Below are 72,089 nucleotides of genomic sequence, written 5' to 3'. Positions count from 1 at the left end.
AACAGGCTGAATCAGTAACCTCTGCCCTCAGTAAATTCTGTTTGGGCAGGGATTTCACTCGGTGAAAACCTGAAAGATGCTAAAATCTGCTCTCACACTGTGCCTTCCCTGTGGCCAGCATTGAGACGTGGTTTCCATCACTGATAGAGGCAGACTCCGCAGTCACTTCTTTGACTTGATTTGATAGATACAGGAGAAGGAAGAGCCTCTACTCCCCAAAATGCTTTCTCCATCAGAACTTGTCAGTGGGCAAAGCCTTTCATTTGCCAAACAGAGATAAGGCTGGAATATAAACCCTGTGTGAGATAACCCAACTCTGCAAATTCACGCAAGAGAATTGATAAACCGCTTTTCATAAAGAAGGAAGACTGGAACAATGTTTTCTATGCAAACGGAGGACCAGCAAATAGGGCTTCTGATGTTCATTCCACTACTATAATCCTTGAAAGTCAAGAGTAACTGGTTGTGCACCCCAGGAGCTCACAGCTTACTGTGAAAGAAACAATGAACCAAGTTATCATCATTATTATTCGGTTTTTTGTCAGGCATGCCATCATCTACAAAATCATGAGTGCAGCTTACAGGTGTGTGTATCTTGATTTATATCCCATGGGTGACTCCATCTAAACCGGGGACTCTGAGGTGGGAGCCCTTTTGCTCCCTTGCCTCTGGAATATTTGACAAGATCTGGAGACACTTTGGGTTGTTACGATTCAGGAAGGGCTACTGGCGTCTGGTGGTTAAAGGCCAAGGACGCAACTAAACATCCTATGATGTACAGGATAGCCTCCCTCAATAAAGAATTATATGGCCCCCAAATGTCAATATTTCTGTCATTGAGAAACTCTGATGTAGACAAGAACTTCCTCACCATTTGTCAGTTACCAAGTGTTTCATGAGACAGTGAAAAATTACTAAATAGTGTGAATAACTGCGACGAGTTTCTGAAATGACCCTCTAGTTGCACGGTAGCAAGACGGAGAATTCCAACATTTATTTCAACCAGAGGGTCTCGAAGCAAATTTTTCATCAATTTGTGTGTATTCAAAAGGCTCCATTTGCAATGGGATATCATTGCCCATGCTCAGAAGTCTGGGAAAGTAGGCTTTAATGTTTTTTTATTTTCTGGATTTGTGTTTTCCTCAGAGTCTTTAAGGAAATTTGTTTTGGGATCTGTACTTGATAATGAAGGAAAAGGAATTGTATTGTCATCTTTATCCATAGGGACACTTATTGGAGGGTATATAAAATTGTTCTCTATGACCAGATTGTTCAAATCCTTAAAAAAGGTCACTTCTGGACCCCTCAATTTATGCTGTTATAAAAAGACAAACAGGTCTGTCTGTCTCTTATCTTGTCGCTTCTAAAACATTCTTCACAGTTCAGCAAGAGGATCTTTCTCAAGCAATGATCAAATATGTCAGCCTCTGCTTAGAAGCCTTCAGAGCATTGCCATTGCATAGAGGGCAAATTTGAAATCCTTAACGTGGCAGATGTTTGTTTTAAGACTGTGTATTCAGATGTGAAGAAAGGAATTGTAGGTTTTTATCCTGAATCCCCTTAACTTATAAGCCTCTCATTTCATTTAGGTAGCGGAACAATAAAGCCTGCCAAGTAAAAATAACTATCACCTCAGCTTACAAGCTGTTTCTTTTGGCTAATTACTCAGTATGGGATTTGTTCTGCCCACTCATCTTTTTTCTCTCTTCCCTAAGTAACACGTGGTTCCCGGTGGAGGCGTATGGGGCCTATGGAAGGCACGTATTTGGTCTGTGGTACTCTTTTCTCTTCACTGATCCCTGGGGTATATCAGAACCCATCAGATCATGTCCAAGAACTGATCTTCTATATCAAACAGGGCCAAAACAGGAAAATGAAAAACACTGGTGTTGAAATAGAAATCTAGTGTGCAGAACTGGTTACCCAGGTGATGAAAGAGCTGAGAAACCACACGGGGGACTTTTAGCTCGACTCAAAGGTGAGCAACAGCGGGAAGCTGCCACCACCCCTAAGCCAGAGGGACAAGAGAGGAAACAGTGTCACCAGAGCTCAGGGACTGCATCAGAGTAGCCTCCCTGTTGGGAGATGAAGGCTTGACGTACACCCAACCTTTGGTGGAAATGTTGTTTGAGGCAAAATAAGACAGGAGAGGTTTCCTAGATTCCTCCTTCCCCTCGCCCCATGTCCTGCCGGTATCTCCCCTAGTTAAACTCAGTGGGAAGCCACGTGAGATGGGAATCACAGAAATGCAGTCTGTAAGGAGTAGCTTCCCCATATTGGCAGACAGAGTAGGGGGACAATGAGGAATGGATCTCATGGCAGACAAGCCCAGGCCCATCACCATACCCTCTGTGTTTGCTTTATGTGGCCCTGATATCAGAGGACTTGCTGTGGCCTCCTCGTTGTCAGGAAGATATGCTTTACATTGTCCACATCCCATTCCCCTGTTTCTAGTGGTTGGCTGACCTTCCCACACTTCTGTGCCTTTTTCAGAGGGGTTGGAAACTCTTGCCTGTTTTTTTGTTTTTGTTTTTGATTCATGCCGAATTCGTAAAACTCTCCGATGCTTCCTTAGTTTCATCCTTTCAAACACCTCCTTCAGTCATTGTTTTCCACAGTTCAGGTCCCATGCTTGGCTACCCAGTGAGGCTGGCTGTCTGGGAAAATGGGGACTTGGATGCTCCTCAAGCCTGATGAAGGCTATGGGGTCATGGTCTTCTTTTACATTCTAATCAAGTTGCCTCCTATCTTCTTCCTACTTAGTTTTATAAACCTCTCATCTCCTTTGAGGAAAGAAAACACTCTTCCCATCTTACATTGGACACTTAGTTTATAGGTCTTTAGATCAAGAGAAACAGTACTCAGGGTGATGTACCTAAGGATTTTCACCTTGGCTTTATCCATATTTGGATCTTATTTAAATGACAAAATCCTAGACTTCAAGTTTATGGCATGAGACATGGAAGTTTTGAAGGAGGGGTTGGGTGCCACAATAGATCCCATCCCACATGACCATCTTACATTATGATATGGACAATCTTCTCATTCCTTGTGGGGGTCATGTCTTGTCCCCTTGGATCTGACTGGACTTGGGCCTGTAATGGAGGTGGTACTACATGACATACAAGGCTTGATCATAAAAGGGGGTGTAACTTTTATCTGGTTCTCTTCAGGCACTTGTTCTTGGAAACTGCTCACCATGCCGTGGGGAAATTGAAACCACATGGACAGACCATGTTTAAGTGTTCTAGCCAAAAGCCTCAGCTGAGATCCTAGCTGACAGTCAACATCAACTGTCATACACATGAGTAAAGAAGGCTTCAGACAGTTCCAGGAACAGCCATTGACTTTTTCTGCACAAAGAACCTCAGGCAAGTATTACTCAGCTGAGCTGAGTCAGTGCTCAGGATCAGGAAAGGTAAAAAAAATAATTATTGCCATTTTAAGCCATCAGTTTAAGGTGATGGGTTACACAGCAATGATAACAGGAACAATTACTCTTTTTGTCTTTGAAATTAAGAACTTAGCTGCATGACTTTTAAGTTATTGATATAACTAGGAGTCTGTAAGTAAAAAAATTTACTAGGTGCTTTCATGGATCCTTTTTTTCTTACAAAAATTATATTTTTCACCGAGTTCATTCATTCAACAACTTATGTTACCAGGAACTGTGTAAGTTGCTGGAGATTCAGAGATGATAAATTCACAACCTCTGGCCACAAGGCTCTCACAGTCTCCTGTAAGAGACAGATCTATAAATAACTAAAATACAATCTGAAAGTCAAAAACAACCAAACCATGAAACATTGAATACCTGTAATGCAATAAGGACTCTACAGGTATTGGGAATATAATGGTGTTGGACACCTGGAAATTGTATTAGTGGGTTATAATAATGCATGTGTGAAATGCACTGGAAGTGTATTGAGGTTCTTAGCAACAAATAGTAGAAAATTACTCTGGCAAAGTTACTAGGTTGAACCATATGAAACTGGGTTTTTTTGCAAGTCATAACAAAGATTGACTATTGATAATTTCATATGATGTTCAGAAAAACAAGATTCAGGCAGATCAGACTTGAGGATTAGTGGTGACCAAGGAAGGTCTGGAAGGACTGGAGGCAGGAAAGAGAAACCAGCTTCCTGCTACAGGAACAGCCAGCAGAGATGCTGCTGAGGCCACCACCAGTGCTGCAGAGGCTGCTGAGCCCCCTCAGGCCCCCTCCATCTGTACTTCCCTCCCTCAAAATGGAAAGTTCCAGAAGAGAGCATCCAATTTGCTGAGCTTAAGACACTGGCCAGTTCCTTTGCTAGAATATGGGGATTTAGAAGAAAAATCTGGTTGCCTTAGCTTCTACTGGGGTAACAAAAGAGAGTTACCCTCCCAGCAAGACTACTTATACTAGGAAAACAAAATTACACAGGAGAAACGTTACATTTATTAAGAAGGAAGACAGAGGCTGGGCCACCAAAGATTGACTGATGTTTATGTGCTCGCTTCCTAGGGCTGCTGTACCAAAACACCACAAACAGGGTGGCCCAACAACATAAATTTATTTCCTCACAGCTCTGGAGGCTGGAAGTTCAAAATCAGAAAGTGTCAGCAGGACTGGTTCCTTCTGAGGGCTGTTAGGGAAGGATCTATTCTAGGCCTCTCTCCTTGGTTTACAGACAGCCATCTTTTTGCCATCTCTTCACATCATCTTTCCTCTACCCGTGTCTATGTCCAAATTTCCTCTCTTAACAAAGATACCAGTCATATTGGATTAAGGCCCACCCTAATGGCCTCATTTTAATATAATTAGTTCTATGAAGACCCTGTCTCCAAATAAGGTCACATTCTGAGGTACTGGGAATTAGGATTCCCACATACATTTTTGGGAGAAACATGATTCAACCTATAGCAATCTAACTCAGAAGCACAGAGGAGAATGACTACTTTATTCCTGAAAACGTTCAAAGAATAATAAACTGTATACAAAACAGCCTTTATCAATCTAAAATGGTTGGATATTTCTGCTAATAATTAAGATTTGGACCAATCAGACCAAATTCTGTTGCCAGGTCCTCTTTGAAGATGGTTTGAAAAATCTGGGGAGCCTGGGTGGCTCAGTCGGTTAAGCATCCAACTCTTGATTTCGGCTCAAGTCATGATCTCACGGTTCACGAGTTCAAGCCCTGCATTGGGCTCCATCCTGACAGTTCAGAGTCTGCTTGGGATTTTCTCTCTGCCTCTCTCTCTGCCCCTCCCCTGCTTGCTCTCTTTAAGATAAATAAATAAACTTAAAAAAAAAAAAGAAAAAGAAAAATCTACCATGTGGGGTAGAGCAAAACTCTAAACTCCCATGTGGACAAGCACTCCACCTGCCCTCAAAGGTCCCAAACCAGGGTACACAGCAGGGGAGAACTTTTAAAACTGAAGATTCCTAGGTGCATCCATGACCTATTGAATCAGATCATTTTGGAGAACGGGAAGGGGATTTTACAGTGTTTTAAAAAAATGTTCCAGATAAACCTGATGCAGCATCTAACACCAGCATTTGTCAATTACGGTCTAGCCAAGGAGATTCAGTTTATGAAACAGCGTTCATAAAAACAAGACCCTTTTGGGAAGCGATAGTTTCCAGACACTACAAGCATTGGACAGACCATCAGTCTGAAGATAGTATCAATAATGTCATGTCTCCAGGGATCTTGATGGTCTCGGTCCCATTCTCTGCTGGGAGATGCTTGCCTATCTGCCTGGACCTTCAAAAACAGTGTTGTTCTTCTCTAACAAAAGAAGCATAATTTTTTAAGTTTATTCACTTATTTTGAGAGAGAGAGAGAAAGAGAGAGAGATGGATGAAGAGCACACGTTTGAGTGAGGGGAAGGGTCAGAGAGAGGGGGAGAGAGGGAATCCCAAGTAGGCTCTGTGCTTTCAGTGCGGAGCCCTACATGGGGCTCAATCACGCAAACCATGATATGATGACCTGAGATGAAATCAAGAGTTGGCCACTTAACTGACTGAGCCACCCAGACGCCCCTAGAAAAAGAAGCATCTTTGTCTCCATTCCATTGCACGGTGAGGATAGGGACAGGTCTCTTGGGAAAATGTCACATATCAAACATGAAATGTTTAGAAACCACAGTTTGTCATTTCCCAAGAAAAGATGTATCCCAGGACAGAAAGGAGAATTGTTTCTTCACGTGATGGTGGCTGCAAGAGGTTGAAATGGAAGTTTGGCAAGTGGGGTGGTCTGTGATCCATCATCTCAACTAGACATTTCCTGTGGGTCTGAGTTTTTCTATGGGAATGTTTTGGAGAGTTTCTCTTGTAGAGAGTCCTTCCCTGGTGGCAGCTCTTGATTATCTCTCTCCAACGGATACAGAGTTCTGGCTTCGCTACTAGTCGCCACCCAACTCAATCTTTCGTGACAAAAAGAGCAAGTCAATTTTGCTAATTTCTCAAAAACTTAAGTCACTCACCTAGTTGATAAGTTTTACGGAGCCAAAATAACTGGGGTTTTTATTTTCAACAATGCTTTGGTGTTTGCCGTGTGCCTTTACTGAGGTGTATTTCTGAGGCAAGAGGAATAATTCTGGGCTTATGACACGAGGAATGAATGTTTTCCCAACTATGTGGTAGTATTTGGTTCAGGTACCTGTTTTTTTCACCCAGCACCTGTCTGCCAGGTGCAGAGGGAAGTACAGTGAATAAGCAAAGAACCGATGTGTCTATGCGCCCCGATATTTACCGCTTAATTGGTTCACAGGAACCAGATTGCCGCAGTTATTTCTAAAGAAAACAGGTGCTGCCAAAGAATGTGAGTGCTTGACCTTCAGAGTCCTCAGATAATATTGGTAAAAATGCCAACTCACAGTGTCACCTATGAGACGCTGCATAGATTCCGGTGTTCTCTCTTCATCTCTCTAATCATGTTATATCCTCAGCTCATGGCCTTTTTCTTAGTGGCAGATCTCCTCCTGAAGACAGCTTCCATGCTTTCTTCAAACTTGTTCTAACGAGGTTTGCTTGGCAGCTATTACCTGCCCATCAGGCAACACTTGTGTAAGGCACTCGTCAATTAGGAGGCTCACCCCAAAGCAAATCTGCGTCCATGGATGCCTCGTCTGTCTTCACAGCTCTCCAATTACCCACTTCTTTTGGAAAGCTTCCCTGGCTACAACGGTGCTGGGGTACCCCAGAGTGCGATTGGCCATTGTTTGATGTCCTGGGAGGAAAAGGAAATCTGCTTTTTTTAGGGGCCAGGAAAGGTAGCAGCGTCCTGACGCGTGTCGAGACTCCGGCTTCCTGGCGATTCACTCAGCTGGTCCTGTAAAGGTTGTCTGCCCCCTTACCATGGCAGAACACAATTGCTTTTAAGGAATGTTTGGATAAAACATTTTCCAGGCCACATTTATTCCTCTGCAGGACTATGTTATATGTGACAGCATTCCAATTTTGAGGCATGACTTGTGCCAATCCACACAGGCAATTAGAGCTGACACATTCCAGGGGCTATTGGTCAAGTCCTCAACAGACCAGAAAGAAAACCCACAAAGAAAAACTTTACCAATAAAGGGAACCAATTGGAATCCTGCACGGAGCCTTAGAGCAGAAATTTCTTCCTCAGCTTGTATGCTGGGCTCTTTTACTACATCACCATTTCTCTTGCCTAAATCCCAGCCCCACCCCAGGCTGGGTGTGTTGGGTGCTATGTAATGTGGCTGATACTTGGACATGGCCATCTGATGCTCAATCTGCAAAGCTCAGGGACCATTCCTGAAGAGTTGAGTAGTTTAGAACCTTAAGTCACCTCCAATACCATTACAGTGAGCCCAAAAGCAGGCCTCACATCACAGCAGTGCACTGCAGGTGGTATGAAAAGGCTTCCCCTCTTCCCACCTCCATGAGCGACAATCACTATCAGAAACACCAGTCAGTGCACAAATTACAAAATAAATCCACACACACACACACCCCTTGAAAATTTGTGATGGAATTTCCTAACTACAGATCTTGTTAACTCTTACTCACAAGTCTTATATACAAAGAAAATGCTATCTTGAGCTTTCTGTGATCTTTTGCAACACAAACCAGCTGTTCAAAAAGGAAGCCTGTTCCATGGATGGTTTTGGAACTTTCTATAGTTCTAGGGGCCTGTTTCTGATCACTGAGCTATTTTTATCTTGTCAGTATCTGTATAGCTTTAATTATAGAGATGCATTAATTGAACCATTTGAATTAATTGAAAGTCTACTTGTGAGATGTCACTTAAAAATGCAACATTGATATTTTCAAGTATTCAAAGTTTCGTCTCACTTCAAAGTGCTGGGAGAAAGAAAATGTTACAGAGTAGAGGTTTTGGGAGGCTTAATAAAAGGACAATACAGATAAAACACAGAAGAGCTATTTTTAGTTGTTGTCAGTATTTGGTATGTAAACAACTTATGAAGAGCTTTAAATTATTCCCAAGCCTGTTTAATAAGCTCAGTGCAATCTTGGTTCTAATTCATTTTTCCAAGCTTTGTAAAAAAATATTGTTTTTGATGCCATAATCAACATACTAGTTAGGCTCTATTTTTTAACTCATGGTCTCTTCTCAAGGGGAGTGAACTTCATGCATTATCTCAGGCTGAGCCCAAGATGGAATCCCTTATGCTAAGCCCCATATCAGCAAACCAAAGCTTACCCACATTCCTATGCTTGACTTTCCCAGAAAAGAAAGGCTTAGGTCAACCAATCAGTGCTTGCCTGCACAAGTTACCTGACAGGGCTCCCTTTGCTTCATATAAGAAAAGTAATCTTATAACAGTAACCAGTTTGTTTTGCCCAAAATAACTTCCTTGTTCCTGCTCACTTTGCTCTATAAAACCTTCTCAAATCGTACAACTCTTTGGAGCTCTGCTCTGTCCGCTGTCCAGTGAGGTGCTGTCGTATTCATGAATCACTGAATGAAGCCAATAAGGCTTTCAATTTTACTCAGCTGAATGTTGTTCTTTAATATTTCTATTAAGAAACTGTAAGTAGGAATTAAACATAGCAGTAAAAGAGGGGCACCTGGGTGGCTTAGTCGTTTAAGTATCCGACTTTGGCTCAGGTCATGGCCTCGCGGTCCATGGGTTCGAGCCCCATGTCGGGCTCTGTGCTGACAGCTCAGGGCCTGGAGTCTGCTTCGGATTCTGTGTCTCCCTCTCTCTCTGTCCCTCCCCTGCTTGCACTCTGTCTCTCAAAAATGAATAAATGTTAAAAAAACAAATTTTTTTAAATATAGCATTAAAATAAAATACTATGTTAAACCACATAGACTTATGATAAACCAAGTAAAAGCTGCTAAATCAAGGATGATCTGTTGTATGTGAGGTGATTTAAGTTTGTTTTTACAGGTATTATTTAATTTTAAAAGCAAGTAATTATGTACTTGGAGAGCATGAAGGGGAGATGAGAGATGATTTCCGGAAACATCTATATTTTGATAAATATTTAAAATATAATCCTGACTGTGTTCTTTTTGGTCCCACATATAAAAGAGCATACAAATATTCCTCTTACAGTCAGCTGCTAATAGAATACAAGTCTTTCCTGATATAACAGGAAGTTTTCTTTAATGAGATTATAAGAGAACATGATGCATCAGTGATCTATTTTTATTTTGTCTGCCAGTGAACTCAGAGCTAACTTTTATAATCAATCCCAGGAGTTAGTTTGCACAGGTTGCCAGGAATAATTTTCCCCTCCTTCCCCTCTGCTCTTGATTACTGAACCCCTATCTATTAATTTTTTTAATGTTTATTTATTTTTGACAGACAGAGACAGGGCATGAACAGGGTAGAGGCAGAGAGAGACACACACAGAATCTGAAGCAGGCTCCAGGCTCCGAGCTGTCAGCACAGAGCCTGACGTGGGGCTTGAACTCATGAACCGTGAGACCGTGACCTGAGCTGAAGTTGGATGCTTAAACGACGAAGCCACCCAGTGCCCCAGAACCCCTGTCTGTTATGTCTCTTTTTGCTTTTCACAGTTTCTGAAGATAAGTCTTTATGATGACCTTATGGTTGATTCTGTTATAGCCCCCATTTTTCAGATGAGGCATGTGGGATGATGAGAGGTCAAATAGGTTGGCCAAAGTCACCTAGGTCTCAAGTGGAGGCTCTAATATAAAAGCAGGTGACTGTCTCCAAGTCTATGCTCTTAAGCCCTGTGCAATTCGGCAGAGAAATGTACCCAAATGCTCCTCACTCTTATGTCCCAGGAGTGGGATAATAGTTCTTATCTCTCTGTGTTGGTTTTTCACCTTATAATCTTCATGTAGTAAACGTATATTAATATTACACTGACAAATCATTCCCATTCAAAAGGCAGAACCATTAAACAACACCAAAAACCTCGGGCTCATAAGCACGGCCTATTTTGCACAGCACAGTTGAGGATTTGATGCAATGCGCAAGGCCCTCACTTTGGAAGGTAATGTAACAGTTTTGCTAGGACTGTTGTCCAGTGAAGACCCATGATTTTTTTCTCTGGCTTTCTGAGAAGCCACGAGGTGGAGAGTCGGACGAGGTCTGAAAGGAAAGCGAGTGGAGCTTACTTAGGCAGTTGGCCAAAATGGCGGCTTGGCCAGCACTGCGGCAGTGATAACAGAGGGAAGTGGATCTAGGATGTTTGGGGATGGGGTCCGGTCTCTCTACATCCCTTGTGTTGAGCCATCGGTCTAGTTCCCTTTTGTCTGCCGCCCATGATGTGAAAAGGATCTTGTTCTAAAAACCTTTTATTCGTTAAAATCAGCCCCTGCCTTCCCTTACTGAAAGTGGCTTCTGAACTCTTTCCCCTTCTTCTCCTGAGAGCCCCCTGGGAGAGACAGGAGTGAATGCAGTTTGTGATACGGTGGCTGCAAAGGTGACCTTGTCTGCACACCGCCCAGGCCTTTCCTCGCCACTGAAATGGGATTTCCAAGCAGATCCAGTGAAAGCCAGCTGAGGAGCTCCACAGAATCAGAGCCGGGTGTTCAGCTTCATACATAGTTTTGAGATGACTCACTACCAAATGCTTCCTAAAAGAGACTCATTAAGTTACGGTAACATTTTAGAATGGTATTTATAGTGCCAATAGAAAATAGGAGGGGCCAGTTATTTGCACATTGCCTCTTTCTGTGCCCAACCACCCAGCCATTTCTCTCTTTGTCAGTTTTCAAACCTTCTTTGTCCCCTGACCAAAGGCAGAGCCTCCAAGAGACCGACTTCTGAAGCCCCGGGGGGCTTTGCAACTGACCCCTCAGAGCCTCTCAAGTACTCAAGTGTCCCCATTGTATCTGGCCTCCCAAACCCTTGCCCCAGCCCCTCAAGCCGGACCCTCCAATCTACTAACGTTCCTTCCAACAGTTCTGTTCTCTGTTTATTAACAATTCAGACGTACTGTCCTGAAATGAGTGGAAATGCCAGAGGTTATTTGTTCTGGTTTCCTTCCACTGTGTATGCTCCGTTTCCGTGGCTGTCTGTTGGTTACCTAGGATATGGGCAGGGGAGGCAATGGATTGGCTGGGAGCTTGGATGGATTCCCCGGGAGACTGTGGAGCAGGGCTTAGTGGTCAGTAGGATGCCCTAACTGAGTGCCTGATTAACCACTCAGTGACCCCTTGTGGGCTGAGCTCACGGTGTCTTCTCGAGGGCTCCAGGAGTTCCTCATACATACCCTTATTTTGACTTTCCCCCAGCTGGTTGTATAAATATACGTACCTGCCTACTACTAGGCTACGGAATCCTCTAAATCTATGATCCTGTGTTATTCTGTATTGTGTCCAGCTCAGTTCGAATCACACAAAACAGGCTTAATACATGTAGGTCAAGTACATGCTCAAAGGAACACATGTTCTGTTTCTTTGGAGCTTGAACTAACTGCAGCACTTTATCTTCCATTAATGATTTTGTTGAAAAATGAAACTGACATTTATTAATCACCTATTGTGTCAGGACCCTTTTCGATATCTTAGCTTCAAGCTTCACAGCGATTCTATGATACTGCAGGCATTACTGTCTACAATTTAGATGTGAAATTACCGAATTCAGGTAATTTTGCCTGAAATCTCTCTCTTAGTAAGTAGCGAAACCAGGATTTGGGCTTCTGGGTGTCTTATTGTTTGCTCGGCTTCATAATGCTCCAGGCTAGGTTGCTAGCTGTAGGTATGTTTGGGCCGTGTAAATTAAACTGGGAAAATGTGCTTTTTTGAAAGAGTCAGAGTTGATGTTGAAAATAAATGAGTGGCTACATAAAATCTTAAAAAGCTTTTTATTATGGAGAATTTCAAATATACATGAAAGTAGCATGAACAGCACAACAAACCCTCAGGTACACAGGGCTTGTCTACGTTTTCAGTCACTCTCTTCTTCCCCTCACTGGACTATTCTGGAACAAATCCCAGATACTGTATCAGTTGACCAAGATGATAAAAATCATCAGCGTAAAGATTTTTTTTCCTTCCCTAGAACATAAACAGACTCAGACAATTTGGGCGAAGCCAACTAGAAAAACCAATTCCCTCCAGGTGCCAGAACCGTACAGCTGCTGTTCTTTCCAAAAGAATCAGGCAAACGGTTCACGTTATCCTCAGATCCCATTAGTCCTGCAGGGGATGACGTGTGTCCTAGATGAGAGGAAGACAGAAGATCCTTTAAAGGGTACTCTGTATTTTAGACAGATCCACAATTTGGGAATAAGCATGGGATTCTGAGTGTTCGCTGTGAAACCTCCAAGGAGTGCTGTAGATCAGCACAAATGAGTGAAACTTTCAAGTGTTAGTACTTTTTTTTTCCATCGTGGATGTTATATGCCATATCACGTAGGGGAGCTTTCTCCATTCTTCTCAGCGGTTCCTCTGTCCATTTCTCGGAGACTGGCTGTTGGTAGGAACTGCTGGAAGGAGAGCATCCACAGCATTTCCCATTAGACCCTCATGCGTTCAAGACTGGTTCGTGGAAATAACTAACATTTAAAGGCTGACAGAAAAGCTCACAGCCATCCCAGCATTTTTAAGAAAGGGTTCGGGAGGAAGGCTTAGTAAGAATGGCCTTTTATGTGCAGGAAATGACAGTTCAATATTTCTACTCCTCATCATGGTTTGGGTTATGGTCAAAATTAGAGATTGTGGCAGTGGGGTTTTAAGAAGAGGTCTGAGGTGTGTGTGTGTGTGTGTGTGTGTGTGTGCACGCGTGCGTGTGTTTGCAAATGTACAGACAGTGCACCAGACCAAGGGGAGAACGGTCTGTGAAGGTGAGAGGAGGGCATGCCCATGAGGATGAGAACCATTTTGGTATCTGTGGTCTTATACACTTTGGAATCTCAGGTCTAAAAATAACCCCCGTTTGGAACCCGTGTTGTTTATCTGTATCCTGGGTTTTCCCATTCTTAAAAATACCCTGACATGCATATAAAGACTGTGTTCCAAAGGTTAATGCTCCTTCATCCTGAAGGGAGTGGTGAGTAAATTCCTTATATATCAATCTAAGAATAGGTCTTGGAGTTATTCTAGTGTATGTCATAATGTGAGTGGTTTCTTCTTCTTTTTTTAAAGGAAGCAAATAGTCATGGACGGGGAAGGAGAGGATTAAAAAGAAGAGATGAATTTCTTGGGACAAAGTAAAAATTACCCTGAACCTTTATCCAGAGCTTCAAAGAATCATTGCATAGAAATGATTTTATCTGGGAGAGGAGAGGCAAAAGACATTGTGTGAGAACACTTCCCCCACTGTGGCATTTCCCATGGAAGCCAATCCAGACACTGGAAATCAGAAGAAAGTGAGCACTTCAAAAAAAAAAAAAAAAAAAGAAAAGGCTCCTTTCCAGGCTGAGTTTTTTTGACTCCAGAGATTCTGATTGTTCCCTCTGCAAGCGAGGAGAACAGGCCTTACCATGTCCCGCTTGCCTTCTCAGCACAGAATCCTTTCCGTCTTTCTGTTTCTGACAGAAAGTCTGGCAACCAGACTTTCTGAATCAGCGTTGTTTCTGCCCCGCTGATCCCGAGGTGCTAGCATCCAGGCAAAGAGTGAAATCAAAAGAATGGAAGCTGACTTAACCCGGCTGTTAAGTCTGGTTTCAGAGAGATCCCGCTCTCCTCTCTCATTTGATTGCCCTTCTCTGTGCCTCTTTAGGCTCCCGGCCGCCACCTTCTGTGTCAACGGATCGCCTCGGACCAACACGGTACCTGGTTTTGGGTGAGTTACAGACACGCAGAAAGTGCAAAACGGTTTTGAACATCTGCACAAGTTGGAAAGGTCAAGTAGATTTTTGTTTTTTTAAAGGATGTATTCCGCACCACTCGCTGCGCCTTCTCACTTCCTGCTAGCATGATTACAAAATGAATCTGGGACACAGTGAAACCGAGGAAGACTTCCCGGCATAAGATCAGGGGCCCCTCTGCCGGCGGGCCTTTCCTGGGTTCCCTTCTAGGCCCACCAGCAAAGTCACAAATTGTGCAGAGGTAACAAGCTTTTTTTTTTTTCCTCCAAGCTGGCTTGTTACATTAGGCATTTCGGGAAAACTAGTGGCTGCTCTAGCTGAGACTTTTGCTCACATGTAGCCCCGATGGAAAGAAACTACCCTGGAAAGGGATTATATAATGGATTGTAATGACATTGCTTGTGGTGATTGTTATTTTGAAACGTGTCCTGGAATATTTCCGCACTCAGTTTAGATTTCATGTTCTCAAGCAAAATCACGTATAGTCAGGAGTGAGCCCTCTGCCCCTAAAAAAAGAAAAAAACCTTTTGTTCTGATGTCATACCTATAATCCTGTCTGTTCCTATAGGTTACTTAAATGTGTCCTGAAATAATTAGTTGCATGCAGCCAACCTTGCTTTTTATTTGAGGTTTTTTTTTTTTTATAAAAGATGAATCACATATCAAAAAAAAAAAAGAAGTACCAATTCAGAATAAAGGCAGGAACATTGTAAACATTTTTGAAACATCAGCTTAAGTATAAAAAATAAATTTCATAACTAGAGTTATGCACTATGCTATCTCCAGTCCCAGGCCCACATCGCTTAGATTCTTCCCGCTATCCCTGCCTCCCTGATGTTACTGTTCACATCCTTGTGTTGCCCGCTCTAACTCCAGGTCTGTAGCGTTAACCTGTCTGCGAGGCACTGGTCACCCATCTCTAGGGGTCAGGTGAATAATTCACTTAGGTGAGTGGTCACCTTAACCCCTGTTCTCAACAGAAGTGATGTTGCCCCCCAGGGGATATTTGACAATGTGTGGAGATTTTGTGGCCGTCATACCTGGTGGGTGGATGCCACCAGCCAGTTGGACTGAGGCCAGGGATGGTGCTATACATCCTACAACGCATAGCACAGGTCCCCACCCAACGTCAATAGCACCTAGACTGAGAAACCCTGCCTTAACTTGAGGTCAATGTACAGTTTCCCTCCTCATTTCCACTTCTTCCGTGGAACTTTCTCTGCAGGACCTTATGTTCTGCTTTCTCTGAATTCCACTACACATTTGGCACCAAGCCATGTACTGCACTGTTCTTTAGAATTCATGTGCGGAGGGCTCATCTTCCTAATTGGATTTGAGGTTTCCTGACAGAAGGGCTCATCTCCTCTGCCTTTTATGACTTTAACTGTACCCAACCTAGTCCTCTGCGCTTAGCATTTGCTCAATACATTCCAGATAAACGAACATACCTTTAGTGGATGATTGAATCCTGAAGTTTGAAATTGATACATTGGAATGATGGCAAGGATTCTCCAAGAAACTTAGAGATGGGGTAAAAAAAAAAAAAGACGTTCTTAGAGATTTAGAGACATTAAATAAGCCTATAATGGGAGTAGATAGCATACTTTCTGGTGCCCACAGGAATAGCCATTTGATAATTGGTTAATAATAACCTTAACACTCTTCTTATTTATTTATTTTTTTAAGTTTATTTATTTATTGAGAAGGAGAGAGAGAGAGGGAGGGAGGAGCAGAGAAAGGGAGAGACAGAATCTCAAGCAGGCTCCATGCTGTCAACACAAAGCCCGATGCGGGGCTCAAACTCATGAACCCTGAGATCATGACCTGAGCCAAAGCTGAACGCTTAACTGACCGAGCCACCACCCCAATCTTAACACTTTTAAATAAAGACATGCAGCACAAAAAGAAAGGAAAAACAGAATTAATGATTTATGTTAAGTCTTAGCTGAAGGATTGAAATGACTGAATTTGGGACACATATCTGTATAGTGTTTCCGAGATGATGGGAATTTCATTAAACCTTATCTTTGCTTAGATGACATGATCCTCAAGACATTCCCCCACCCATTTGTTTCAGTTCCACGCCAACCAAGCAACGTTCAGATTAATAACCAGCCTTCTAGCTACTCCGTCCATGGAAAGGGGTGTCTTAGATGGGAGGGGCAAGCATTTAGGACACTGGACATAGATATCCCTCATAATAAATTAGTAAATTGACCTTTGGTTTAAACATTAATCTCCTGTGAACTGAGAGTGTGAGTCTCTCCCCAGGATTCTGACGACGTCTGGGATTATTGATAAGGTCCAGTTGCTGACTGAAAAGGCAGGGGCCAGACTCTGTTCTATGACTCATTCACCAAAGCAATGCCATGTTGGAAACTGCCTGACCAATAGCTAGCTGGCTTTTCCCTTGTGACATCCCTATGTTGCCTCAAGCCTTTCTTTCCAGCTCCAACATATCTTAGCATTGTAAGCTTTTGAGTCCCATTCTCGATTCTGGAATTATAACCTCCCCCTCGCCCCCCCACCCCCAGCCAAAGCCCCTTGAAAATTCCATTTATACTTTATTTAGACATATTCTGATTGGAAAAAAAAAAAGAAAACAAAACAAAACAAAAAACCCCACATGCGGCTTCTTTTTAATAAAGGAAACTAAGTGGGAAGGTCAAATTGCTCTTAGAACTTTTTATAGGCCTGGCAACACTGGAACATTTCATCATTAAAGAACGTGTGGCAAGTCACTGGGACCATTTACTGAGGGTTTCTCAGGGACAGACCAAGAATAGCAAAAGGGATCTCTGCTAAAAGACTCCATGATTTGACTTGGTTTTCCTGAGAACAGCTAGGACTAATTAGAAATAACTTACAGCTTGTATTCGTTCTATTTGAGTATTTGTTAACAAGCTCTTGTATGCAAAACAAAGATTGATTTCAAGTTAATTCATCCCTTCGTCCTCTTTCCCTGCCTGCCTCCATCTTTTCATTGAAATGCAAACATTTCTTGTTTCATGCCATTAATTAACAGAGGAAGCTGGGATGAAAATATCTTGAATGCTCCACCTAATTATAATCCCAGTCATGAATGCTGGAGAAAATGTGGCGTCTTAATAAAAAGAAAACAGTCTAGAACAATATTATGCAGTTTATAAATTCCACCGAACCACTGTACAAATAAACAATGCTACTGAATCACACAACAAATCATCTCACAATTAGGCCACACAAGACCAGCTGCTCTACGAAGGAGCCCCTGAGCCAAAGAGGAAACCTTTGAAGATAAATATTGCCATATGTGAAAAGAAAAAAAAAAAAATTCCCAACCAACCTTAATTGCATGGAGCATCGTTTTCCATTTCCAATGCTATTTGCCATGGGGATAAAGGACTTCGTGTTGTGACCCATGACAGTTGCGAGTGTCTTCTTCAGTACGCGGTGTACAGAATTTCGGACCAGATTGACGGCGGTGTGGGCCTGGGTACCTGCGAAATGTGTCTCCTTCTGGCTTCACCTCTTCTCTTTCTTTACCTCGCTGGTATTTCTTATCACTCCACATACGAAATCAGTTCTCCATTAATCTATGTGCGTTGCCCATTTTCTACGTCAGCTGAAGACAGCTGTTAAGTACAGGCCGGCCTCCCAGAACTCCGAGTTGGTGGATCTCCCCAGGGCATAGACTCATTTTAGTATTTGTTAGAGTTTAACAAGAAGGCTTCCTAAATTCGATGATCCATTCCAAAGCCAAGCATTGATACTCTTTGGCTTAACTGCAATTCTTAGATTCTGCTTGCCTTCGACAGTCATTGCAGTTCTTGGATTATCCTTGTCACCCCCCCCCCGCCCTCCCTTTTTTTTTTTAAGCCTTGACAGCGATTGCATTTTCAACCTCTTTTCTCAACTTATGTCCGATAGTAGCCAGGGTGGGACAATCACCACCACAGGAGAAACTAGAAAAATTCCCAGGGTCCCAAAGGCTTAGGCAGGAATGCCCACATTTTCAGGCCTCGGCCACCATTGTGGAGCCCAGAGAGTAAAAGTCACCCAAAGACTAGAAAGAAAAGTTCTTGCTCAAATTTCTGGGGATTTTTCGCTCTACTTCTAATTGTAATCGTTGGCAATGCAATACTCAGCGGGCTCTTTGGAAGGAAATCATACCTTTATTATTATTTGTAAAATGTTGATAAACCAACATTTTTTTATTCACAGGTGCAACTTACATGGAGTCTTCCTTTGGTCCATGATGGGTGAAATAGTAATACTGACATCAAAACTATACTTTTACAATATCCTATTTGCACTCTGTTTCCTAAGATAAGATATTTCCCCCATCATGCTTCACAAATGAAGTGTTTCTCTTTCCTCTTACCTTCTCCCTCTTTGTGGAGGAAAGGAATCAAATGTGCCTGAATCAAATTAGAACCTCCCAAAGGGACAACCAAGCTTACAGTTAGTTATAGTGTATAACATTTGCAAAATGTGGATGCAAAATGCTTTAAGGTTGATGACGGAATAATGTTACATATTTGTGAGCAGTTATCATAGTTTGTATAATATTTTATTTTAGAAAACCTGAGAAGAAAATTAGAGTTTACAGGAAGCTGAACGGGGTGCCTGGGTGGCTCCGTGGGTTGAGCGTCTGACTCTTGATTTCAGTTCAGCTCATGATCCCAGGGTTGTGGGATTGAGCCCCGTGTCGGGTTCCACACTGAGCATGGAGCCTGCTTGAAATTCTGTCTCTCTCTCTCTCTCTCTCTCTCTCTCTCTGTCTCTCTGTCTGTCTCTCTCTCTCCCTCTCTCCCTCTCCCTCTGTCTCCTTCTGTCCCTCTCCCTCTCTTGCAACCTCTCACTCTCTAAAATAAAATTTAAAAATAAATATATGATGGGGCGCCTGGGTAGCTCAGTTGGTTAAGCGTCTGACTTCGGCTCAGGTCACGGTCTCATGGTTTGTGAGTTCAAACCCCGCAATAGGCTCTGTGCCGACAGCTCGGAGCCTGGAGCCTGCTTCGGATTCTGTGTCTCCCTCTCTCTCTCTGCCCCTCCCCCACTCGTGCTCTGTCCCTTTCTCTCTCTCTCCTTCAAAACTAGACATTAAAAAAATTTTTTTTAAATATATGAAATTAAAAAAAAATTATACGAGGCTGAATACTTTCTCCTTTGCAATGGAAATACATCCTTAACAGCAACAATAAAAAATTGGAAGTACCTATTTACTTAAAAAGATATTTAGAACTTAAATTATATATAATTTGGGAGATCTTTTCTCCTGTATAGTTAACTGGTTACAGGTCATCATCTCCAAGAATGTAAAGCGAGCGTCCTCCAGTATCATTTTCTCCAGGGTTGCTTGGGCTACAACTCTTTCATTAAGTCTGCTCTATATTTGAAATCAGTAGTGTTAACACAAATAGTGTCTGCAGTGATGTTGGAAAGAACGATGGTTCCCTGATGTCTCCTTCTGGGTCAAATACAACACTCCTGTTTGTTATGAACTCCAACAGCAATAGAACACAATAGTTAAGATCATGGCTTATGGAGGCACATGCATTTGGGTCAGTAAAGTTGTGTGTGCATAGAAGTGCTCAGTTATTAAGTGGAAGTGGTATAGATGAGATCAGGTTAAAGCAGTTCCTTAAGGCAAAAGTAAGTTGCATGTGCAAAAACAGAGATACTCATAGGGCATCCCGTTGCTACATTGCTTCTTCTGTCTCAGCATGGGCATATGGCCTCATGGAAGTTCCCTATTATCAATTGACTGAGGAGAGGTTCATTTATATCTTGTTTACGGATCGTTCTGGATGGCATACTGGAACTAACCCAAAGAAAATAGTTACAGATTTATAGGTCCACTCTGCGGTGGCCCTAAAGACAGGAGCAAGGAAAAGTCTATTAGTGTGCAAAACTTTAAGCAGTGTAATTAGTTGTTCGTTTTGCTTAGAAGGAGAGGGTAAGAGATGGAGATGTACAATGGTTCATGGGCTGCGGCTATTGGCTTTTCTAGATGGTCAGAGAATTGGAAGGCACTCAACTGGGAAATTAGTGACTGGAAAATTAGTGACAAATCCTTGCTAATAGGAGAGACCAGCACTGAGCCCCTAACATGGCACCACTCCCTGGTGGGTTTAACCAGAATGCCTGGTGGCAGGTTGATTGCATTGGGTCAATTCCTAGTGAGAGACAACACCAGCATTTTGTTCTCATTGGGATAGAATTTACTCTAGAAGTAGATTTCGCCTTACCTTCCCACTAACACTTCTGCTAACACTACTATTTGTGGATTTACAGAATACCGTGACCACCATAGAACATTGCTTTTGACAAAGGGCTTTATTCTACAGGAAATTAAATACTGCAGTGGGCTCATACTCATGTAATTCAGTGGTCTTACTGGGTCCCCATCACTCTGAAGCATTTGGCCTGATAGAATGGTAATGTCGCTTTTTGGAGAATTGTTACAGAGTCAACTGGATGTCAACAGCACGGATGACCATAGTAATAGCCTCCAAGGTGCTTTATCTGCCCTAAACTTGTGAGCAACAGATGGTCCTTTTTCTCTTTTAGATAGGATTGATCTATCTCACAGAGATAGAAATGTGGATGGTTTCTCTTATTCTCACCCCTAGTGATAAACGAGTGGAATTTTTTCTTCATGTCCATTCTCTGTTGGTCTAGAGGTCTTAGTTATCAAGACAATGGAAACAGTAATGGTTTCATTAAACTGGAAGTTGAGAACCTGGAGAGGGTCCCATGCAGTACTGTGGCAGAGTATACAGCTCTTCTGTACAATGATGTATCTATCATTGGGGTTGGAGACTCGGAGGCAGTAAGAGGCTCACTTTGGTTTTGGTTTAGCCTCATAGATTCCAACCTATCTTCATGGATTTGTTGAGTTGTCCTCATGGATTGTTCTTGCTTTCCCCTACTTTGTGTTCATCTTTCATTTCCCGAAACCCTTCCCTTTTGACGTCAGGTCCAACAGTACTTAAACTGTTTAGCCAGTTCCTAGGATTGTGTATGGTCAAATATATATCGTTCCTGGTGATTTTGCTTCTTGGATTGAACTCTAATTAACTGATTAAATTGGATTCCGATATCTGCCTCTAGCTATAAATGTGGTCATAGGCAAACCTCTCTATGTGGCTTTTCTCATTTATAAAATGGGGATAATACCAACTATCATATAGGATTGCTGTGAGGATTATATGAGCTAAGAGCTGAGCACTCTGCAAGACATAGGAAGCACTCAATAAATGGTTACTACTACCAACAAAACGTGACTTTAACTCCAGATGATTTTACACAGTATCAGGGAGTTTGGAGGCCGAAAAACATTTTGAGATGTCATCTGAACCAGTAGCTTGCCTTTAAAAGATCAAACTTTCCAATCTTTTTTTTTTGTGGGGGGAAGCTTACCCTTGCCAGTTTAATGTCACTATACCCAGTGTTATTTATAAGCTATATTGCAGAGAGAATTCCTTCAATGTTTGTTATTGCTGAGCAAGGGGTTTCAAAACTAAATATTAGATTTTACAATCCAAAGGAATGCTATTCTGCAAAGTAATCTTTCTGAGTCTTTTTTTCCTTTTTCTTTTGTAAATGATGGAAATTGGAAAAATTATCTTCAAAGTCCTTTCTAATTCTAGAATGTTATAAAGATTATATTCATATAATCATATAAAGGCTATTCATTTATCCAGGGAAGATTTCTTTGCTTTTTGGGGGCAGAAGTAGGGATTTCTGCTTGGACATTGTCTTCACAATTAGTTTTTTCAGGTCAATCCAGAGAGAAAGTCTCATTACATTGTAGCTAACCCTTGTTTGTTTCTCAAACTAAGCTTGTGTTATGAAACTTGGCATCAAAGAATTCAGGGCTCTTTCCAAAAGTCAAATCATTGTCTAAGGAAGAAAATGTGCTGTCATTGAAGATATTCTGATAGACAGTACAAAAATGGGATTACAAGAATTTCGGGGGTAACATTAATACCATCTCGGAGTATTACTAGCATTTAATTTGACTGTTTTTATGTTGGCAAATGAGAGGAAGCAAAGACTTCCTCTATCTGCCCTAAACTGGAATGTGTGAAGAGTTAGGAAGTTCAAGGTTAAGCCTTGGGCCCGGCATTTACTAGCTTTTCCCTCAGGATTTGTGGAAGTTTTAGGAACTTCATCTATAATATGGGTATGATGTATCTATCTAGACTTCTCAGAGAATTGTTGTGAAGCACAAATGAGATAATAGGTATGAGACCCTCTACTCACGTGAAAGCACCAAGAGTACAAAGCAGAGTTTGGCAGATGGTGGGTGGCCGCTTAGGTCAATTAGTCCATTGTCTGTTTTTGCACAGCCCGTGAGCCAAGAGCGATACCGGTGAGCATTCGCCTCACTTTACTGATAGGGAACATCAACTCTAAACCCCAACTATAAAACATGTTACCACACCCCCCCAATAATTTCTATCTTCTTATTAGTAGATCCATACTATACAAAATTACAGTCAATTTTATTATTGTATTTTGAATTTTATTAATAAAAATTGTGACAATTTGTCTTCTCTTTTATTATCTAAATACCTAGACAATATCCTCCATTCTGGTTCCACAAAGCCTAAAATATTTACTATCTGATTTTCCAGAAAAAGCTTGTCAGTCCCTGCTATATTGGGCAAAGGGCTTTGTATTATTAATAATAAGCAGAGTTCTTGCTCACATGCAAAGGTTGTTGTAAACTATTTGTTTGCTTTTTCCTAGTTATAGTACATTTCTTTGTTTATACTTTAATTTGTATAACACCACATTCTAACAAATAGCAAAGAGAGAAAGAAATCTGTTACCTAGCTGAATTGTAATCTTTTTCTCTTAAAGTCTATTTATTTTTAGGAGAGACAGAGACAGCATGAACGGAAGAGGGGCAGAGAGAGGGAGAGAGAGAATCGCAGAGAGGCTCCACACTGGGGGCACAGAGCCCAATACAGGGCTTGAACTCACAAAACCAGGAGGTCATGACCTGAGCTGAAACCAAGAGTCAGATGCTTAACTGACTGAGCCACCCAGGTGCCCCTTGATGGATTATAATCTTCATTTTAACAACCGAATTGCAAAATTGCCAACTTCCAGATTTGTGAAAATGTAAAGAAAAAAAGAGAAAGTTAACCAAAAAGAATCTGAAGAACCAAACTAAGAGGGGAGCTCCTGGCTTGTGTCTTATGTTCCCCAAAGCCTTTGGGGGGCTTCTGTGATTGGTGGACTCAGGGGGGCCCTCGGAAGAAGAGCTGGGTTTTGAGAAGATGCACCAGGGAGCCTCCTGCAGGCAGGCAGGCAGACAGGCAGGAGCTTCCTTACCTGCCTCAGACGGAAAGTCCGGCAGCTCTTGTTATGACAGTAATCACATCTTTATAGGCAGACAGGTCTTTAAAAATGAATCGAAGTTAGTTGGGTCTGAGAATGATTTCAAATGTGGGTGTATTTAAAGGAAATACAAAAGGCCAGAGTCATCTTCATGGGCCATGGCTTTCCTTGTGTGTTTTCATGACACATGTTGTTATCTTCATTCCAGGAAAAAAAAAAAAAAAAGGGAGAGAACATGGAGAGAAAGGAAAGGAGAACGATTTTCAAATGTATACTACCCATTATTGTTTCAAGTGCTTGTCTCACACAATGCCTGGAGTGTCTTTGTTAGACATTAATTAGGCAAATTTGATTTTCTAAATGAGATGAACCAGAATGGCAAAGGTGGTGTTTCTGTCCTGTGAGGGGAAGTCAGGGGGAGATGAAAGAGAGAATAACCTTTACCTCATAATTTCCCTTCCCCTCCTCCCTGCACAAGCCACATTAGTCTCTCAGTGAAGGTACTTGGAGAAACTTGCTAAAATTTTCCCTCATGCTTGAAATTTACTTACCCTGGGTAACAGGAAATGTGGAGTCTTGTGATGTAGATTGTTATACCAGATGGTAATCTTAGCACATGCTATTTATGTAGATCAGCCGTGTGTGTGAGTCATCCATTTGGGGCTGACCTCAGCCACTGGGAAATTGGGTTCCATACCACTCTTGTTAATAAATAATAATAATAATAATAATAATAATAATAATGGCACTGATTATGTGTCATTCAGATGCACATTTATGAGGCCATTACCTTTACATGACATTAAATATGGAATTTTTTTTTTTTTCCTAAATAGTACTTTGTCACCAACTGGTTCTATTGCCAGATTGTTGTTTCTTATCAGCTAGGGCAAACACAAAGTTTAACTCCGTTAAATAGGTGATTAAAATATCTGCCATTTGAATTGTACTGATAATTGACTGCCTTGACTACGTCGCTCTTCTATCCAGCAAGTTTCTCTTCTTATTCAGAGTGCTCTCTTCTAGACTCTGTGATTTGAGTTATCCTTTTAAGGCTGAGTTTGGGTGGAGGGATCCACATTATTTCACCTTCCCTCCCCTTTAACCTTAACTGACTATGTGAGCTGTGGAAAACATTTTCGTCTTTATTATAATTTTGAGGATCTGGTGGTTACAAGTAAGCCAGGCAGTAAAGGTTATGTGGAGATAAACTCTTCAAGGTCAGGAAGTATGTCTTCTTTGCTTCCAACCGTCTGTCCGTTCAGGCCTTCTGCCTCCTTTTCCCCTACCTTGCTTCCCTCCTGACTCCTTTACTGGCACTTTTCCCTTAACAGGGCCTAGAGCTGTGTTTTGCCCATAAAGGCCAACGTCGCTTTGGCTGGGGAGCCATCTGCCGGCATTTTCTCATGTGGCACTTGGCTGTCCCTGGCTTTCAGGGCTCCCCACTGACGCTCTGTTCTCTCATTGACATCGGATGCCACTTTCCTGCATATCCGACTCCCCCTCACATTTCACAGCACCTGGACAAATGTGCCTCTTCTTGCCTTTCTTCCTCTTCCTTCCCAGCTGTTGTTTACTTCTAAATTTGGTCAGATATTGGACCTAGGGGAAGTGCAAAACCGAGATTCACCCCCTCTGACATTTCTTTCACCCAGCTCTTGTTTTTCTTGGGCTCCTTCAGTTATGCCATGTTCCTGCTCCAGCTTCCTTCTGGCAGGAGGTGGTCATTGCCCTCCTTCTTCTTTCTCCGCCTCCTTTTCTCAGGATGCCTTCAGAACTTGATCTGGTACTGGCACTGTTTACACAGGCAATGATGTGGGGTCATCCAACATTTCTGATCATTTCCTGCTTGTCTCTTGGAGAGGGATGCCATCATCTCTCTTTTGCTTGGTTTCTTTTACTCCTAGATAACATTTCTGACTCAACATTGTTAGGATAACAACTCTGAGGTTTAATGGTAATGAGTTTATATGCATTTTTTTTTCTTGGCCTCTGATTATGACCAGAGTCCTTCACTTTTTAGGCTACATTTGGATCAGAAGACAGAGATAGCAAGTTCATAAGGGGTTTTAATTTGCACAGAACTCCTCTGAAGCACCATAATGATGAAGGGTACAAAAGAGGCACCTTTCTTTCTTTCTTTCTTTCTTTCTTTCTTTCTTTCTTTCTCTCTCTTTCTCTCTTTCTCTCTTCTCAAGTTAGTTAACATAGAGTGTAGTCTTGGCTTCAGGAGTAGAACCCAGTGATTCATCTCTTATATATGACACCCAGTGCTCATCCTGAAGAGTGTCCTCCTTACTAAGAGGCAAGTTTCAGGCACCTGGGTGGCTCAGTTGGTTAAGCCTCTGACTTTGGCTCAGGTCATGATCTCACAGTTTGTGAGTTCAAGCCCCGCATTGGGCTCTGTGCTGACAGCTTAGAGCCTGGAGCCTGCTCCAGATTCTGTGTCTCCCTCTCTCTCTGATCCTCCCCCACTCATCCTCTCTTTCTGTCTCCCTCAAAAAATAAATAAACATTAAAAATAATTAAAAAAAAATAAGAGGCAAGTTTCAATAGGAAATAGGAGGCATTGTTTTACCTCTTTCTGGTGGCAGTTAAAGAGTTAACTGTCAGTGACATTCGGCTGCCAATATTACTGAGCCCTAATTTTAGGTAATTTTTGATTTTGTTTTTGATTGTTTGTTTTGTTTGTTTGTTTTAGGTACCTTCCCGAGTGAGGCACGGAGCTACAAGGTCTCTAGGATCTTTGGAGTGAGGTCCTTTATTATCAAGGACTTTCTGGGCACAGCCTCCCCCAGGGTACATGTGTCTTGGCAATTCACCTGCCCTTTCTCCTGCTCTCAGGAGCACCCCTCATACCTCAGAGGAAACAACTCTTCACGGCCATGAAGGTCTTGGGGAGACTCATCTGAGACCGTCTTGGCTCCCACCTGGGAAGGGCAGTCTGGCCTCAGTACGACAGCAGGCTTCAGATACCAGATCAATGGAATCAGATCAATGTAAGGTGGAGCTCCAATCCCAGTGACTGTAACGTCCAACAAGCAGCAAAAGCTCTCTTTGTTTTAAATTCCTCATGTATGAAATGGGAATATTATAGCACCCACCTCATAAAGTGGCTATGAGCATAAACAGAGAATCGTGTAAAGTACCTGGCACCAGTAGAGGCAGCTATTTTTATCTATGAGCCAGTAGGTAGAACATTTCTGTGCTCTCCCCATCCTGAAATGGAGATGCCTTTACATCATCCTTCATGGCTATTTTAACGACTTTTGTCATTTGACTTCTAAGTGCCCATCATAAGCTTTCAATCGAGCCAAATGCCTGTAAAACAATATGAATAACCATTATATAAACAGTCTCTGCAGAGCTCTTGGGATCCTGAAATTTGGTCAGAATTTTTAGATCAGCATTTTATGAAGGCCACTGAAAAGCAGAGTATTTTGAGTCCAGGATTATCATGAAACTCACCATGACATCCCCCCTGCCATAAAATGTTAACACCTTACAATCATACAAGATACTAAGTAGTAACATACAGGTAGAATGTAAGAGGTCAAGACTAGAGTTAGGAGATATAGATTTCAGGATTGGCTCTTCCAGCTCTAAAATCCTATGACCCATGATGGTGATCTCCTAGATTATAAACTTTTTGAAGGCTTTATTGATTTCTGGAAGGAGGTAGATGGGTGTTAGAATTTACAGTGATCTGAAACAGAATTAATTCCTATATTGCCTTCTGGGCTTATCTGAAAATTCTACTTCTCTCTGAAAATTAACTAGTCTTTCCAAATAATGAGCCTTACTGTAATCTGTCCATGCAGTGAGCATCTGTCTGCATTTCACAGATTTCTTATGCAAAGCTCACCCTTCATATAAGGGACTTGCATGCTGATTTCAAAGTGATATAATAATCTAGTTAAGGAGATAAACAGTTTAACCTTGAAACATGAAGAGCATCATATGATTATAAAGCAATTTATCAACATAGACTGTACTTGTTCTCTTTGGTTTTCCTTAACACACAGGGTACATACTCAAAGCTGAGTATTTTGTTCTTTTCTGAAGCTTTTTTCCCCATTCACTTGTTAAACTGCTAAACATCGTATCTGTAAGATGCTGTAGGAAATAAGAATTAGAAAATTCTTGAATATGATCAATAAAAGTGCCTTTTATAAAGGATAATGAACACTAGTTTAAGATTCTGACTACAGATATCAACAGGATGGCTGATCAACATGATGGTTCTATTAGAAAATGCCAAGAATCCAAAGACACTTGTGTGATGAGTCACTGCCATTTCGCTTCTTCCACAAATGGTCTTAACCTAAGCAGGACTCTTAAATCAACAAATGGTAGTTGCTAGAAAGGCATTTTTCAAATTAGCAATGAAGCATTAATTGCTTTTCAGTTTTTATTGGTAGTCTTTTTAGCCTATAGCATGAAATTTGGAGTCTGAAAGATGTAGAGATTGGGCCCAATCCTCATCCAATGTGTAAATTCATCCCACATTTTCTGTGAATGTCCAGTCCCTTAAGACACCAGTACCATCCACTAAAGACAGAATCTGAACCAAAAATAAAGCCACATATGTAACTAAAAAATTTCTAATGATCACATTTAAAAGTAAAAAAGAAACAGGGGCGCCTGGGTGGCTCAGTCGGTTGAGCGTCCTACTTTGTCTCAGGTCATGATCTCACAGTTAGTGGGTTCGGGCCCCATGTCGGGCTCTGTGTTGACAGCTCAGAGCCTGGAGCCTACTTCAGATTCTGTGTCTCCCTCTGTCTATGCCCCTCCCCTCCTTACGCTCTGTCTCTCTCTGTCTCTCAAAAATAAATTAAAATGTTAAAAAAAAAATTTTATAAAAAAAAAGTAAAAAGAAACAGGTGAAATTAATTTTAATACTACATTTTATTTAGCTTAATATTCCCCAAATATTATCAGTTCAGCATGTAATCATACAAACATTGCTGAGGTATTTCACATTCAAGTTTTTTATACCAAGTCTTCAAAATCCAGTGTATTTGACATTTAAAGCACATCTTAACTAGGACGAGGTACACTTTAAGTGCTCAATACTCACATGCACTTAGTGGCTACTGTATCAGACAGCATAGACCTATATAGTCACAAAGGAAAAAAATCACTCCAATAAGCTCTGACCCTCCTCCAGAAAGCCATCATATTTTCAACAGTGTAGGTATAAGAAATTTCTTCTTTGTTTTGCACTGAAATCTGCATGCTTTCAATTTCTACACTTAGTCTGTGTTCTACCTTCACAATAATACTTTAAACAAAATTTTTTTTAACATTTATTCATTTTTTGATAGAGAGAGACAGAGCATGAGTGGGGGAGGGGCAGAGAGAGAGAAGGAGACACAGAATCCAAAACAGGCTCCAGGCTCTGAACTGACAGCACAGAGCCCAATGCGGGGCTCGAACTCACGGACTGTGAGATCGTGACCTGAGCTGGTCAGATGCTTAACCAACTGAGCCACCCAGGTGCCCCACAATCATACTTTTAATACTACTGAAATGTCACATTGGCTTTCAGTAGCATATCATGATGTATTCTGGTTCTTTTCAAGTTTTCTTCTCTTAAACCATGTGTCTCTATTTTTTACTTTTGAAATTGGATTTTTTAGATCAGCTACAGAATTTTCTATTTAAATTTATTACGTTTCTCCTTGCTAGTTGGCTGATTGTTCATGACTGACAAAATCTCTTTTGGAGCAGAATCCTCTCAACTAATTAATCAGGTATCTCTTTCTGGTTCATGTTGTCTATATAGGTCATCAGCACATCAGCAGTGTCCTCATTGAATTCAGGGAGAAATACGTTTAGGGCATCCATGGCTTGTTGTGAGAATATTCTTTCCAGGTTAGGTGCCCTCTATGGCTACCTCGCTTAGGTTACAGTCATTTAGACAGTTATAAAGTCACCAACCAACTAATCATTTTGGTACACATTTCTTCATTTTCCCCATTGGGACATCATGACTCACCTTGTCAAATGTCCTCCCCAGATGGTCAAAGTTCTCAGCTGTCAGAACAGGAAATAAGTTAATACTTCTTGCTTAATTCAGTGAACCCAGAGTGAGCTTGGTCCAGAACCACATTTTTCTCTCCCCAGGCTTCTGTCACTTTTCCTGTTCTTCAGAGTTCTTCAAAATAATTGACCATGGCTCATGGTTCTCATCCTTTGGTTTTCTTATTGCAGGAATCTTATATAAAATAAGTGGTTGTCTTTCTTCATTCTTTTTTCGTCATTCATTCTTCCCTAAATTTTCAAACATTCTGGCGTAAGTTACATGACTATAAGTTTTTAACATTAACTTATTGAATGAAATAAGCTGGAGACAGAGATAGACAGAGACAGAGAGACAGAAAGAGAAATTGCCATCAGGGCAATTTCTGAAATCACAAGGGTCTTATAACTAGGGTAATTAGAAGACATTTGCTTCTTGGATCACAGAAGAGGGAGAACAAGTTTTTGCCATAGAAAGCATGATTCCAAGGGTCTACTGATATCATTTTACTCTCCCTTTATCTTTCTCCCCAACTGATTCATTTTTTTTGGTGGTAGTGCTTGTTCTGCTATTCTCTTTGTATTATTCCAACTTGCTGCTTCTCTTTAAATTAAAGGAGTAGGCTGATTGTCTTTTCCAGGAATATAAATGATAGATCTGAAGGTTTTGCTTTGTTTTGTTTTGCTTTGTTTTGTTTGTTTTGTTTTGTTTTGTAAGCACAGAAAAGCCACCAATCACAAGTCTGGTAGAAGAATATTTATTTCCTTCAGCTCCTTATAAAGTAATGTTCTATGTATGGCCCCAAATTGGGTCATGTTGTCAGCTCATCATTGACTACATTGTATTTTACTTTTCTTTTTGCAAGTCTGGCTTATTCAGTATTCAATGAGTTGCTGGATGTTAGGGGCTCTATGTTACTAGTCTCTGCATTATCAGCCCTTGTGTTCAATAGTCACTCCATAAATGCCATGCCATAAATGAATAAATGAATGAATGAATCCCTTATATGCCACTTAAATAAAACTTTTACCTGAGTGCTTCCTGTTCTGAAATACTAATTTACTAGTTAACCTATTACTATGTTGGATAGCTTCCATGATAAAAAGCTTTTCTTTTGTATGAAGCTAAAGCCTACCCTCAAAACTACCATTTTCCCATAGAAAACATCTTTCCCATGTACTTACTCTACATATTAAACTGAAGGCTTCAGGCCTGGTGAAGACAGCAATTTTGTTTTCAACAGGAAGTACTGTGCTTATTCCTTTGCTTGTTCAACCATCTTCATTCCAGTGGCATTCCAGCGGCAAGCTTCTGGCATGCCAACCACACAGGTCATTTAGGGAGAAATCCAAATTCCATTTAGACACATTTTGAACTCCTCTAAATATTGTACTTTCTCAGGCTTCCAGGGAGCCAGTGTTTATCACTGGTTGAGTACAGTTACAGAGAGATCAAGGACTTAGTTTATTCTGGGTCACATCCATTATAATGGCCTAGTTTAGGCCAAAGAGTCCTCTTGTTCCCAACCCCTTTCCTTTCGTCTTAGACCGAAATTTTCAGCAATGTTGTCCTCCTTCCCAGGATGAACCCACCCTGGAGCCCAGGCTGTGACTGTTCTTTCTTTACTCCAGATCAGCAGTGCTTACTTACTCTCATAGTTCTTACTCTCTCCTAGACCCATTGCCAGACAATACAGTACGAAGAACCCAGTATCGGACACTCATGTTTGGCTCAGGGCTGGTTTGTGAATCACGTGTCAGAACAGAACTTTAAATCTCATGTCCAACACAAAGAGAGATGACGCCAGGGCTTTGAAATGTCTTTAAACACGAAATATGTCAATTCGGTGACCACCCTCCCCTACTTCCCCCGCGAGCTCTGCTCCCTTCTTTCTTCTGTGTTGTTTTGAGATGTTTAGAGGTTGTGTCATCTTTGTTTGTGAAACACAATTTTAGGATAAAGGTATGTCAATGTTGTGAACCTGCACTAAATACTGCAAGAAACATGAGACCATGATCATAATGGCTTTGATCACATCGATTACACTAATTAAGAATTCCACTGAGGAGAGTGCTGTGGAATCATGTAAACCCTGTGAATTACCTAATAATGATAGAAATATTCAAAGCATTAGTGATTAATGAACAGATGTGAAGAGGCAATGCAAACTTATGGGAAACCATTTCTAATGGTGATGTCAGCAAGGAACGATTTGCAGACATAATTACTAAAAAATTATCAGAGATTTCCTTGTCAAGTATTTTGTATGTTTATAAAGCTGTTGGTGACTCATTTTAGAAGTCTGGGAGACTTATTTGATTTGGAATCAGGATTTTATTATAGCTTAGCTGTTATGTAATAGTTTACTCAGACTGATGGGGAGATATTCTTCCATGTCAACATAACTTGTATGTGTGCAGTGCGATTTCCTTGCAGTTATTTCAGCAATTCATATCTGAATGCTTTCCCATATTTTCATGCCTAAGTATATTCTCAGTTGGTAAAACAGAGTTCTTGAGTGGTTATGAGATTAATTAGTCAATAGATTACCGCTGACTCTGATGGGTTAGGGCATTGGAACAAAGTTGCTTTGGATTTTAAAGCCGGTATTGTCATGTGAAGTGACTGTTTCGGGAATACCATTGAGTCAGTGTATGAGATTTTTGTCATATATATGTCATGTTACTTAGCACCCTAAACCAAAGTCTTCTATGGCTTTACTAAGGGCGGTATGACATTAATCAAGCTTTATCCACATGCCCTCAAAATCCCAATGTTTGAGTGCAAAGTCATCTGGGTACATCCAGTTTTTAGGTTGGCTGGGAAACTATTGTTTGATCAACACCTCTAGTTGCTAACTAGAAAGAAGCATTTCATTTGGAGTTTCCAAAATACTAATAGCAACCAGATAGACATTATGTCTGTCCTTTGCCTCAAATTTTAATGATGTTGTTGTCTCCAGAACAACTCCAAAAGAAACATAGCCTGAAAAATGTGGTGCTTTCCAAGAAAGGTTGGGTGTTATCTTTGCTCTAAAGGGGACAGTGTGGAGAAATAATGAAATAGAATGAGCAGAGAGGGCTCCTGTATTCTGTTCCTGGTTCTTCAACTGCCTAGCTGCTACTGTACCATTGATAATTTTTCTGGTTTCTTTTTGTATAAGTTTCTTTATCTGTTGACTCAGGGAAGCAGAATTTGACCATGCAGCTATATAATTCTTCTGAATACTTGCCTACATGGGCTTATATGTAGATATGGGATCTTATTTAAACACTTGTAAATGGGATTATTTTATTACTTGATATCCTACGTGATAGTCCTTTCTGCCTTTGTAATATATATTAGCATGGAGAGGAACAAGGAGGGAAGGAGAGCATAATGAAAAAGGAGGATTTGAAACAATAGGTGAAAAGTAATAGACTTGTTCCTTTGGGTAAATGAAGGTCAATAATGTATTTTGGATGATAGCTACGTAAGTCTTCAATGCAAACAACAGAAATGCCTCTGTTTTGTGGTAATGAATAATGAAGAACATTTTATGATCCAGAAAAGTCAGAAAGTCACTGTATAAAGGCATCACTTCCTTTTGGCCAGTTTTTCATTTACAATAAACAAAGCTTCTATTTTAATTCCTGAAGCACACATTGTCACGCAAGATGGTCCCAAGAGGAAGGAATTGTGCTTCCTTTTGGCATGTTTTGGAAGTTTTCTAAAGCAGCAATGTGCTCTACCCTTTCATGGTGAATGTCCATGCATCCATGTAATACCTCGTGGGATAAGGCTGAATAAGAACAGGGACATGCGAGTACTTCCTTCTCTGGTCCAGTCTATTTTCAAGTCTCATCTTCAGCTTCTTCCATATTCTAATGTCCAGTCAGCCTGTGGCACTGGAAAAGCCATGCCCCCTGCAGTCTACCTAGTTGTTGATGCTCTTCTCTCTACCTCTGTCTGTCAGACTCCTGCCCATTGTCTAATCTTCACTTCACATTTCATCCTCTTGAATCATACTCACCTGCCAACTTTCTTAATCCCAATAACGTGCCACGTTTCCTCCCTCCGCCGAATTCTAACTGCTTCATGCTCGACTTTATCTCTCTACTCTATTCCCAAGGGACCCGGAGCAGAAAGTGTCTGGCATTGTTACTGTCGGGCTTGAACAATTGTAAAGGAATGAATGACTGGTATGTACCTTGCATGTCCTTCTTGTGATTCCTGGGGACAAAGTCTATGATAGATTCCTCTATGTCTCCTATAGTGTCCAGCCAGGTCCATGTATATGTAGGTGCTTGGTTATCAGCTGAACTGAACTGTGCCTCCTGGATTTCCTTGAGTACGAGAAACTATGAGCTTGTTGCCATTTAAAATAAAACTACAATGACAGGTTTTTGGATCATTGAGTATCTAATGTTGTTACATTGATGCTGTATAGGGCTTCTGAAATATTAGGATATAACCATACTAATGTTATAGACTACCTAAAACCATGTTACAACAGAACTGCATAAGTTGTTTGTAGTCTCTGGATATGACCATTTGATTTGTTGGACAAGAAAACAAGGAGGTGTCTACTATCCTCAGTTATTGCTGTTAGATCAGACGCTGGGTGGCAAGTCCTCGTGCTCTGAGTCCAGGGCTCATTTCCTACAACTTGCTGCCTTGGCTTTCCCAGAACATGAAGATCAGATTAAAAATAATAAGTCTCTGAGCAGATTTAAGTACTTGTTTGCCACTGGCTTGAGAAAATTGGGTGCAGTGTTCAGCAAAAGTAGTTTCCTTTTTATTTAGTTGCAACTCTTTAAGAGCTCTTAATTTTAAGTCACTTGCATTAAAGTGGGTATTTGCATCTGAAAGCATGTCTCTGATTCTTCAAGGTACTTCAGAGGTCAAATTTCACTATGAAACTACACTTCCTTCAAAATATACTTTTAGGTGCCAGAGATTCCTTCTAGCTGAGTAATGAACATTTCTTTAGTATTAAACAATCACAGTCATTGGAGGTTAGAAAGATCTTAAGACTATCAACTCCACGGATCTTATTTTATATTCAAGGAGACTGAAGGTTAGAGGGGTTCTAACTCTATAAACGCTCTTGCTCTTCCAGCAGCCAAGACCAGGAATAGAAATCTTTCCAAGATAACATATAGCTATCGTCATCTGTGTTTAAAGGCTGAAGAATATTAAGGAATCCTGGGTCTTGCCCTCAGGAGGGTTATATGATAATGCTACAGCTATTGGGAAATTCATTTGCTAATGATCATTGAAGAGATATTTCCAAGGGTAAACAAGCAGGATTCAGACCCTGACTTGACCTGGATGATTCAAGGATGAATGTTAGAGACATCAAGGAGGGTGGTGATGGAGGAAGGAGCTGTTGTTAAAATAACCCCAGGCTTTGTCATGGCCACAGCCTCTAGCCAGTGAGTTCACAGAAGTCTGGCACCTTCTTTCACTGAGTGTCTCCAGCTTTGAGGACACTGGTCTACCTCATATTAGTGAATGTGTGTTAAATGAATAAATGGCCTGATAAGAGAGTGGTGGTTAGATCTTTATTTAAAAAGACAGAAAGGTGGGTCGCCTGGGTGCCTCAGTCGGTTGAGAGTTTGACTCTTGATTTGGACTCAGGTTCATGATCCCAGTGTCCTGGGATCTAGTCCTGCATTGGGCTCCATGCTGAGTGTGGAACCGGATTAAGATTGTTTCTTTCACCCCCTCTGCCTCTATCCCCAACTTACATGCAATCTCTCTCTCTCTAAGAAATAAAAAAAGAAAGGAAAAAAAGAAAGAAGAGGAACCAAATAAAAAATGAATAGCACACTAAACAATACCCCAAATATATCTCTAGTACTGGGTCATAAATATTTAAGGTATCATTAAAGGCTTTGTTAACTAAATCTGGATTGAGAAATTGGACTTGAGTTACTTAGGTATGAAAAACAAAGCAGACATAAATAAATCACGCAATAGAAATCACAAAAACAGTGTGCAAGAGATCAGATAATGATGCAAAGTTGGGCTCTCAGTGTTTGCTTATTCATTTATCCATTCATCCATCAAACACCTGCCTAAGTGCCATTTGGTGGGATACAAAAACGTCAAGGTGATTGCCTTTGCGGAGCTCAGGAATCTACTCCAACTGTCCCCCTTCTTACACCAAATTTATATGTTCTATAGTATAAAATAAAATGAGAAAATGAGAAAACGTTGAATGGAAAATATCTTAAAGGAAGTTTGGCATTATTCATCATGTATTCTTAATAGGAGTTTAATGGTGTTACTTAATTTTTAATTTTGTCTCCATACCTGGGAATTTGAAAATGATTCTGGCATTTCCTCCAAACAAGATACCTTTCCTTCAAAGGCATTTGTGCATCTCAGGAATGCAGCGAGTTGAGGCTGCCCTTCCAGCAGGTCTAATGTCATAAACCCTGCAGAAATCCTTGCTGTGGTTGGGCACATTCAGAGCTTTCAGTAAGTCCACACACACTTGCTCTGTGCCTGCATCACCCACAGTTTAGTTAAGAAAACCCACCAGCAAAATGTTTTGGGAATGAGATTATCATTCTACTTGGAGTACCCTAATATTTCTAAAAATGCCCATATCAAGCAACTCTGAATGACTACCCAAAATGTAGACAGAGTAAGAGAGGAGTGTGCTTTATCTAAAATCGACTAATTATTAGAAAATTACTAGTCTATGCTTAGTGTTCTAAATCTGACATCCATATATTTTTTATTTCATTTTTGGTGACCTCTACAGAAAAGCAAAAATTCTTAGGAGATTTTGATTATGTATAAAATGACTATGTATAAAAATGATGATTATAATGAAAGCTCCTGAGCAGGGATGATCATCAAAATGTCTAACTACTAGACTTACATCAAACAATCAGAATCGTGACCACAAACAACTGGTATGTTTGCACTGGTGAAGGTTGGTTAGATATCAGCCCCACTTCTGTGTTGCATTCACTGAGCTGTTACATAGAAATGACACCTGAACTATACCTGTGTATAGTTGGAGATGGACTGATGTCCATTACATGGACATTACATTACATTACATGAGATGGAGATCAGCATTACATGAAACAATTAAAGAATACTAATGTTTGTTAACTAGATGGATACCAATTTCAAACGCAAGTGTATTTATTGTTTGTCTCCTTTCGTCAATTTTTCCTTCTCCAATGGATTATTTCTATTAGTATGAAAACATATTGTATTTTATCTTCTTGCTTAAAAATCCAAACACGCTTTCTTTATGTTATACCATCCTGTGTCTACCTTGTTGTATTTCTTTTCCTGAGAGCAAAATTCCTGGAAGGAGTTTTTCCACAATCAGGAAACGTCTTCCTTCTCTTCCTTCACTTGCTTTTACATCCCCTTCAATCAAGCATTCTTCTCTCCTCTGGAAATGCTACTGTCAAAGTCACCAAGAACATGCTCATTGCCGAAACTGATGGGCACCTCTCAGACCTCTTCCAGGTGAATGGAAGTAGCATTTGGTTCACTTGCCTTCACTCTCCTTATGGAAATGCTTCCTTCCTCAGCTTCTTTTTTCTTTTAAGTTTGTTTGTTTTGTTTGTTTGTTTGTTTGTTTGTTTAGAGAATGAGAACAAGTGGGGGAGGGGAGAGAGAGAGAGAGAGAGAGAGAGAGAGACAGAGAGAGAGAGAGAATCCCAAGTAGGCTCTGTGCTGTCAGAGCCTGATGTAGGGCTTGTACTCACCAACAGTGAGATCATGACCTGAACTGAAATTACGATTCAGAAGCTTAACCGACTGAGCCACCCAGGCGGCCCTCCTTACCTGGATTCTTGATATCACTGTCTCAAGTTCCTCCTACTCCACTGGCTGTCCCTTCTCAGTATTTGCTGGATCCCTCACTTCTTAGCTTTCAAATGTTGGAGGACTGTAGTGCTTGGTCCTCAGACCTATTCTCTTTTCAAGCTGTACGTATTCTCTATGTGATCTCAGCCAGACTTTACACAAATCTCCCCATCCGGGAGACTTTCCCTGAACACAATCTCAGCAGCAGCTGCCAAAGTCAGTCTTAGATCCTTGTCCTACTTTGTTTCTCTTCATTACACTTATTGTCACACGATATTCTATAAATATCCAGCATATCCTTATTGATTATTGTCTTGTTTCTTCCACTAAGAACACAGCTCCAGGAAAGTAGAGACTATCTGTCTCACTAATGTCTCTTTAAGGCTAAAAAGTGCCTAGCCCAGAGTATTCACTCAATATATTTTGGTTGGATAAACCAATGAATATGTACAAATTGAAACTGAAAAGACCAATAAGTGAAATCTGTTTCATACTGTGTAATTTATGAAATGTGATCCTTTTTTTTTATTTGCAGTGACAGCTTATGTCAAGGGTTGGTCAGGCCTGCCATGGGTCAAATCCGGCCATGCTCATTTGTTTACATATTGTCTGTGGCTGCCTTCACATTGCAACAGTGAAACGATAGAGTCATGGTGTATAACCGGCAAAGTTGAAAACATTTGGGCCTTTCTAGAACATATTTGCTGACCCTGGTTTATGTATGTCAGGCGGACAGTTTAATGTAAAGGGTAAGAGTGTAGATCTGGGTCTAGATGTCTTGGGTTCAAATCTTAATTCCCCTCCTGACCATCTATGGCCTTGGTTAAGTCAGCTATCCTCTCTGTGCCTTGGTTTTATCAAATGTGAAATGGGAATTAATATCAGTACTAACCACATTCGGGTAGTTGTGAAGATAAAATGAGTTCATATATATCAAGTCCTTAAAATCTTCCAGAAACACACTTATTAACATTATTGTGTGGTAAGAAAGCAATTGAAACTGGTTCGAAGACAAACATCTGAGTATAGGGATGTGTGCTTAATTTATCCCTGGAGACAGTACAAATGTCTAAATACATCTGCCTTCTCTGCTGGTTCATTCTCTTGAGTCCTGGGTTAAGTTGGTAGGAACAGATCCATTTTCCTTCTGATGCAGATGGAAAAATTTACATGCAGACTGTGCCTTTGCTAAACGAATCTTTGTGGAATACATACACAAAACAAATAAATTGGTGTGTGTCATCTCCTCTCTGTTTTGATGGAATTCAGGGGAAAAACTCAGTTGGAATCAGTCACACAGGCATTCACGTGGGTGTTTATGTGGAGATTTGTCTGACGCTCCTTTTTTCATTTGCTTTTACGCTATCAGATAGGTCATGTCCGAGGCACCTTAGGATGTCTCCTCAAGCATGCTTACAAATTTCCTCCCCTCGTCTTCGTACTTGAAAATTCTATGTAATTTGTCCTGCTTTTCAGTGCTTTCAAGTTCTTCCTTTTCCAGGATGGCTTCCTGGTTCTCCCAACTTCCCAAGTGCAGAGAGATCTCTATCTTTCGAATGTCTGTCACCCATTCTCTTGGTCCCTAGAAGAAGATACTTGTTACCTTCTTTTTTTTTTTTTCATCATGTACAAAAAATATTCTATTTTCACAAACTAGAGTTCTATTTGGAGCAGGGGATTGAGTCTTACCTTCTTGGTGGGCTCAGCTGGTAGAAGAGTGTCCTACACAAAGTGTCTGTTCAGCAATGGTAACTCTTACTGTGGTTACTAAGGGCCTGCAGGATGCCACAACACCTCTGGTGCCTTCTCGTTTTCTGTGCTCCAGCTACCACAGTCTTCTTTCAAATCCCTCCACCCTGCCATGCTCTGTTCTACGTCATGCTATTTATTCCCTGTGTCCAGATTGCTCTTTTTCCATATTTGCATGGTTGGCTACTACCCAGCTTTCAGGTATTGGTTCAACGGTCACTGCTGCAAGGAAGCTTCTGGAACAGGTCTTCTCATCCTTGACCAGGACCAAGTCAGGCCTCTTTTTTCATTGTTCTACCTTTTCCTTAATGGCAAATATTGTCCTTTGTACTTATACATGACATTTTTATGTGGCTGTCTGGCTAACGTCAATCTTTTCTACTACAGCGAGGTCTCCATAAAGAGAAATGATGTCTGCTTGGATCATGTCTTATCCCCAGCAACTAGTGGAGTGACTGATTCATCATTTTTGAATAAATGAGTAGAGAATAACTGACAAAAATTAAAAAGACAAAGGGATGATTACACACCTGTTTAGTTTGCAAACGTATTCAATAAATTTTGCTGAATGTCCTGTGTGTGTCAGCACCGTGCTAAGCACTGGGAGATAGCAGAGAACAAAGCAGGTGTGGAAAGAGGTGAAATTCAAATGGGCAACTTTCAACCCACTATCTACACAGTCTGATGGATCACTAGGGGTTCTCTCTCAGTGAACCTGGCCAGGCTTTCCAGATGAAGGGCAAGTGACTGTGAATTTCCCAATATGGTATCCCAATATGGTTACTACTGAGAAGATAATGACTCCACAAAACTGAGGGGCCACACTCAGTACACCTCAAATTACTAATTATTAATTACAAATTAGTAATTACTGCAACCAATTAGTAACTTTTAATCAAGATTTTCTGTTGAGTTTTCCAATTGGTTTATATCACTCTTCCCCCTACTTTGCCAGTAAGTCCAGTATGAAATGCTAGCCATCTTGCCACCATTTTCCCATTGTCCACATTTTGCTAATCCTTTGCCTTCATACACTATTAGTTATAAGTTTTATTTGTTTAATGCTCTCTGTTTAATTTTGTGTATGCAGTCTTAATTTTGTCCTCTCAGACTACCATTTTGTAAAAGCATGAACAATTCAGACTAACAGCTATTAATTACTGACAGTTAATTTGATTTCCTTTTTTTCTGTTTTTGTTTTATTGCATTGACTCTTGTTACAGATGAAGGAGAGAAACCTCAGAGAATCTGGACCCATGATCTGTTCATCCAAGTGTGATGTCCACTACAGCTCTATTGCAGAAGGGTGCCAGTATCTGACAAGAAAGTCTCATAAGGCACAGAATCTCACAATGGCAGGAGTCTTGGGGTCAATCAGGTCTAATTGTCACATTTTGAAGTTGAGAAAATAGATCTGTTGAGATTACATGACATGTCTTCTGAGGCTGGGACAAAATTCCTGATTCCCATTTCATGTGCTCTTTCTGCTTTTTCCGTGCTATCACACTAATTTTCATAATCTTTATGAAGCAACAGATTTTCCCCTTTCTAGTAAGAGTAGACTTTTAACCAAAAAGAAAAAAAAATGCCCTGTGAAACCTCCCTCTGTGCTTTCGGGCAAGGAGGCTCTTTTCATATCGTTTAGAGAAAGGAGGTCACATTCAGGTTGCTCTTTTGTGACAAGGATTTAGGAATCCTTCCTCGGTGAGAACCAGGCCCTCAGTGGAGTCATTGGTAGCCTGCTACACTGTGGCTGATGGATATCAGTTTCCATTTACATATCTCTGCTCTCTGGTATCATCCATTTGGAGATATGCCTCCATGAAGTTGGCTGAGGGAGGGAAAGACATTCCTCAGCCCAGCTCACTGACTAAATAGCCATTATATTCTCCAGACCAAGATGTTCTTGTTTCTCTGAGCTTTTTCTCAGGTTGCTACCCTCACCCGGTCTGGAGGCACTGACTGCCCATTGGCTTTGCCCCTTGAGCATGACCCGTAGCAAGTTTAGACTTTTGTTAGCGGCCTACCGACTTCCTGGCACAGAGAAAATGAAATCTTCCTGAATGGTGAGTAGGGAAAGCTCGGCACCTGCTCTGCCTTGCTATTCTCCTCTCCAGCACCCTGGGGATAACTGCCCTGCAGAACAGGAGCCCGTTTGTGCTTGATGCCAACTGGAGAACCCTGATTAGAATAACGCCCAGTGGGTTTCTGCTTTCTCTTCTCCTTTCCCTAGCCTTTCCCACCCTTACACAAACCAGGGGATGGCTGTTGCTAAGGGCCTAAATAACTAGACGTGAGTGCTTTTAATTGTTATTTTTACAATTAAATTAACGGCTTTTAATTGTTATTTCAAAGACCGGGAGCCAGCATCCATGGGAAAGGAAATTCAAGACACTGAGAAGGCTATTATAGCCTACTGAACTTAATGGGCAAGAAGGCTTTTATTCAAAGGATGAATGAACAAAGGATGAATGAAAAGTATGGACAAATTTATATTCAAGATGGAACATTCTCTATTTAGTTAATATTAGCCAATCAGGTGATGGGTGAATGTGCTCAGGAACCCAGGCAAAGTGAAGGGGTTAGAAGGCAGGTGGAGACCGTTTTAGATAGGGTTTAAAGTTGGGACTAGGCAGGGCTTCAATTCTTTTGCTATCTTTAATTTTGCTTCTTAACACAGACAGAAGGACTGCTTCACCTCTTGTCTACCTCTCCCTTTTCTTTCCCTTCCATTCCTCTTCCATTCTCTTCTTTCTTCTGAAGCTTAAGTGGACTCTGAATTGAAGGATGGAAAACAACCATTTCAGTTCTCATGTTTAGCTCAATGATGGTAGTTCCTGAACAAAACCTCTACTCACTGATGAGAAAGGATCCACCACTTTGGATACACAGTACATGTTGGCTGGAATTGGTTTTTACCCCCGAATTCCAATGACAAAGACTTTATGAATCCTAACCAAAGAGGTAAAAGCATATTAGATGGAATGTTATGTTGTTCTGTCTATAGTTTCTGTTTCTCCACTTTTGTTGTTGTGTTGTTGTTGTTGAAAAGGAAAAACTCTATCCCTTAAAACACAATTTGATGGGGTCTGGTTAGAATAGAATGGAATGGAGAAATGCAAGATTTATGATGTTTGGAGATATTGCAGGACCCAGGGGCTTTAAAAGCACTCTAAGTTTCCCTATCCTTATGAGGAAGAGAGGGAAAGGGAGAGAGGGAGAGAGGGAGAGAGGGAGAGAGGGAGAGAGGGAAAGAGGGAAAGAGAATCTCATTGATCCTTTGAAAGACTACTACTCAATAAGGGAGAAGTCCTGCTCAGTGTGGACCCGTTCAAGTCAACATAAGTGATGATTTATGCTGTGAACATGTAGGAGAGGCTGGAATCCCACACAGTCCTACTGGTAGACTTGGGAGGTTTGTGCCCACAGTGACTGTGGAGGTAGTTACAAGCTGAGGCTGTGGGAGGAGTAATGGTGATGACACGTATAAGTCACTAAACTTCATCTTCTGAAATGAGCCTGGGGTGTTGCAGTACAGGAAGCTGTGAATTAGTTAAGTGGATTTTCCCTCCTGGGATCTTTGGAGAAGAGGAAAACATTGGTATGTGCCCTCAGTAGATCCTCCAACTTGTGGAGCACTGATATTTGATTCAAGAGAGAGAAAAAAATGTGTATATATATGCACATACATACAATACTGATGTGTGTGTAGTACATATATATACGTGTGTGTATGTATATATACATATGTATATACACATACATCCATATGTCTTCTTGTGTGTATAAATATATTTGGTAAAATTTATTAATAAAATTGATGCAATCATCCTTTGTCCCACTTCCCCCATCCATATGTACAATTAATAAGGGCACAATTTTCTGGTTTGTAAAACAATTGCTTTCCTTTACAAAATGATTCTTTATAAGGTTGTAAATGAATAAACTAGTGAGTTGCCATAGTTTCCTTAAAATAAGATTTGCTATAGTATTAATAATAATAATAATTTATAAGCTTTGTCTCTTGGATAGGGTGCTGAGCTAAGAGTGCTATATGAAATATCTCATTTAAATCTTCCAATCACCCTAAAAGGTAAGGTACTGTCACTACCTCCTGCTTTTCAGATACTGAGGTTTAGAAAGTGAACAGCTTGCCCAGTGATAAAAGGGGCCACTGGGATTGGATCCTAGATAGTCTAACCACAGAGTCCGTAGTCACCTCCTCCCAGTGGCATATTTTGGAGTACCATAGCTCTTATGTAAAGCAACACATCTACACAAATAGTTTGGGAACAAGCAATGCACACAACTAAGGTGTGACCAGAGATAAAATATTGACTCTTGGTTTGGATCCAGATGTCGTTCATTTTGGCCAATGTTTTCCTTTCCATCATTAAGGATTTTTCCTTTTAATCTGGAAAATCTGATATCAAATAAATTTGCTGAATTTTTGCTGTGCAACCATGTGGCAAATGCTACTTCTGGGCATGGAAAGGCAGACAAAGTATTAAAAGATAGAATGTAGAGAAACTGCCAATCTAGATTGTTCTCTGTATCAGAAAGTACGGTTCCTTTGATACAGAATGGACTACACAGGGGCCAAAGCATTTGACTATTGGGCAAGAAGCTGTGTTGATTTTGAGGCAATGAATCACTCTTCATGCACAGATTTTATGCAAATAAAGGCAATTCTGGCATTTCATGATGTTGAGCAGAGGTAATCCAATTACACCCAAGTGCTTGGAAAATCCATTGGATCCCTGTCCCCTCTCACATACTCTCCCTGTACACACATCTCTTATAGAAACAGCCATACATGAGTGATGGAGTTGGAGAAATGACCTATAGTTATTCAGTTAATAAAATACAGAATTGCTTTCCTAGAAACACCAGTGAGACAAAGGAGGACGGAGAGAGAAATCCTGGTCTTACCAGAGGGATGAATGGGTGTGAGAAAATGCAAGGGAGATTTCTTGTATAAACATAACTTCGGTTAAAGATCACTGCAGCCTAGCCAGGCTAAAACATGGACAAGATGAACGTGCCAGGCTGGACAACCAGGGTGCTATCTATCAGGGGAAGTGAGGAGTGGGTAGGAGAGGGGTCGATGGCCTGTGTTTATCTACGAGCTGAAGTTTTGATCTCAAGGCTGGGAAAGCCATGGCCAGAAATAAATGTTTAGGGCATGACATTCTTTCCATGTTAGGACATTGCATTCTTGCTATTTGGTGGCAAATGACTGAACAGTGAGCTTGGTCCCATTTATGATCTAATTCCATAGAAATGAAACCCTGGGCATTTGATCCAGAGCATTCCAGGAAAGAGTTAAGGCTGAATATCGCTGCCTCACTTTTTTCTTCCTTTTTGGTGAATGACAGGCTGGGGCACTGGACTGGCTACCTCCCAGAGGCGCTTTCTCTCTCTTTCTGTGGGTTTTGTTTTCTGTCTTCTTTGGCAGAGAACAGCTCTCTTGCCCTTCCTCTTCCCCTTGGCATGAAAGCACTCCTATTGAACATATATGTATGTGTATATATATATATATATATATATATATATATATATATACCTTCTATCTGAGGACCACATATAGAGGGTAAAAGAAATGGAAAATCATTCCCACCTTGAAAAAGCTGACAGTGAGTGAGTGTGGGGTGTGTGTGGGTGTGCATGTTCCGAGTAGGAGTGTCTGAGAGGGGTCCGCCCAGGAGAACTTGCTGCAATAACTCTCTAACCGACTGAACAAAGCTTCCAATAATACATGGTGACATTTACACAAATATTTGTGGTTATGCTTTCCATTTCTTCTTATAGGAAACAAGTAAGATTTTTAAATGCTTTGGTGATGTGATCAGTAGACAGTAGTGGGAAAGAATTTCCCTGAAATTTGACTTGCAATCAAAATAAGGAAGGAAGATCTGAAAGAACTGAGAATATTTCAGCTAATCAGGATATGGCACTTTCCGACATCTGGATGTCCAAACAAGTGTTTTGAATTCAACACTATTAACATGTGTCACTTTAATGAATATTTTCCTTTGGAGTCGATTGGGTGGTTACATTTTTGGCAATGATCTCGTGGTCTGTTGCCTACATTACCTGACCCACAGTCCATTTTCCTTGTATTGGCTGTGGGAAAGAAAAAAAAGTGGAAAATATCTCAGAACCTGGAAAACAGTACTGAGAATGTGACTCATCTTTTAATTGAACCACTTCAAATAGAAGCTCTCTAAGGATTGTCTTCTCAATGTCTGTGACATCATGTGTAACAAAAGAAGTAAGTTCTCTTTGTATCAAAAAAAAAATAGGAAACATTCCACAGAATGGGATGGGACTTTTTTTTTTTTTTTTAAGCCTGAAATAGAGGATTAGGTCTCTGTGCACTCATCCTTTTGACTTCTAACAAAACCGACTAGAGATAAGCAACTTCTTTGGATCAAAAAGTATTTTTAAGGGGTGCTTAGGTGGCTTAGCTGGGTGAGGGTCCGACTCTTGATTTCAGCTCAGGTCATGGTCTCATGGTTCATGGGACTGAGCCCCACACTGGGCTCTGTGCTGACAGCGTGGAGCCTGCCTGGGATTCTTTCTCCCCTTATCTCTCTCTCTGCCCCTCCCTTGCTCTTTCCCTCTCTCTCAAATAAATAAATAAACATTAAAAAAAAGTGTTTTTTAGAGGTCAATATGAGATATCTTAATTGATCATTTTAAAAGTCCCACACAAGAATAGAATCTCATGCCCTGAAAAGTCTTTTTAAGACTCTGCTCTTTGCAGACTTTTTAAACACATGACATTTTCTGTAAGGGAGAGTTCTTGACTAACTCAGAGGGCCTTTATGAGGAGCAGAAGGTGAAGGAGAAGGGCAGCCCTAGGCTGGATGCTGTGTGTGTGCGTGTGTGTGTGTGTGTGTGTGTGTGAGAGAGAGAGAGAGAGAGAGAGAGAGATGCATATGTGTGTGCATGTGTATGTGTGAGTGTGTTTCCCAGTAGGCACTAGGCAATTTGAGACAGTTATCAGAATGCTTAAAAGCATAGGTTTTGGAATCACAGACCGAGGGTTCTATCCAGATGCCATAATTCTCTAGCTATACAACCTCCAGCAGGTTGCTCGACCCTCGGGGCCTGAGCTCCTTCATCTGTGAATGGAGACACCAGTAGCACCCATCTCACAGGCTGCTGTGAGGTAGGCGTGGAAAGTGATTTGCACAGTGCCTGCTGCAAAAAGGTCTCAACAGAAAACTCAGACACCATTTACTGGATATCTCTCCCCTTCCTAGCTCCTGGAGGAATTTTGTTTTTTGTTTTTACATAAAGTGGGTGTTCCATCTGGGTTGTGGATGCTCTGACTCATAGCAGCGTGTGGGTTCTTGTTTCAGAGAAGCTGTCCACTCGGTCTGTCGGGAGAGGCAAGGCCACCCACCCCTGTCCTCTGTGCACCACTTCCCCTCTGAAGGTCCCACGTGTACATGGTGCACAGCTCTGCGACTCTGACGCTGGAGTTGTAGGCGGGGAGAGGGGGATTCCACCTCCCTGCACACTATCCAGTCCAGGGCGCACAGAGTCTTTCTCCACAGATGGGAGGGAAGGAAGCCGAGCCTACAGAAAGCAATGGACTGCACGTCCAGCGGATGGTTTTGTTTCAGACTGATTTTGAATTCCATTGAGTAGCCGTATAAGTTCCCACATGTTGCACTGCAAATAAGAGAGAGACGGAGAAGGCACATTGCCTTTCCATTTGAGAGGCCATTACCATAATGGTTTGGCGAACTACGTTCTGGTGGGATATTCCCCCTGGCGCTCATGACAGTCACTTTCCAACTTACCTCCCCTCTTTCCACATTCTGTATTTCCTAAACTCTCTGTGTAGGGAAATATCGTACTGGAAAGCTGATTCATTAGTTACGGTTTCAGAGTTGTTTACTTATGCATTCAACAAATACTCACTGAGTATCCTCTAGGTGGTAAGCACTGTGCTAGATATTGGGAAAAGGAAGTCATTTAAAACACACTGTCCCTAATTTCGAAATGTACACAGTACAGATGAAGAGAAAGACAAGTAAGACGTTGATCCCAGCGTGATGTGGTAAGTGCGGTGATGGATGTGGTGGCACAGGACTTGTGGGATGGCAGGCAGCAAGAGGAGAGATTAAATAATGTCCAGGGTCACAAAGTTTGTAAAGGGGAGAGAAAGGATCCAAGCCCGATTTCTATGACCATGACACCTTTGTGCTTACTTACCTACTAAGATGTGTCTCTTCATTTGGTTGCCCATGTTACAGATGTTACTAGATAACTAAAAAATGATATTATACTTTGAGAGATGGCAACAATTCCACAGTCCTATTAATGAAGGCTATGTCAGTGAAAAAATTTTAAATTGTACATTATTTTTAAGAACCAAAATTTTATGGGTAACAATAGTGATATGAACCAGGCTGATAGACTGGTAAAGGCTAAATTGCAGATAGAAAACGTAACATGGACAGGAAGAATCATTTATGGGGTGTCTGAGTGTCTATATCAAATTGCATGTTCATGGGGCCGGCAGAAGCTTCTTCAGTCAGTTAGGGGTGCATTAGACTGCACAGAGCCAGACTACAGCGGTTTCCACAAGGTCCGACATGGTAGTTCAAGGTTGGTGTAGCCACCCACAGAAACCATTGGGAGCAATGGCTTTTTCTAGCTTCTTATCCCACCATTTTCCCCATGTACTTTTCATCCTCAGGGGTGCAAGACAACTCTTTCCACCTCTAGGCGTTGCATCTACCCTCAAAAGAGAAAAAGCAAGAAGGGGTGAGGGCAAAAGACGCCTGGCCAACAGAGTTAGACCCTTTTCATTAGAGCAATAACCCTATGACCTTACACTTCACCCTTATTATCCTGTGCTGGGTAGTATAACCACGTTGAGCTGCAAAGATTCTGGAAAGGTGCATGCTTCTATTAGGGTAAGCTGCTGCCCTACACAAAGTCTGGGCTCTGTCAGTAATGAGGGATGAAAGAACGCATACCAAGGAGGCAGCCAGCACCGTCGGCCTCATTCTCTGGAATAGGTTAACTATTTGCTTAAACTTGTTTAAGCTGTTCATTGTCTCACAAAATTCATGAAAATATATACAGGGCAAGACTATGATTCAATTTAGGCTTGTGTGGATCATCACACAGTCTAATCTGAGTCCGAGTTACAGAATTTGTTCAAGGGTAACAGGTACCTTTTCACCTTCCTTGTGTTGCTGTAGCCCCCAGAGCTTCTTTTGGAGAGAAAGAGCCAGTTTCCCAGCTCTGTTATGCTTTCAAGTGAAATATTGCTAGGCTTGTTATATTATCTGGTTTTCTTTTATTCCTCGTTTGTGCCATTAGTTATTTTCATTGGGTTGTAATAAAAGTTTTCATAAAATAGGCCTTGGATTTAGAATAAAAATTAACAGAAGAAGAACTGAATAAGAGTGTGAATACAGATTCAATAATGAATCACTCAACACATATTTATTGAGTGTTTTCCACGGCCAAGGTAATTACTTTATAACACAAACCTTTATTATTTCCCTCGGCACCTGTACCATGTGTGATGGTCAATAAACGTTGCTGACTGACAAAACTGTGTCTACCCGCAGGTTGAAATGGTCAGAGAAATAGTGTCATTTCGCTGATCCTCATCATCAACATCATCACCATTATAGTCCTGACTGGTGGAGAATGGCCGAATGTTAGTTTTAAAGTGCAGTGGTCACGAGCTGGGAGAGCAGGAGACAGAAGGAAGACTGGGACGGTCAGGAGTCCTGGAAAAGGGGAGTTGAAATGAGACTCTCACCACGAGGGCCCCGAGGAGAATCTTCCAGAACTTTCAAAGCTGCCACTTTTATTGCTGACTGCCTTGATGGGTTCCCTTGTAAAGTGGCAGGGCCTAGCTTCTGACAAAATGATGCACAGACCAGTTAATGTTTTGCATGCAGACCCGCACAAAAGGGCAGCTCTCTTTGTGATAGCCCCTTGGGGAACCACCCCTTGGCAGACGGAGGCACCTCACTGCAGACTCTGTGAATCCAGCCCAAATGGAGAGGCGTGCTTGGACTCAGTCAAGGAGAACGGAAATGTCAACACATTTTGAAAGAAGACATTGTAAGACAAATGTCAATTGATCCATTCATTCGTTTATTCATCCAACAAATATTTATTGAAGACCTGCCACTTGCCTGGTGTTGTGTTATATGCTGTGAATACAGCAGTGAACAAAAACCAAGTCCTTGCTCTCATAGAACTTCAACTCTGGTGAGAGGAGCCAGACCATTAGCAATAGATAAGTAGGCACACACACACACACATACACACACACACACACACACACACACACACACACTCACACACGTTAGATAGTGCTAAGTGCTCAAAAATAAGATCAATCAGGTAGCAGGACAGAGTGTTGAGGTAGTGGTGGGGGTGGGGTACTGTCTCAGGAGAGTCAGCGATGATCTGTCTCTGATAAGGGAGCATTTGAGCAGAGACCTGAAGAACTTGGAAAGAAGGGGAATGTGTGTTTCTCTGGGGAAAGCCAGTTCTGTAGAGGAAGATAAAATGACAGGAGGTGCTTGGCTTTTTGCAAAGTAGTGAGTGGAGAAGTTCCGGCAGGAAGACGAGGTGAAGCGGCCCCAAAAGTCTGCTGCCATAATCCAGCTGACGATGCGTAGGAAAACTTGGGAGAACCAAAAGAGATGTCACGCATAAGCTGAGCAAAGTTCTTATGGAACCATTTTATAAATGCCGGAACACAAAGAACAAGATTCAGCGTGTTACGAGGCAGAAGGTGGCAATGCACCGTAAGGCCTTGTGCCCCTCCATCCAATTTGTTGCAAATAGAAGGATTTCCTTCCTTTTTTATGGCTGAGTAATTTTCCATTATATATATCTATATCTACATATCTATATCTATATCTATATCTATATCTATATATCACAACTTCTTTATCCATTCATCTATTGATTGATACTTAGGTTGTTTCCAGGAGGCCCTATTAAGGATTTTGGTCTTTAACCTAAGAGCAATGGGAAACCACTGAAGTGTTTTAACCCAGAAGGTGACTCCATCAGATCTGTGTTTCAAAGATTCACTTTTAAAACAAAGGTCATAACAGAAAGATATGCCTGATGAAAAATCACCTAGAGAACTAAGAAATACACACTCATAAACACAAATAGTCCCCCATGTAGGGCAATATAAGTATATTTTTATCAGAAAAATGAGTTGTGTGGGTCTCTCAAGATAATCGTTGAGAGCAAGAGTGATCAAAACATAAAAATGTTCACTAAGGAACTGACCACAGACCAAATTAATCCATTCTCAGTTCTTTCAAAATAACCCTGGGCTTCCGCCTGTCATTTCTATTCCATGCCCGACCATCACCTGTTGTCTGTCTCCCTCGGCCTGTCCGTCGTTTACAATGCCACGTAATACAGAGTGACTTTGCAAATTTTGTGAAACCATGAGGGGTGTCAGACATTCAACGACTGTGATGCTCTGACGAGGAGGAGAGGAGCAGAGAAGAATGCTCTGACGAGCATGATGGACACTGATGGTGAACATCTGCCAGAGTTTGACCAGCCCAGTGATCACTGTGGCTGACTAACCAACTTTTTCCACTACAAATGATTAGTCTAAACCTATCACAGTAATCTATTCCTCTTACTACTTATTTATTTAAGAATGACTTGAGTTAGGGGCGCCTGGGTGGCGCAGTCGGTTAAGCGTCCGACTTCAGCCAGGTCACGATCTCGCGGTCCGTGAGTTCGAGCCCCGCGTCGGGCTCTGGGCTGATGGCTCGGAGCCTGGAGCCTGTTTCCGATTCTGTGTCTCCCTCTCTCTCTGCCCCTCCCCCGTTCATGCTGTGTCTCTCTCTGTCCCAAAAATAAATAAACCTTGGAAAAAAAAATTAAAAAAAAAAAAAAGAATGACTTGAGTTAAGTAAGATTTCAAGGATGGATACATGAGGGAGTATCTTTCTGAGATTTTTAAGTTTTGAAAATTTTGCTTCAATGCTTAGAGGCAAAAAAAATAGTGATATTAATTTAGACCCAGGACAGGTCAACTTATTCTTAGTTCAGTTAAAAATTGTAACATTAGTGGGTATCAATTACCCTAGATGTTTGCAATACTTTGATAACTATAGGTAACTATAGGTAACCATAAGTAAGTCATTCCTGATGTATCCATACAGTTAGGCACTTGCTAATTTTTAGGCAGTACACAGCATGAAAGAGCACAGAAACTAAGGAAAATACTATTGAAGTGTCAATTACAAGTTAAAGGTCAGAGATGAGAAGGCAAGGAAACATCACTTGAAAGACAGGGAAAAGTCTACAGATACACTGGGATATCACTTGCTAATCCTAAATCCAATGGAAATGGAAGGAAGGAAGAGAATAATGCAGAAAATCAGATTTCAGTATTAATAAGACACTTAGTTGAACATCATCATTGAGGATCTACCTCTGCCTTTGACTCTCACTCACTGATCTCCCATTTCTTTGAGCCATAATCTGTTCCATGATTCTTTTCTTTTAAATTTTTTTAATGTTTATTTTTGAGAGAGTGAGAGAGAGACAGAGCACGAGCGGGGGAGGGGCCGAGAGAGAGGGAGACACAGAATTCAAAGCACGTTCCAGGCTCCGTGCTGTCAGTATATGTGCTGCCAAAGCGAGCACGTCCAGGCTCCGTGCTGTCAGAACAGAGCCTGACGTGGGGCTCAAACCCACAGACTGTGAGATCAAGACCTGAGCCAAAGTCGGATGCTTAACCGACCGAGCCACCCGGGTGCCCCCCAACCCGGTACCCCTCCCTCCTTGATTCTTACAAGCCACGAAGCAGTTGTCCACAATGTCCACGTTGGCTTGTCTGTTCTGTCCATAGACTCTTAGAAGTGTACCTGCTAATGCAGCTTGAAGGATCCCTGTAAGTGTAACTCCCACTTTTTATCTTTTGCCCTAAACTCCCATCTTTCCTTCTCACCACACTTAAGCTATTTTGAAAATTCTTGTAACCAGCTAACTAAATATGTCGAATCAGAGACTCCTAATCTTAGCCAAGGTACTGCTCCTTTATCCTTGTCCCTAGAACTGATATTTTAGGCTAGTGGATTTTAACTCTGGCTGCACAGTGGCAATATTGGAAGAGCTTTTAAGAAGGTCCCAATGTCTTGTCAGCTTGGAGAGATTAGAATTTAATTGGTTGGAGTTGGACATTTGATGGTTCTCTTAACGCAGCCAGGGTTGAGGAAATGTAACCATGCCCTGGGTGTTGGCAACTTTTCCACTGAGTCTTTTCCCTTCATTTCTGTGCCGTTTCTTCCATTTTCTTGACCTTGCATCTAACTCACAACCGCATAACAAGAAGGGAGCCCTCTCACTCTCAGCACTACTAGGAAGTGGGGAGTAGTCTTGAGCCATAATTTCTGACATGGTATTATTCTTCCCAGAAGTCTGTATTTATTTCTGAATGTAGACTTTAAAGAAACAGAGTTAGGTTTCTAGACAACGGATCTCAATGTCCCCCTACTCACTGGTCTTCCCAGGGCCTTTCCCAGCCTCCCTGACAAAGGGATCTATGTTTTTATTCTCAAAAAAATCAGTGCTTTTTATCTTGTTTATTTCTTTTCCCCCTCTTGCCTCCAACCCATCGATTCTATTTTCCTTTCCTTAAAGTTAAGTCTGTACCCTCTGTTCACTTTCCATACTTGAGTTGCATTTTCCTTTGCTAACAGTATCTGGTTCAAGTCACTCTTTGGATAACTCTTCTCAGTAAAGACAGTTCAGTCTGTATTTACATGATTCTGCCTTTGTGCTTTTCAATTCTTTGTTTGTTTTTTTGGGGTTTTCTTGGCATTTCTATGACATTTTTTAACTTCTCAAAAGTTTTAACCACCTCTTATATCCAATGTGTTCTATATACAGAAGGCACTCTATGAATGCCTAATTGACAGTCACTTCTCTGCTGACCTCGTGTGACACCTCAATCCTTTCTGGCTGGGCCAAATCCAAAATGCAACTCTCTGATCTACCACACTGATTGGTGTGCCTAGTCCTCTGCCCAGACCCTGCGATTGGAATCCTTTAATGTGGAGATCACTATCTGTGGGCACAAGTATGGCTTGATGCATGAGCAAAAGTACTTCCCACGCTGAGCACGCAAGCCTTTGGTTTCCAGCCAGAGGCAATTATGTGTAGAATCTGGAACTGTTTGTGATTCTGTTTCGTGTCCTTTATGCTTTTCTCCAAGAGCCACCCCATTTCCAAGGATTAGCATCAGGCCAGCCGTTGGCTGCTACAGTTGTTTAGCAATCCACAGATCTTTTGCATTGTTTGAAGTGGTGTTTGAGTATGCATTTTCCTTGCTCACCTGAATTATAATTGGCTGATCTCTGCTAACCATATGTAACAGCCACATGGTTCTCTCTAGGACTATGAACTACACACTGGAGCGTGATATTGCGCACTAACTCAAATTGTTCAGTATTTGCTCCATGTCTGTATGTAACGCTGAGGGTGGAGAAAATTCTTTTATAGTTCTATCAAGTCTGGGACAGCTGGGGATCACTCAATCTTTGTGGCTTAGCTGATCGACTGGACCAATGAGAGATGGAATTATCAAGGTACAAGAAGGAGGCTCAGAGGTCCTCAAACTTAAACGTGCCTTAGAATCACCTTTATTTTGTTAAAGCACAGATTGCCCTTCTCCACCCTTAGTTTTTGACTCAGTAATTCTGGTACTGGCTGGAGAATTTGCATTTCTAACAAGTTCCCAGGGGCTGTTGCTGCTTCTGCTCTGAGGCTCACACTTTAGAAATCGCTGCCCAAGACTACCAGGAATCCAGCTTTTTCTTTGGGAGGTTGGCAGGCAGAGTGGGATCTTGTCTAGCTTCAAGCTTCTAAGCATAAATTCATACCTAGAGAGTGGTGGTCCAAGCTTCCATCCATGAGTCTGTGGGAATGAACAGGCTGTTTGGTCTGTTTCGTGAGCACTTTTATTAGTTCACCTCTGAGTCATGCTTAATATACTTGATTACAGTGTTAGGATAGAAACACCCAGCTCGGAGCTCTGGGAATGTTTCCAAATATGTCACTGCTGAAAAAGCACCAACCCAGGCAACTAGGCTGGGACTGTCCATGTAGCTGGAACTTTTACCTGTGAGTCTTGAATGTTTTTGCAGGATATGAAGGAGGGAAGAATATGATGTTGTAGGAAGACCAAAGGCTTTTGGAGTCAGTAGTTGTGGAATCAAATTAAATACTCTGTTTCCATTTTTTCTTCTTAAAACCAGTATACTAACACCTTACGGAGAAGATACAAGAATTAAACGTGTATGTGATCCCTCCTTTAGTGGGACACTCAGTACTCCTTGATGAATGGCGACTAGGTTCCTGTCTTCATAACCTCATATATACCCACTCTTCATATTCTGCCTGGTGCTTCCATGGGGTCTCTATGCTCTGGAAAGATATCTGGACCTGCACGTCTGTGAAAGCAGGGTGGCTGCACACTTCAGGTTTTGTTGGACCCACTTAAGAGTAGAAGACCAGTGATTTGAACAGTCAGGATAAAAATACTAACTGAGAGTCTCCATGGTTTATCAACTGCACCAACAGGACACTATCACTGCACAGAAGAGTTTTCTTTCCTTTGGCTGTCGACAAGGCCAATCTTGGGCAGGATTATAAAGTCCTCCAAATTTATCTTTGTTGCTCTTGACCTCCTCATTCTATGACTTCTTTCCCCTGGTGTCTATCCCTCTATAAAAACTTATTTTTTTAATGTTTACTTACTTATTGTTGAGAGAGAGAGAGAGAGAGAGAGAGAGGACAAGCAGAAAAGGGGCAGAAAGAGAGGGAGACATAGAATATGAAGCAGGTTCCAGGCTCCAAGCTGTCAGCACAGAGCCCAAGGGGGTGTTCAAACCCATGAACTGTGAGATCATGACCCAAGCCAAAGTTGGATGCTCATCTGACTGAGCCACTCAGGCACCTCTTTTTAAATCTTATTCTTTGAAAAAGAATTGGTGTCATCGATTCTTAAAGCATTCTGCTCCCCTCACCCCAACCTGGTGTGAGTGACTGGTTGTATTGGCACGTGGCATAGCCTGGACGTCTGCTGTGCTGCACATAGGCCAGGTAGGGAGCCACTGTCTTAGTCAAGGTGTGGCTGCACTCAGTTGCATTTTCACGTTAATCCTGGCCCCTCAATCAGTGGTAGAAAGTCTCTCTCCTTTACAGATGGGCCATCAGGCTTCAACAAGTTGGTTTGGAAGTGTCTTGGGTAGCTATCCGGTCCATATGTGGATAAGTTTGGTCTTAGACTCAAATTAATACTAAAACTGCTATTACTTTCTGTTGATATGTAGCAGCAGAAGAAGCAAAATGCACACACACACACACACACACACACACACACGACTTCTATTTGAAACCATTTTTTCTCATTATAGAAAGCTACAAGGTAATCCCTAGTCAGCCTCCTTTAATATGACATAGTGATATGTCATAAAAATGCTCTTAGAGCCCCGATTAGGTGAAATAATTCCTTTGTTTTTTACCATTTCAACCTCAGAGAAGAAATAGCAAACATCTCAGGAAAGAAAAAGGACCTCTCTAGCCCTCCTGGGATTCAGCAGTGTGGCTCCAGAATGTCTAGGGATTGCAAACCTGATGCTAAGACCATTGAGCAAGGAAGGAACAAATATCAGTCCCATGATAAGGAGGAAGCTTAAAATAGTAGGAACAAAGGAAAGCTTATACAGTCCATAGAATATGAAGTGATGACAAGTACAGCAAAATGAAGTTGAGAGTGAAAAGGAAATTGCACAAGAGGGTAGGATGAAGAAATCCTAAATACCCTTAGTTTCAGTTTCTAGGAGAGGAAGAAATTCAAAGACTATCCCTACCTTTCAAAGGTGCTTGTTCAAACACAATGGCCCCACTTAGCCAGTGTGAGCTCCATATCTCAGCTATCTAAACCACTTGGATTTGCTCATGAGAGCTGAAAATCTCAGAGACGTTTCTGGTGAGGTCTGCAAAAGACTCTGTTGCAGGCTTGAGGAGAAGTTCATAGCTCTCTCTGTTCGGTCACCACTGCAGTGGGTGGCTGGGGGCTGTTTCTTTTAGCTTTATGGCAAATAGGAGTTTCTTAGCACGTTTTTCTCAGCAGTCTTATGGGGAGATAGCCCCGGGAGGAAAGACAGGGACAGCTGAACCATATTTGGTGAATCTGAACCATCTAAGGTATTTACTTTAGATAATACACTCTCTCCTCAGATAAATGTTGGATGCTTGATGCAGACAACATCCTCTATTCTCTGCTTAGTTTTATCTTTATGGGTACTCTGGGGGAAACATCTTTACGTTTGAAAGTGACAGAGCTGGGATTCAAACCAAGACCTATCTATGCCAGACACCAAGCTAGAAGCTGTATACAATTAACTCATTACATTCTCATAAAAGCAGAATGATTTGGGGTCCTGTTTTGAAATGAGAGAATTGAGGCCAAAAGAAGTTGATTTGTTTAGGCCAAGGACGCACACCCTGTGAGCAAGCAGGATCCATACTAGGGTATGTCAGTTTCCAAATGCTAGCATTTTTCCTGGTGGCAGAGAAGTGTGAGCAACATAGTCAGCCAAGGGCTCTGAGAGGAAACAAAATTAGACACTTGTTAAGATTTGGTAATTCATCAGAGCTCTGAGTTTCTCTGTAATTTTAACCCAAATAGATAGTGAGGTAAGATAACTGCAGAGACGCATAGGGATTGGAAATAGAAGATTGGAAAACGTGACTTAAAGGAGAGGCTGTAGTCAGGTTTCTTCACTGTTTCCCCATAAATTGAACCAATTTATAAGTTTTGGAGGCACAGTTGGAGTACTGCAGGCTGTTCCTTGCAGGGCGAATCCCGCCCAAGTGTGTTTGCCACATGAAAGAGTAGACACGGGGAGAGCTTACATCTTCAGTAAATCTGCAGGAAGGGGCTAGGGGACACATGTCTCCTTCCTGCTTCCATTCCTGCCCATCTGATGATCGTGCTTGCGCTTTTAGGGAGCGAATGAGAGAGAGAAAAGACAAAAGTGTTTCTCTCATTTTTTCCTTCCAGGAGTGAAATGGAATTTTCCTCCTTTCTAAGGAAATATGAAGAGCTAGGGCTTAAGGGTCCCCCTAAAAGTAATGAAACTATCTTTTTTAGAAGTTTCTGGTTTGCATTTGGAGGAAAGACTCAAGATGGTTTCTGGTCGAGCACATTTGATCTGCAAGCCTATGCTTGCAAGATCATAAGCAATGTTCTACCTTCTGAATTGTGAAACTAACATCAGCTCATCTGCTCAAAGCGAGATTAACTCTACACTCAGGGTAACTGCGTGAAATGACCAGCATTTCATTTTGGTGGAGGAAAGCAGTGAGGCCAATTAGTTAACTGGGTTGGCCAAAAAAAAAAAGAGAGAGAGAGAGAGAGAGAGAGAGAGAGGAATAGCTTTCAAATGTAAGTCATTTGCTTCCTTTCCAAGGTGGAAAGAAATCATTCAGGAACATTTGGTTGAGAATGAGGGTTTGAATGCTAATTTAGGTGAATACAAAAGGATAGTAAATGAGAAAGAGATAAATATGCAAAAAAGATGATATAATGGCTGCAGACAGATACACAAGTTGAAGATGGGTTTGATATTGGTGAAGAATGGGGACTAATTTGGTTGAGTCCTTGATGAAGGGATGAGCTCATATGTTCAGATTGCATAGAACGTTGTGTATGAGCCAGCCTTATCATCTGTGCATTTAACCCAAAGCTTGCCTAACCAGGAGAAGACATTATGGTAGAGTTCCAGGTTGTTGCTTTTTAAAGCACGTTATGGCTAATATTTCAATGGCATGTTGTGTTTTTCACGAGGGAGCTGTGGTGTCCACCAGGATAACATCAAGATTGTGACTTTAGCACATTCTGAATGGTTTGGTGATCCATCCCAGATTAGTCTACTGAATTTTAACATTTTGTTGATTAATATTTACTGTGAATTCTTCATGTGATCCCAGTGATTCAGAACATCCTCTTACCTGGCTGCTATTCTCTTTCATCTTGAAAACACATCCATCCATCCAACCATGTGAACAGCCAGTCTTTTACTGGGAAACAGAGACCCAGATTCTGGTTCCAGGTCTGACCCCTCTGTGATGCTGGGAAGTCACTTCATTCATTCTTTTCAACAAATATTTTTTAGCCACCTACAGCAGGCCCTGTTTTCAACACTGGGCATGATTTCTGCCTTCATGGAATTTAAAGCTTGAATGGGGAAGACAGACCATTAAGCAGGTCATTATAGTCAATAGCAATACGTCAGGCAAGCAAGTCATTATAGTCAATAGCAATACGTCAGCTATTTTAGAGGACATGCAGGAGCCTGTGGCAATGCTGAGAAGGATGTGCCTCTGCCCTAAAGGGTCAGATAAAGCTTCCTCATGCTTTCATCGGAGACTTCAAAAGTTAAGTGGATATTTGGGGAAAGAGTGTGTTGCAAAGAAGGAACTGGACCTTATTAGTCAGTGAGACAAAAGAACTGCTGGCAAAACACTTCACTTGAGAGAATTGCAGTTTGTTGGGAACATGGAACATGAGTGAGACGGTGGGAGTCTGGGGAGACTGGGGCCGAGGGGAGACGACTATGGTGGGAGATGAGTCTGGTAAGATCTTTGTGTTCTTCAAACACAAAACAAGAACCATAGGCTCTACCTCACATACATATTCTGTGAATCAAAGGAGAAAATGGATACAAAAGCATTCTGTCATCTATACAGTGTTGTACAAAGAAAAGAAATTTGTCAGTAGGGTGTCGGTGGGGGACTTGGTTTACTTTTCCAGGAGCAGAACTCTACACAGAGCTATGTACTGGGGATCCTTCTGACCAAAGTTTCCATATGACATGAATTTTGATGGGTGCCTGAGTGGCTCAGTCTGTTAATCATCTGACTTTGTCTGAGGCCATGCTCTCACGGTTCCTGGGTTTGAGTCCCTCGTTGGGCCCTGTGCTGGCAGCTCAGAGCCTAGATCTTGCTTTAGATTGTCTCCGTCTCTCTCTGCTCCTCCCCCACTCATGCTCTGTGTCTCTCTGTCTTTCAAAAATAAATAAAATTTTAAAAAAATAAAAAAAGAATTTTGAAAGAAGATGTAAATTGCCCACAATATAGTATATTTGATTTTTTTTTTTTTACCTTTTGTGCATCTTCATAGAGGTCTTCATAGAGATCTTCATTAATTAATAGTCCAGACTTGGGCATACAAGAGATATTTCCCAGAACCCTCTAATCATATCATACAGGTAATTATGGCACATCAACAGGGTTTTCAAACCTCTCAGGGTAATCTGCTCTGTCACCAGAAATTTTGGTCCTCTTGGTGGAGAGCTGAATCAAGCCTACATTTTTTTGAAGTCCTAATTCAATTCACTCTTTCTGATTTTGTGTATAAGAAGAATAAAGTTTAGTAATATATTTCAAGCAGTTTTCTTCAGAATAGGCAGTCGGTACTTCTGTTCCCTTTGACAAATCCAAAGCCTTGGTTTTTGCACTCGGCTTGTGACTCATGTCACCGACTAATCCCATAATTCTTTATTTTCATGTTTTCTTCCACTGATAAGGGAAAACCAGGACAGGTAAATGCTCAGAGCTTATACAAACATTGCAATCTATCTAACTTCAAATGGATTTTGTGTTTTCAAAGGGAAGGCTATGTATAGTGGGTGGATGACTTCTCAGACTTTCAGTACCTGGTTTCCCAGCTGTCAAGCTTCTTGAATGGAGAATGTAAGTGAAGTTCAAAGCCAGAGGAGGGATGTGAAATTACTGGCTTTTCAATTCTCTTCCAATTCCCATACTTCTCTCAAGGATACAGATTGAGAAGTGCCTCAAAAATACAATGTTATGCTCAGGACTGAGAGTCTGTTATTTAGTAAGATTTATCTGTACTATATATTTTTGGCATTCGTTAGTTTTATTATTTTTGGAGCCAATAATTCCTTTTTACTTTAAGTGTTTCCTTTTATACCTGAAGGACTAGGGAGCTCACTGAGATGTAAGAGTTTATGGAGGCATCTGTATTTGAAGGCAAGTTGAAAAGAGAAATACAGAACATGGGTCAACTACTTTGGGGAGTGATGGTTAGGGCTGCAAATGAGATATTTTCTGCTTTTGAAAATTCTTTGGCTTTGGCTTTTGAGAACGTCATTCTGGGAATGAGTGTATGTGGGGTGCGTGCATGCATGTGTGTGCGTGTATGTGTGTGTGTGTGTGTGTGCAGCAAAAATGGGGCCATGGCAGTGGAATTAAAAAGAGGTTTTGAAATGAGCCCCCACCGCCAGGATTGTTAGCGCTGCAGTTCCCAAATATCTACTTCCCCTTCTTTGGCAGAATACCTGGGAGGCTCAAATGTCCTCTTTGGAAGCTAGTAAAATTCTTTCATTGTGGCTGCTGAGGCCAGTGTCTGATAAGCTGCTTTATAGCTATAGCTGTTGCTTCTGTCACTCTGGCTAGTGGCCTTGGGGTCTCCCTGGTCACTAGTGGCCTGCCCTGTTTGGGTTGTGTCTTTACTGGGATTGGCTTATGTGGATCTGATGGTTTTATGGCCCCTTTGCCTGTCCATGGTCCTCATTGCCTTACTGCTCTTTGCTGTGTGGCAGGCAGGAGAGGACCTCTTGCGCGCGCGTGCGCGCGTGTGTGTGTGTGTGTGTGTGTGTTTTAACCAAGAATTACAGACCTTTATTTAGCTCCAGAATGGCCTCCTGCACAATGGCCATCTGCTCAGTTTCTTTGAATGGCCTCTAGTGTTACTACACTTTGGGTTGATTGTCTCATACCTGTTTTTTGAGGTTCAAATACTTTAAAATAATTTTTAATGTTTATTTATTTTTGAGAGAGAGAGAGAGAGAGACAGAGACAGAGACAGAGCATGAACAGGACAGGGGCAGAGAGAGAGGGAGACACAGAATCTAAAGCAGGCTCCAGGCTCTGAGTTGTCAGCACAGACCCTGATGCAAGGCTCAAACCCGGACCATGAAATCATGACCTGAGCGGAAGTTGGACTCTTAACTAACTGAGCCACCCAGGCACCCTGAGGTTCAAATTCTTACAGATCAGGGAGAGAATCACCTACAATTGTTAGATTTGGCAAATAAATATAAAGGATGCCCAGTTAAACATGAATTTCAGGGACACCTGGCTCAGTTGGTTAAGTGTCAGACTCTTGATTTTAGGTCAGGTCATGATCTCATAGTTTGTGAGATTGAGCCTCCTTGGGATTCTCTCTCTCCCTCTCTCTGCTCCTCCCCTGCTTGTGCTCTCTCTCTGTCTCCAGAGCAAACAAATAAATAAACTTTAAAAAGAAATAAATATGAATTTCAGATAGCCAGTGGAGAATGTTTTAGCATAAGTATAGCCTAAATGTTGCATGGGCTTTACTTATGTTCATACATTCTTTTTTTTTCTTTTTTTAAGTAATTACATACAATTTTAACATCACACCATTTTTAAAATTAATTGAAAGAAAGAAAGAAAGAAAGAAAGAAAGAAAGAAAGAGTGCTTACATGAACAGGGGAGAGGCAGAGGGACAGGGACAGAGACAATCCCAAGCAGGCTGCATGCTGTCAGTATAGAACCCAACGTGATGCAGTGCTTGATCTCACCACTGTGATATGATGACCTGAGCTGAAATCAAGAGTCAGATACTTAACCGACTGAGCCACCCAGGTACTCCAATATACTGGAACATTCTTTGTTGGCTATCTAAAATTCAGATTTGACTGGATGGCCTGTATTTCATCTAGCAACCTGTAAGTATTAAATCCAAATTAGAGATCTTCTCACCTCTAGGTCCCTTATCACACTTAAATTTAACTGGGTTATTAGGTAGCACAGGGAGAAGAAATTTTTCCTTTTCTTAGGCATATTAGCTGCCACAATGGGTACATTACCAACAGAATGTAGGCAGGGCAATGCAGAGATGGTCCAGGGCTGAGTTAATATATTTATAAAAAGTATGTTTTCCTTCAAATTTAACATCCCAAAACGAGTTCTGCAGTCTTACAGCATGAATTTCTAGAAGCATAGACTTGAGTTGGCTTACAAACAAATCTTTATGGCTAATCACTTTTTATTTAAATCTAACAGGTGATAAAATACAGTGACGTAGACACCTCAATTTTGAAATGTCAAAATACTTATATATCGGTTGGGTCTGGCAAGATCATTTTGTGGGAAATCCCAAGTAAGCAATTATTTCCCCTTTTTCCTTTTTGATATGAGTATCATTTATTTCAGGGGAAGGAGATAGTATGTCCACATGGTGACAACAGGTTAGCAAACATCTGCCAATATAAACAAACAGCTTCACAAATGGATGAATGGATAGGCAGAATGTGATACATCCATACAATGGAAAACTATTCAACTTTACAAAGGAAGAAGATTCTGACATATGCTTTAACGTGAATACATCTTGAGTTATTCTAAGTGAACTGAGCAAGTCACAATAGAAAATACTGTATGATTCCATTTATAGGAGGTATGTAGAGTAGCCAAATTCATAGAAACAGGGAATAGAATGGTGGTTGCCAGGCTAGGGTGAGGAGAGATGTTTAACGGGTATGAAAATGTTCTGGAGACCTGTTGCACAACAATATGAATCTAATTATATAGCACAATTGATCTATACACTTAAAAAGGATTAAGATATGTTCTATGTATTTAAAATTAAAGTTAAATGAAAAAGAACATACCTTAATTTCTTGATTTTGGTTTTCTAACCCTATCTAAAATCATTACTAAGTCATTCGCTTAACAATTATTTGGTTGGGTAAATTCCTCAGCTTATAGAATTAAGTACGAAAATCAGTCTACTGGGAACTTTTCAATTCCTTCTTACTGGACTTTTACCTCATGTTTTCCTAGGTGATTGGATTTATTGTCTCAGTGTCAAAAATTGCAAACATGTTGCTTTGATAATTTGGATTCAGAGAGGAGAAAAAATGTTTTCCCCTTACTTACACATAATTTTGAAGTTCAAGTTTGACAAATTATGGTAATAAGAAGTGGTGTGGATGAGAATTCCTGAAAGCATGAGGGAGAGCAAATTTGAGCATCTTAGAAGGAGCTACACAAAATCAAGCTAGCCCACATTCCTGTGTGTTCACTGACATTGCTCATATGCATTGTTCTTGCGATGCAAAGTCACAAAAGTATTTGACTTCTAAATGGGGAAGGGAATAGGGTAAGAAAAATCAGACTCCAGATATGACCACCACTCAGAGCAACGATAAAATGTTATTTAAAATTAATGAATACATCATTATTGTAATTTTAATAGATTCATATGCCATTTCTCCAGACATTGTCTTTCACGTGATGACAATGGTCTTCTTCCAGTAAATTGTTCTCTAGATAATATCCATCTATTATTATTCTCCAACAGATAATATTAGTTTTCAGAAAAAATTCAATTTTCATCCTTTTTGCAACCAAAGACCGATTGATTTTTTGGTTAGTATCATAATTTTAAGAAGAGGTTTTCCTCTTGCAAAAATGCAATGGTCTAACAGTAGTCCATGAGCGTCTAAATGGCTGGCAATTTTCAGAACTTTGATAAAATGCCAAGGGAATATATGTGAAATGTTTAATATAAAATGTGTCAATTCAGCTGCTGCTGTACTGTTGCTTTAGGCAAAGTAGAGAGTGACATAGAAGCCTGCAATTTGTTCAGTTTACTCATTCACTCATTCATTTATTCACTGGGCAGATATAAACCAAGCATTTAATTTGTCAGGTAGTATTATCCATTTGATTTTGATTGGTAAGCAATCAAAACATACTTTGAATGTAATGAAGTTTTTGTTTCCCTAGTAGTTTTTCTTTGATAGGACTTATCTAGATAATTGTGTAAATTTTTGTGTTAACTTTGCTAGTGAAGTGAAACAGAGAGCCCATATCCTAACACCAGAATTATACTCCAGAACATTCCAGATCACCGAGAGGGAAGAACACAATATTGTGGGCCCTTCATGCCACAGCATCCTCTTCGCAAGAAGTGTCTTGGGCATTGCTTGTGTCTCTTATCTATCTAGCTCACCAAGACCCCTCCATGTTCTCTCTGGCCGTGGATGCAACTTGCTCCAAATCACTGGTGTGACCACATAACCAGCAGCCTGTCCATCCCTTCTTCATTTGGGCAGAGGAGATGCTTCAGCTTTTAGAATTCAGTGTTTATTCTCAGCTTGCCTACTTAAAAATTCTGGTAAACATGTTTATTATCATTCTCATATTTTTCTACCAACAATTTTTCCTGGGATGCTATTAAAATTCTGGAAGTCATGGCAAAACCCCTGGAATAGGGCCACTAGAAATAGGAGGGAAGACAAGGATATGTGCAGGGGTGGGGGAAGCTAAACCATCATTTGGCCAATAAACAAAGATGAACAGGGGCACCTGGGTGGCTCAGTCGGTTAAGCGTCCGACTTTAGCTCAGGTCATGATCTCACAGTTCGTAGGTTCAAGCCCCAGAGGGGTCTGTGCTGGCAGCTCAGAGCCTGGAGCCTGTTTCAGATTCTGTGTCTCCCTCTCTCTCTCTGCCCCTCCCCTGATCACGCTCTGTCTCTGTCTCAAGAATAAATAAACATTAAAAAAATTTTTTAAAAACACCAAAGATGAACAAGGGGATGCCAACTGATCTGCCATGTTGGACAAAGGAAAGAAACAACTGACCGTATTCCAGAAACAGGAAATAATGTGTGTAAAAAAAATGTTTCCCGTTTTGTTCTATCACTAATAAAATCTCATCACATGAGTTTTAATCAGTCTGTAACTTTATCCACGTAACGCTACAACCTTTGTTCTGTCTCTTTCTTCTGCATGGTCGTTTGCCTGGAAAGACTTTACAGTTCCACTGGGAGAGAAGGGGAGAAAAAGATCTGCTGGGTACTCTTTAAGCTCTTAAAGAGCATTTACTTTATTTTTCCTTTCCTACAGACCTCAGCCAATTGCTGTTCCTCCCTTTTGAAAGAAACCTCGGCTGTACCTGCTCTTTAATCTCCTGTGTGGAAAAATGTCTATCGGCTCGAAGCCCTAGGAGTCTTAATTTGCAAGGATTTTAGTTGTAAGCCATTCAAGGCATGAGCTAAGGTTTCAGGCAAAGGTAACTTTAGTAGTTGAACCTGATTTCTAGTCCTGCCTCCACCCTCCAGGGCTATGCGGGTAGCTTTCTGTGAGTGGGTAAGCTCCTTAGCTAGATGTAAACTTATGTTCCCTGGTATCTGATAAAGGTTGCTGGAGACTGACACATAAAAAAAAAAAAAAAAAAAGAAAAAGAAAAAGAAAACAGAAAAAAAAAAGAAAAGAAAAGGGAGAAAGAAAAGAAGAAACTGAATCCAAAGGCTTACAAAGGGATTAGAAAAGTACACTCCAGATGGAAAATTTTATGGGAGCTGGAGAAAATGTATAAGTGAAATATCAGTATCATAAAATAACAGGAAATGGTGTAATCTACCTGATGGAGAAAATTGTCACTTTAAAAAAACTATCCTAATTTCCTTCAAAATTGTTCTTGTTTTTGAGCCAATAAACTTCAGCTGAGCTGACCACGGGCCTTTCTTCTGCCAAATTCATATTTGCCAACAGAACCCCTGTGTGTTTACAATTGAAACTTTTCCATTCTATTTTTTTTTTCTAATTAAAATAAAGCCACCCAGGGGCAGACAGAAACCATGCAGTAAGAGAAGAAAATTGCTAATGATCTGGGTGAATTATGATCCCGAAGTTTGGAGAAAAATCAGAGTGAGTGTTAGAGCAATGGACTCAAAGCAAATTTGGGGTCAACCAGAAGAAATATATGAGGGGGAAGTCCTGTGTTTTCCTTTTATAAGTAAAAATAATAATATAATTTGTCATAAGTAGGTGCATGGTGGAAGATAAATCAGCAGATGAATGACTAAGGTAATTATTCTGGGGAAACATGATATTGATGTAATTTTTGTCTTGGTTCTCCCCAACCCCAAACCTCTAAGATGGATCACATGACTTAGGACGCTCTTGCTGAGCATATGAAGAAAACTTTGTTCTGTTGTTTAGACAGAGCATTATCGGGATTCATTTCCCGTTATCTATACATATTACTTTGATTGAGATAATTATGGCATTTCCAAAGGTAATAGTTTGAAATGGTTTCATAACATGCACACGCACGCGCGCGCGCACACACACACACACACACACACACACACACACTACTCATTCAACAACATGGAGGTTGGCCAGGTATCGAGAACTCAAAGATCTAAGTGCAAGTGTAAGTATGCTTCTGGGGAGAAAGGGATCAAGGTCACAAGAGATGGGCAGATAAAACATTATGGCAACTCAAAGGATAGAAGATACTTTAGCGATGGAGTGGGGTTCAGGACAGTCTTCTTAGAATGGTAGCATTTGCAATGAACTTTTAGGGTTTGTTTGGATTTAGACACGATCCTGACTGGGGTTGCATGAATCTTAAATAGGACTTTGCACATTTATTTGTTAATTGACTCACTTGACAAATGTTTATTGCGCTGCATAGGCTCTAGGTTCTGAGGATAAAACAGTGAACCAAACAATCAAATATCCCTCACGGAGCTGCTCTTCTAGCAGGGTGGTGGCTGTATGTGAATATTTTATTTTCTTTGGAAGTTTGTTGCCTTTGAACTATGGGTATTTGCTGCAAGTTTAGAACACTGGCTTGTCTAACTAATCAGTTTGTGCTTCTTAGAAGATTTCAGACAGGTGTCAGGAAAGATACTGAGATAAAGGTTAAGTGTGCAAACACAAGTTTGTAACTTGCAACACAAGGGAATGGTTTGAAAAGTCATACAAATTATGCACAGTTTGGCAAGAAGTGGGGAAGAAAGGCAGAGAAGTGGTTCAGAGAACTTTGCTACTACCAGAAGTAAAGGGTGAGAAGAAAACCAATAGGAAAGAAGTGGTCCACATCGTTTATAGGGAAGGATGGAGAAGTGAAGGAATATGAAACGTATGGCATTAGTTCAGGAAGCAGAAAGTTAGATTTGGAAGAGAAGTGCTCCTCGTGGCCACTTGATGATGAATGTGCAAGAATTTGTCTCTTCCTACTTTGAAACTAACGTTCAGGTTGTTTGTTGTACGGAACCCTGGAATCTACCCAGGAAGAGGATCAGCTGCGGAAGACAAGACAGCCAACGACGGCTTCTTTGCAATACACGGAGCTACGTTTGTCCATGAAGACACCATCAAGAGGACAGTTCCACTGACCATAAAGTGGGTAAACGTATCCTCATCTGAGGTCCTACAACTACTAGAAAATAGTTTGTCAGTACTGAAATAATTTTGTTTTCAGTCTAGAGAATAACATCTTACTGTTAGTCTATGTCTTTTTTTAACAGAAACACGTGACGTAGCCTTGAGTAAACTTACGGCATACGACATGTTATTTGGATGCATTTATATATTGTAAAATGATTGTCATTGTAGTAATAATTAGTAAGTCTGTCAGGTTTCACAATTATCCTTTCTTTTCAGCAGTCGGAATAATTAAGTTTTAGTCTCAACAAATTTCATGATTATGACACCATTTTGTTGTCCACATTTACTGTATTTTGCATTATGAATCTCTGTTTACTACTGGTCAGTTTGTACCCTTAACCATCTGTCTCATTTCCCCATTCCCTTTTCCCTGGTAACCACCCTTTTATTGTCTGTTCTTATGTGTGGTTTATTATAATTCCACATACAAGTGATACCATAAAGTGCTTGTCTTTCTCTATCTGACATCTCAATAGGCATAATGTGCTCAAAAGGTCCATTCACGTTTTTCCAAGTAGCAAGACGTACTGCTTTCTCAGGTCAGAATACTATTCTGCTGCATATACAAACCACTTTTTTTTTACTCCAATCATGTGTCAACAGACACGTAGTACAATAGCCAAGATGCGCAAACAAGATTTCAAAGAGGACTTAATCCAGTTTTTTTTTTTCTTTAAAAAATTCTTCTAGGGGCACCTGGGTGGCTCAGTCAGTTAAGCTTCTGACTTCAGCTCAGGTCATGGGTTTAAGCCCCGTGTCGGGCTCTCTGCTGACAGCTTGGAGCTTGAAGCCTGCTTCAGATTCTATGTCTCCCTCTCTGTCTGCCCCTCCTCTGTTCATGCTGTATCTCTCTCTCTCTCTCTCCCTCTCTCTCAAAATTAAATTAGCATTAAAAAAATTTTAAATATATAAATACATTATAAAGACATTATTTTATCATGTTTTTCTGTTAATACTTGCATAAATCACATTCTGTATTCATACAAAAACAGCGCTTTTTCTCTGACAAACTGCACATATAGAAACAAATTTCCAGTTGGACATGAAACTTAAATTTGTGGAAGTGTTCCATGTCTCTTAACACTAAAAAAAAAAAAAAAAAGTTTTTATCTTCACAAGACAGTGGGAGTTAGGGCAGTGAAGGTGGACAGGACAGAACAAGGCCAGCTACTCTGGGTCACCAGCAATAGTCTCTTCATCGTGAAGACCCCATTAGGGCTTCCTGGGATTCAGCTGCCCCAGAAAATGTTCAGGGCTATGTGGTATCAGATAGTCACAAATCCAGCTCTCATATTCTAGATCTTTTAGGAAGCAGAGCCTGAGGCAAGGATTAAAATGTCAACAATTTATTTCAGAGGTGCAAGCCTAAGATAGTAGGATTGAAGGAAAAGGCACCTCGAGACAAGGAAAGATGGGAAATAGTGTGATGTGATGGGTTACTTCATTGGCCATTGCTTCACAATGAGTTGAAAAGACACGTAATAGGTAAGTCAATAGTGTGTTCCTTCACTTCACGGGGAAGAAATTTCTGGTAAGTGTGCAAGGAGAATCACGCCTCAGAGTCATCCCTGCAGAAGGCAACAGGGAGACAAATTATGTGCTGAGTTCCCTCTGGTCTCTTGTTTCGCATTAGTCAAGATTCCACCTCTGGGTGTTAATTGTCCTCAAGTTCTAAGTTGCAGCATCTGTCTCTTTGCAGCCTCTCGGGAAGCCAGACCCCGTGCTCCATAACATGGCATTTCAATCAGGTTAAGAAGGGAGGAGGGAGCTTGGCACACATGGAACATGGACTAAGAATGAACGAAGGAAGTGGCAGAGGGACTCTGAGAAATTACACAAGTTTTGTGTCCAAAATACCAACCAAAGGATGTTAACAAATGCCCATCTCTTTGCATTTCTCCCTCCTATTTGGATCTCCACGCCAGTGAAATGTCTTGCCTATATTTTTGCCCACTAAGTGAATTATTTATATTGTTCTTGTTTCCCTAACTAGATCTTCATGAGCTTCACAGTAATGAAGTCTCATTCATTTCTCCATTTCCAGCACTCAGCAGAGGTCCTGACATATAGCTTTCTTTCAAAAATATCACAAGAGAAGAGTAGATGGGAAAAAAAAAAAAGAAGTGAAGGGTTAGATTGAGTGACTGAAAATATTATTTCACTCATCTTTCTTTCTATTAAATGTGCAAAAACAGAGGCACCTGGGTAGCTCAGGCGGGTGAGTGTCCAACTCTTGATTTTGGCTCAGGTCATGATTTCATAGCTCATGAGTTCGAGCCCTACATCGGGCTCTGCGTTGACAGCACAGAACTGCTTGGAATTCTCTCTTTCCCTCTCTCTCTCTCTGCCCCTCCCCCGCTCATTTTCTCTCTCTCTCTCTCTCTCTCTCTCTCTCTCAAAATAAATAAATAAACTTTAAAACATGTGCCAAAACATCAAATCAGTCAGTACTTAGTATTTTATAAACCAGGGTTCCCAGTGGGGGCAGGAAGTACAGAGGAAAGTGGCTCGAGTATTTGGAAAATTCTCCCTGTGATTATGAGATGACCTCCCTTCTCTTTACATAGATATGAACCAATGCGACACCCCAACCTACCTCCAAGAGATTTTGACTGACATTCCTGGCAAATAGAATAGCAGATCCAAAGGCATGGAAAAGAGAAAGTATAGCATTTTGGGAAAACTTCCAGCAGCCAGGTTTGCCTGGCTCTTTCTCAGTTTTTACTCCTGAACTCTTCATTGTGTTCATTAGATTGACCCTACAGAACCAAGAAAGGTTCTTCTGGATGGCATATAGATTTTTCTAGCACCTGGAATTTCTTAATACTGCTTGGGTGCATTTCCATTATAAGCCAAGTGAAGAAGGCCAGATATAGTCTCTTCCCCCGCACATAATTTTAGAAAGTAAGCATTCCAAAAAGAAGCTATTAGTACCCTAAATTGGAAATGGGAGTATGAAAACCATAAATGACGAAAATAGAGACTGCTCTGATGCTACATCACAGCCAATCTATGGGGATTTTCTTCCTGACCTAGCCAGCGTTTTCAGCTTTCTTGGGGTTAAACATAGCCCAGAAACACGTTGCTACAAAACAGAATGGAAAACACCGGACCCAGTTTAACGCGATTTCTCCGGACCGGGGTGGGTCACTGTTACCCTGAAATAGCATGTGAGCAGTACAGTTTTCTAAGCCCTTCTACCATATTAAATTACCAAAATAAATAGCAGCTATGTTTTATCTGCAGTATCAGCAAGATCATATAACACAATGTAGGCTGGTATCACTTAACAAGCTGGGCTTAAAAAAAAAAAAAAATCCATAGTGGAATATTGGAAAGAGTCGGGCGCTAATGCATACCACAGCATGCCTAGCTCATTACCGTATTACGATGAATTAAAGCTTTAGATCTGACTAATTGATTCAGAATCCCTGTGCTCTGCAATGTGATGCCAGCTTTTATAAACCAAATGTAAAGGCTGATTTCTACAGCTTAATGCAGCTAAGAAGCCTGTTCTTGTGGAATGATTATACTCCTCTGGGTTTGACAGAGATGTGTCCAACAGTCTTCTTTCTTTAGAACTTGAAAGGGAAGGAAAGAAGTACAGGTGTTACTTTACCAGGTGACCCAAGAGAAAAAAGGAGAGGGAATGTACTATATAAAAGATGAAAATGTTTAATGATTTGATCTTACCACCTGGAGCTTTCAAGCGGAACCAATCCTCAAAACTAGAAATTGTGAACTCACTATTGGGGACACATCTAATTGAGTGAAAAGGTATAGATTAGTTTAATGCAAAATAGTTTTATTACTTTTTTAATATTTATTTATATATCTTGCGAAAGAGAGAGAGAGAGAGAATGAGTGGGGGAAGGGCAGAGAGAGGGAGAGAGAGAGAATCCCAAGCAGGCTCCATGCTGTCTGTGTAGAGCCCGACACGGGGCTCAAACTCATGACCCTGTGAGATTATGACCTGAGCTGAAATTAAGAGTTGGATGCTTAATTGACTGAGCCACCTAGGAGTTTCTAGTTTTATCACTTTTAAGGGCATATGTTGCTTCAACTAAATGCCAGCAAAGTGCTCCCAAATTCTAGCAGACTCGCTAACTAGACAATGCCTTTAATTTCTGTTAGTCTATTATTAAACTGTTCACGTTTTTAAAATTTTACTTTAAAGTTTAACAACCCCAGGAATCTTGTTTATAATATAATACAAACATATTCGAAGTTGAACAGATAAAAACCTAAAGAAGAGCATAAGTTTTTGTGCTAGATAAGAGTAAAAAGCACAAATCTCAAAACCCAACTGCCACAATATTTTAATTAGATGATATAAAAATGGTACTTTTAAAGATATTTCCATTCTCTTGTACACAGTAGTTAATATAAAAAGTAGTCGATAGGGGCATCTGGGTGGCTCAGTCGGTTAAGTGTCTGACTTTGGCTCAGGTTTGTTAGTTCAAGCCCCATATAGGGCTCTGCCCTGGTGATGTGGACCCTGGCGGGGATTCTCTCTCTCTCTCTCTCTCTCTCTCTCTTTCTCTCTCTCTCCTCCTTCCCCACTTGCATGCTCTCTCTCTCTCTCT

General features: G+C 41.0%; 1 long non-coding RNA gene across 2 annotated transcripts; it reads left to right on the top strand.

Annotated features, from left to right (window-relative positions):
* Nucleotides 1-13,390: 13,390 nt before the first annotated feature.
* Nucleotides 13,391-39,106, top strand: LOC128313012 (uncharacterized). 2 transcript variants are annotated; one of them, XR_008293109.1, is made up of 4 exons: nucleotides 13,391-13,452; nucleotides 13,548-13,771; nucleotides 14,125-14,187; nucleotides 26,253-39,106. It is a non-coding gene; the product is annotated as an uncharacterized LOC128313012 (long non-coding RNA). The 2 variants fall into 2 exon arrangements; XR_008293108.1 differs by lacking the exon at nucleotides 13,391-13,452 and having other exon boundaries at nucleotides 13,463-13,771.
* The last annotated feature ends 32,983 nt before the right edge of the window (nucleotides 39,107-72,089 follow it).

Source organism: Acinonyx jubatus, chromosome E4 (genome assembly GCF_027475565.1).
Source record: "Acinonyx jubatus isolate Ajub_Pintada_27869175 chromosome E4, VMU_Ajub_asm_v1.0, whole genome shotgun sequence".
In the NCBI taxonomy this organism is placed as follows: Eukaryota; Metazoa; Chordata; class Mammalia; order Carnivora; family Felidae; genus Acinonyx; species Acinonyx jubatus.
Note: the sequence above shows the minus strand (reverse complement) of the source record. Positions and strands in the feature narration are given on the sequence as shown.